The sequence below is a fragment of the Poromitra crassiceps genome (assembly GCF_964638095.1).
Source record: "Poromitra crassiceps genome assembly, chromosome: 1".
Classification (NCBI taxonomy): domain Eukaryota; kingdom Metazoa; phylum Chordata; class Actinopteri; order Beryciformes; family Melamphaidae; genus Poromitra; species Poromitra crassiceps.
In genome coordinates this window covers 97574516-97646604 of record NC_139623.1, presented here as the reverse complement: position 1 = coordinate 97646604, position 72089 = coordinate 97574516, and the positions used below count along the sequence as shown (strand labels likewise).

The 72089-nt window shown below is 41.4% G+C and overlaps 1 protein-coding gene across 1 annotated transcript; it reads left to right on the top strand.

Moving 5' to 3' along the window:
• Nucleotides 1-22309: 22309 nt before the first annotated feature.
• zbtb20 (zinc finger and BTB domain containing 20) lies at nucleotides 22310-67923 on the top strand. The gene is made up of 4 exons (XM_083643956.1): nucleotides 22310-22447; nucleotides 59234-59374; nucleotides 60935-62476; nucleotides 65008-67923. Exons 3-4 carry the CDS (start codon nucleotides 60955-60957, stop codon nucleotides 65535-65537), a joined length of 2052 nt encoding a protein of 683 aa, XP_083500082.1. The 5' UTR covers nucleotides 22310-22447; nucleotides 59234-59374; nucleotides 60935-60954; the 3' UTR covers nucleotides 65538-67923.
• Nucleotides 67924-72089: the final 4166 nt, after the last annotated feature.

Sequence of the window (72089 nt, the reverse complement as noted above, 5' to 3'; positions counted from 1 at the left end):
ACACACACATACTGTAGATATAAATATCCCACGCTAGAAGTAGCAAAGAGAATACTGTAGCATCCCTGTGCACTCGCTGGAATACCAGGAGCATTGAGCAATGCATTTTCACTGATGAAAAGCAGCAAACCTTCATTATAATTTTCCTTCCTACAACTGGAAAAGCACTCACCATGAAGTATTCAGTATCCATCCTCCTGTCCCGTTTAGCATGAGACTAGTCTTAAGACTGGCTCTGTGGCACGCCTCTGACCAAAAAGTAGGCCAAGGACGAGCGCTGGTCATCTAAACAGGCTAAACCCATGCGGAACATCCAGATGATGGGGATTCTGACTGAAAAGTGGCCAAATTTATCTTTGAGGGTCAATGGCAACATTTTTCATTGGAACTGGTTTACCCATTATTAGCCATATGATAACTAGATATATGTATAATCATTTTAGATAAGAAGGGGGAAAACACAGAGAAAAGTGTTATTTTGAGTCAAAATACAGTATGGTATTTCAATTAATTACAAAGTTCATGTATTAACTACTATCTTTAAGATATGAGCTTAGTTAATACTTTAAGTTAAGCGATGCAAATATACCCATTCCTTTTTTAAATATTTAAAGTATTGTTGGTTTCAATGGCTTCTCTCTAACAGAAAGGTCTGTTCTGGACCAGGATGAGAACCAGGAGACTATTACTGAGACTTACAGTTGTCAATGACAGGAGCCACCCACAGGTGTCCAAACACATTCCTATCATGCAAGAGATTTAAGTGCTGCTGCCAGCTGGGCTTGGCCACTCTCAGTTTTGCTGCATGGATGTCACTGTGACTTGCTTTAAGTATATAGAGAGCCAAAGTGGAACGTCACTTCCTGCTTCAGCACTGTACCAGAGATTTTCATCCGCCATTTATTTTCCCATAGACATTTCGTAAAATGCTAATAAAAAATAGTTTTACTTGTTCAAACCAAACGGTTCAGATATATTTAGAAACAGGAGAGATCGCATAACATTTCACTAATTCACTCTCACCAAAACGTAAAAAAAATGCGTGTTTAAAGAACATATTTTTTCGACGTTTTGTTTTGTTTTGGGCCAAGTGAAATGTCTCTCCCGATTCTAAATATAGCTGAATCGTTTGGTTTGACCAAGTAAAAATATTTTTATAAGCATTTTACGAAATGTCTATGGGGAAATAAATTGCGGAAGGAAATCTCTGGTACAATGCTGAAGCAGGAAGTGACGTTCACTTTGCCTCTCTATAGTCCTTAGTGCAGATGGTTGGTAGGTTGGACTGTATGTAGGCTGCTCAGAAAACAGGCTTCTGGAGGCGTTCCAGTAGCTCACCTGGTAAAGCTCGTACCACAAAGGCCCGGGTTTGAATCCAACGTGTGGTCCTTTGCCCAATGTCATCCCCTCTCTCTCACGTCAGTGGGACTGGCCCTTTAAGAGTGTTACGACAGTACCGTAAGTGTACGTTTGGACTGTTGACAGTGGGAGTTTAAGCTTGCTAGAGACTAGGCAGCATGAGAGTTTAAGCCTGTCTGACTCGCAGCCGTTGTTAATAAAACGTTGAACAGCACGTTGTGGTTCGCCTGTTCTTCAGCCATAACAGGCAGCAACTGTTTCCGGTATTTCCGCTCTGGGCGCAGACAAAGAGTTGAGCAAAGAGAGAACAAACACTCAGAGAACAGCACTGCTGTCATTATGCTGCAGCGGAATAATGGGTGGAACAAACTATTGGCTTCAGTTCTTATCAATTTAAGTTCTTTGGCGCAAATGATGATGTGTGTTGATACAGCCCGCACACTACATTTTCATAGAACATAAACAGTTGGACAGGTACGAAAAACTGACTGCGGCGGCGGGGGGGGGGGGGTTTAAGAGGAAGTTACAGGGAAGGAGGTTTTGGGACCTTTTAGATGCAGTGAGGCTGCACACCTGCTAAGCTTTGAAACAGGTGAGAATGTCAAATGACCCACATCCTATGCAAAATTAAGCATTGCATTAGTTCACGCAGGACACAGGAGTCAGGCGTGCCCCAGCTGTGATTGGATCAGTGTTCATTCATCATTCACCAATCACATAATAATAATAATAACAATAATAATTATTATTATTATTCATGTAATTTATAAAGCACTTTTCAGTTACCCAAAGACGCTGACAATATGAGTCGACAGAGAGCAGGTAAGAGGAACAAAAGAGAAATGAGGGACAGGGAACAGATAGAGAATAGATAGTGAAGGTAAGCAGGGACACATAGGAGGGGGAGGGGCGGGCAATCGAGAGGAGAGAGGGAGCAGGGTGGGGCGGTAGATGTGGTTATGGGTAGGGGAGGTTGTAAACCTGGGAGAACAGGTAGGTTTTTAGGCAGGATTTGAAGATGGTGAGTGAGGGTGAGTCTTGGACAGGCTGGGGGAGAGAGTTCCAGAGACGGGGGGCTGCTCTGGAAAAGGCTCAATGGCAGAAGCTGCGAAGTTTGGATGGAATAATGGTGAGGAGAACAGTGGAGGAGGAGCGGAGGGTTCGGGAGGGTCGATGGGGGAGGAGGTGGTCAGACAGGTATGGGGGCGCCAGTTTATGGAGAGCTTTGAAGGTGAGGAGGGCTAGTTTGAAATTGATGGGTTGTTTGATGGGGAGCCAGTGGAGAGAGTGGAGGACGGGTGTGATGTGGTCCCGGGACCGGGTTCTTGTGAGTAGACGGGCGGCTGAGTTCTGAACCATCTGAAGTGGAGGGAGTGGGAGCTGACGCCGGTGAGGGAGGAGGGAGTTGCAGTAATCTAGGCGGGAGGAGATGAAGGCGTGGATGAGGGATTCAGCGCAGCGGGAGGGGGAGCGGCAGTGTCTGATTTTGGCGATGTTACGGAGATGAAAAAATGAAGTCTTGACAATGGAGCTGACGTGGGGATCAAATGAGAGAGTGGGGTCGAGGGTGAAGCCAAGGTTGCGAGCCAGGGGGGAGGGGCTGATGGTTGTGTTATCAATAGTGATTGTGAGGGGTCCTGTTTTGCAGAGTGTTGATTTGGTTCCGATGAGGAGTTCCGTTTTATTGCTGTTGATTTGGAGGAAGTTGTGGGTCATCCAGGTTTTTATTGCAGATATGCAGGCTTCGATGTGGGTGAGTGGTGAGTTCTGGGTGGATTTGGAGCAGATGTAGATCTGTGTTTCGTCGGCGTAGCAGTGAAAGTCCAGGTTGAAATTGTGGATGATGTGACCAAGGGGAAGTATATAGCAGATGAAGAGCAGGGGGCCGAGGACTGAGCCTTGGGGGACCCCCTGTGTGACAGAGGTGGTGGAGGTGTGGCCGGAGAGGGAGATGAAATGTTCAAATTACACTGTATCAAAGGCTGCGCTAAGGTCGAATTCGGATGTTGAGGGCACCTGAGTCTGTGGAGGTGAGGACGTCGTTAATGACTTTGACTAGGGCGTTTTCTGTTTTATGAAGACGGCGGAGGCCAGACTGGAGAGGTTTGTACAGATCGTTGGACTGGTGGGCGTGAAGTTGGGCGGCGGCAATACGTTCAAGTGCTTTGGAAAGGAATGGTAAATTTGAGATGGGGCGGTAGGTGGAGAGGTTGGCCGGGTCGAGACTGGGCTTTTTAAGGATGGGAGTGATGGCGGCAAGCGGGAAGGGGACGTGACCTTGAGATAGTGACAGGTTGAAGAGGGCGGTGAGGTGGGGGATGAGGGCGGGAAGGCAGGCCTTAGTAAGGGTGGTGGGGAGGGGGTCGAGGGAGCAGGAGTGTGTCCGGGGGTTTGAGTAGTTTATTCACTGTGGAGAAGAGGGTGCAGGAGTTACTCTTGGTGCTATTGATGAGGGCGGAGATGTGGGGGGATTTAGCAGCATGAAGTGTGTGTCTGTAGGAGGAGGTGTGTTCTAGGCTTCGGTGTGGACGGTGAGGTGGGTTTTCTTGTTGAGTCTTTCCACTCGACGGCCAATCTGTTTCATGGTGCGGAGCTGGGAGGAGGTGGAAAATGAGACTGTGGTGGAGGTTTTGATAGGAGCCAGTGAGTTAAGGGAGTCAGAGAGAATGGCATTGAGGGTGATGGCGTAATCTTCAGGAGAGGACGGGGCAGAATCGGGGGTGAGTGGGTTGACAGATTTAAGGTTGCCGAAGGATATAGATCATTTATTGGGGTGGTGGAGTGAGGGGAGGGGGGCAGAGAAGAGGATACACATGTGGTTGGAGAGTGGGAAAGAAAGGGGATGAAGATTAGAAATGGGTAGATGAGTCGGGGGAGGGTTAGTGGAAGTTGGGGGGTAGGTGGATTTTTTTTTTATTCCAGATGAAAATGTTAGGAGTAGCAGGAGTGTGAGTCCACATTGGAGATGAGACACAAGTAAGGTGACCAGACGTCCCCGATTTTCGGGGACAGTCCCCGTTTTTGGTGGTCTGTCCCCGGCTGGAGCTGTCCCCGAAAATGTCCCCGATTTTCTACTCCTCGTCCGCGGCCGAGATGACTGTCTATCAGAGGCTCTAGCGGGCTCATTTTTAAAGCTGTAATGAAGATACAGGTATCATATGAAACACAACCATGTCATGCTAGCTTGTCAGGAAGGGGCTAAATAATGCTCCAAACTTAGGCTAAATCTTGGATTGTCCCTTTTTTGTATTTCATAGATTATAACATTGGATATTTTAATGATATTGAGTGCCGAACTGGAAATGTCCCAGATTTTCGTTTCAGAAATCTGGTCACCTTAGACATAAGTACAGATGAGAGTAATCCGGGGAGTGTGTTGACAGTAGCTAGTAGCTGGTAGGCAATGAGTTGTGTAGAAGTAGCATTGGACCAGAGCGGCGGTGTGTTGTTGTTGTTGTGATTGATGTTGCTAGCCCGAGACCAAGGCCGCGTGGCAGGCCAGCCTAACCGTGCCATGCCAGCAACCAAATCCAGCAGCAGTGAGAGAGATTCATTCTCACAACAAGATGGTCCATTTAAATATGGCTCCCTTCTACACTGGTCTTTGCTATTCTAATGCTGCCACACACATCGCTGCTGCTGCTGGCAACGCTTTGCCTCCACCACCCCAGCCGCATCTTTCTAGTTCAGAGTCTGCATGGCTCAAAGGCTAATAATGTACTCATTGCCTAGCTTTGGGCTCACTCGTGTATAGCCATGGTGTATAGCCATGGCGGATTCTGCATTGCGCTCCCTGATTAGCTTAGCTTGGTTAATTCAGGAGCATAGAGACACTGCATGAAATAGGCCACGCCCACCACGGGGGAAAGTTCTCCGTTCACTTCCACACACCAGCATCATATTCCTTGAATTAAACATAGCTAAAAGCTGTTGTGTGGTGGGCTGCGCAGACAACAAATGTAAAAAATCATCAGTTAAAGTTTTTTTGTACTCCCGAGGAAAACAAGGAAGCCATTGAGAATTGGCGAGAAGAAAAATGTGGATGTTGCTGTCAATGAAGTTGGAGTGTTCATCACACACGACCATGCACGCCTCATAGGAGAACCCCAGGATTGGGGGGGGAGTTTGTGTTTTCCCCCGTTTTGGGCGTGGTTTCTGAATGATGACGCGCTCCGCAGTATCTCTATCTTCTGTAAAGAGCAGAGCCATCAGTCATCAGTGGACCAGTGATGTCACTGGTCCACACTTTAACACTCAATAACTGTCAAATTAAATGACAGACTTCAAAACAGTTTACAGTTTTCTGATATACTACTGATGTTCTAATGATACAAAGCTGGTTGAAAATGGGCAGTGTTCCTTTAAAGCAAGCCTACGAGTAATTCATCAAGTGTAATGTTTTCATGTAATTGCTCAGTTAATTTAAGCTTCATCATTGATATATAATTAGGTATTACGATTCTGTTATATATCTACAAATCTGCTTTGCCTTGATACACAATGTGATCATTAAAAGCTCTTAGGCATACTCTATTATGTAGCTTTGTTGTGCAGTAATTGTTAGGAAATGCCAGGGGCCAAATGTATAAACCGCAAGGCCGTAACGGCAATATACATTGAGAAGGACAAATCCCCCCCAATATTTAAGCCTGATAAAATGTGTCCCCCCCAATAAATTGATGTAAGAAAATAAGAAAACACAGATTTACTGCGCGTGCTGCAGCAGAGCAAGGAACTAACCATTCTACACTGAAACAGATATTGATGGGTTAGGGTTAGGGTTAGTGATGGGTATATATACCACTCTCATACCATGTGTGTAGCACTTAGTCGAGTCATAGTATATTTTTTATTTGTGTTTATTGAATGTTCCAAAACTGCATGTTTAACTAAGAATAGGCTAATGATTATTTCACCCCACCACTTATTTAATTTGGTTACTTTCTTGTCAAAAGTTTGGAAGGAACAAGGCATGCTGGGGGAAATATGCAAAATGTGTTTGTCCAATGCGGTCCAATGGCATTGCTCTCTGTCAGAACTTGCTTGGATGTCCTGATGTTGGTTTAGTAGTAAAAGTTAACACATAAGTTAATAGCAGATGATGTCAGGGTTTAGCAAGCCCAGATTGCAGTGCTCAAAGAGGAAGGGGAAAAGAGGACAGGATGAGCCGACTGCTAAACTGACGACATTGGATTAGGTTTTGGTTGGCTTTTGATAGCTCGTTTAGCTCAAATGCTAATGTAGCAATGTTGGTTCAAATGGACGTTCATTAGGAGCAGAGCAAGGCTCTGGCATGGACTTCTAATGGGTGAGTATGTACTGTAGCTTTAACTGTTGGGTTTCTCTTTGTTATGGAGTTTTGGAGACTGATAAATGAAAAGTAACAATTTTATATTCTAACCCCTTTTTTAATGATGTTTTGTGTTTGTGTGGTTTAACATTTATAATGTGAAGGACATGAAATTCATCTAGTGTGAACTCGATGCAATATGTTCTTGAATAAACTACTACTAACTACTACTACATTGTCAGTCATGTCACCAGTCTGTGTGTCTGACTAGGGGCAGTTGTTCATTCATTCATACTGTGAGCTGCTGCGCTTTTCTCGATGGCTATTGTTCTATCCTTATTGATATGTAAGCTGCTACCTTGTGTTGATTTGTTAGTGGCTGACTACGCTATTTCAGATGCGCTCATCATGCGCTTCACCCGAATAGACGGACAATTCTCGAGATACGTGAAAGCCGTGTTCTGATTGGTCAAATTGCATGAAATTCGGCACTGCACTATGTCGGGTTCCCAGTAGTGCACCAAATCATGACTGACACCACTCAGACGGACAGAGCCCACTTAGCCAATTTTAACTAAGATGTCCCTAGTCCATAGCTCCAGCTCCACAGTGTAACTTGACCTTTGCCCTCCCTGACCAAGTGTGTCCGTGTGCGTTCCATAATACGCCTGAGGTGCTTGTTTAACAGTGCGTCTGTGTGCACTGCACGACATCCAATGCACAAGGTGTGTGACAGAGCTGTGACGATATAATGTATATTATTAGATATATCGGAGTGAGAACAGGTTGGATAAACTGTCTAAACTAAAGGCTAAACTGGTTTGGTCTGTCTGGGCACAAAATGATTGTGTAATCAGAGGGCCTAACTCAGGGCAGGGAGAGGTGACATGGAGGTGAGTGAGCAAAGGTGACTGAATAATGACATCACAACAGTCTAATCTTAATGTTAATATTCCTCTAATCTGGCTTCAAGTGGCCAATTTTTTTGGGTCGCCGCCAAAAATGTTCGCCGCCGCCCTTATGTTGAATCAGTCTCTACGGCCTTGATTAACCACATGTACACATGGAAATTGTGCTGCACCACTTTCCACACAGGTTTCTGAATTTGAGAAAATCCACGTGTCGTGACAATTTGCGTACCGCTACACATCTCTCACACCATGCACACTGTATGCAGTCTTCTGAGTCCCACTAGTGTGATGTGGAAAAAAACTATAATGTACATGTGAATTTGGGTGACATTTTATTTAGAGCTACAGACTTCTATACCTAAATACACACAGTTTTATACATTTGGCCCCTGGTAATTCACACAGGCTCTATAGAGAGACTGCGGAGCGTGTCATCATTCAGAAACCACGCCCAAAACGGGGGCAAACAAAAACTCCCCCCCAATCCTGGCGTTCTCCTATGTCACGTGTTGCACACAAAGATCATATATATGGAAGATGAACACTCCAACTTACTTCCTTGACAGCTAGATCCACATTTTTCATCTCGCCAATTCTCAATGGCTTCCTTGTTTTGCTCGGGAGTACTTTTTTTTTTTAACATTTGTTGTCTGCACAGCCCACCACACAACAGCTTTTAGCTGTTTAATTCAAGGAAAATGACGCTGGCGTATGGGAGTGAATGGAGAGCTTTCCCCCGTGATGGGCGTGGCCTATTTCATGCAGTGTCTCCATCTAGAGCTTGGCATTACATGGAGTTGAATGCCATCTCCTGGTTAAATACTGAACTACAAGAAGTGGGCTTGGGATCTACACATCAGAAAGCAAATGATTATTTATTCGGTTTTAATTTATTTAATTTATTGCAATATTTACCAATATTGCCCAATCAACCCTATAGACAACTTCAGCATGTTTGATTTACTGCCTGTTATTACTGAGAAATGCCATGAACAATACTGGTGGACTGGCCAAATTTGACACAAAGATAGACTTGTGAACATTGTTTCAATGGGCAATGGGTATAATCATTATAATTCTGTGTCTGTCTGTGATATTCTCTGAAAAATTGAAGAAAGGAGCTGTTAGGAATTTAAATGACAAAATGTAATTGGAAGTAATTGTACCCGTGTACTGCAAAGAGTTTAACAAACAGAGTACATCTTCAAAAAGGTGATACGGGCAAGGACAATACCGCAACGCGTTTCAACCGTTGGGTTTTCGTCAGGCTGTTTCAACCCAACGGTTGAAACGCTTTGCGGTATTGTCCTTGCCCATATCACCTTTTTGAAGATGTACTCGGTTTGTTAAACTCTTTACAGTACACAGGTACAATTACTTCCAATTAAATTTTGTCATTTAAATTCCTAACAGCTCCTTTCTTCAATTTTTGCTGTTCTACTGTGCCTGCTGAGCTGTTTTGGTCCACACATTGTGTGTTTTTCCTGTGATATTATATGTACATGACTGAATGCCCCCCATTTACCTGGAATGTGTTATGGCATCTATCAGTGTGTGTGGCATCAAACATTCATGTCATACGTACTATAATTGGAAGTATTTTGTACAGGTAATCATCATTATATTCATATAATCATATTGTTCCTTGTGTGTTCTTGTAGTCCTGCTTGACAGGATAGGGAAGAGATAAGATCAATCGGTTCATTAGAGAGATTCGTTCAGGGATCAACCAGCGGACACAGTGCAGGGAAGTCACAGCAACAACAATGGAGGAAAGCAGTAAGAAAGCCAAGTTAAACATACACCTGACAAGACCCATTCAGAACATGATGAATATTGCATTGTTTTTATAATTGCAGATTGCATGTGTTTGCCATATACTTGTTCCACACCTGTGGTGGCATTATGGATGTGGGTTGGCTCAGCCTCAGGCTAGGTGCCATTTCAGTTGACAGCTCATTTAGATGAGTGACAACTGTCAGGGCGGGAACTTGTCCAACAGAGGGGGATGGGGGCAGGAATAACAATACATTTCCAGACCCAAGGGGGAAAAGTTGCATATTGTACAGTAGCTTTAAAGCCAAGACACTGATATGAGTAGCAAGTTGTGAATGCCAAGTTAAGGTTAGAAACAGCATTGGTGGAAAAAAATGCATTGACTAATGGTAATCCATAATTATCATGATTTTATGCTCAGCAGGGCAAGCATCTCATGTTCAAATGTTAGGTTTGTATGATGGATAAGTCATTGTTGAACTGTGCATTCTTTGGCTGTAGTAGTACACTTTACAGCTTTACATTGATTACTTTAACTCTCACATCCTACCAGCCCTCACTTTTTAGCCGGTCAGAGATTTTAGTCCTGGATTAGGTTAACTCCTATTAAAGGGACAGTTCACCCTAAAATCAAAAATATATATTTTCCCTCTCACCTGTAGTGCTATTTATCCATCTAGATTGTTTTGAGATAGTTGCCTGGGTTAGGGTTAGGAACTACTTTTGACCAAACTACACTCACTAGCTGCTAGCTAGTTCCTACACTAGCGGGTGTAGTTCGGTCGAAAATAGTTCCTACATAATACTGCTCACAACAAGTCTGTGGATTATCTTGAGTAACCGGGTCATGATTTCTGGAAAGAGACATTGCTGTTGAGTTTTTCCAATTGTATTTCTTTGGCGCTTTGAGCATCACAAGCCGAGTGCCATCCGGTTCCATTGTATTGGAGAGAAGGCAGAAATCTCTACGGCTGATATCTCCAAAATGCAGACTACTAACACAAAACAATCTAAAGGGATAAATAGCACTATAGGTGAGAGGAAAAATATGTATTTTGGATTTTAGGGTGAGCTGTCCCTTTAACTCCTCATTCAGCATGCTGGAGAGGTTGAGCTTGTTCCTCTGCCCAGGCTTCACGGCAGGCCCAGCCACCTGCAGAAATACCTCAAACCCCCAGCAGCAGACAGCAGGATAAATGGGAAGTTGAGCTGAATTTATTTGATTCTTGCTCACAGTGAATAAAAGTGGAATTTACATAAGAAGACAAACCTAAATAAAAAAAAATACAAGAAATGCAAGATAAAATCACAAGACACCATCATAGGACAACACAATATAAAATCTCAGTTGACTGGTTTGTCAGTGATGGATGAATCCGACTGCCTCATGGGGAGAAGCAAACTTGGTCCACCAAATTTTCCCTACAAACACTTGGAATGTGTTCACTTGAGAAACAACCATACCATCCAGGTATTCTTGTGTTTCTCAATGCCTTTGGAGGAGCCATCTGCAGGCCTACAGTGAAGTGGTTATCACTGTCACTGTCATCCATGACAGCTCTGATGAGCCAGACATGGTCTGAGAGCTTATGGCCTTCCACTTGCTGGCATGATTTGCATTTTGATGGCCAGGGAAAAGACGATCACTGAAATGGTGCCTCCAATGACAAAAATGACAAATCCCCTGCATGCACCATGAATTCAGAGGAAGATATGAATTTGCACTTGATGGAAAGCTTTCATGTAAATGTGACCTACATCTGCCTCTTACAAAGCAATGTATACACTGTCTATTCAATCTATACAGTAATGTTTTAGTCAAATAAGCTCTTTGATCAATTTCATGTTTCAGCAACAAGCCCGGGCATCAGTTTCACCTCTGTGTCAGTATTTAATGAGCTATAGTAGCGCCTATCGCCCACTAAACATGCTCAGTGGAGCTGAGCATAAGTTGATACATTGTGCCTACGTGATGAGTAAGAGTTACATCCTCTATCTTTACTGTAGTTAACCTGTGCCCAAATTCCACACACATTGTCAAAACAATGTGCTGATATTGTGTGATGGTGATCAGTTTTTATCAAGCACAATTTGTGAACTTGTCATCAAGCCTGATTGTGTGAAAACTGAGTAGATGCACTCCATTTGCACGGTTTTAAAATGTGACCTGTATCCGGAAAGGTTATCTGGGTGTTATCTGGATAAGGAAAAATGCATGTTAATGCAAAGTGCAAACGCATCGTAATCTGGATGTGATCAGATCTTCCTGACCACATCTGGAGGTAGTCCGGCTCACATGTGTTCAGATCTCTTTCACCGCATTTACACCTGGTTTTTAAATGCGGCCATTATCCAGATAACTTATCCGGATACAGGTCGCATTTAAAAAACAGGTGTGAGTTAGATAAACAAGACTGCTAGGCTTAATGTACTGATTTGAATCGTAGGCAGAGAGATGAGAGGCAGCCTGCTGGGACGAGTGGCATCTTATTCCGATTAGCATTCCTACATCTGTCTCCTGTTCTCTTGGTAGGTGGTAGAAGACTGGGAGACATGCAGGCACCCTTGTGCGCTGAAAGGCAACTGAAGAAGCCTGTTAATCATTTATACTGCCTGGACTGTGTTCCCGAAAGGGCCGCGATGTGTCAAATCCTTTATGTGCCTGAAAGGGAGAGGTAAAAATATGGGTGTTGGTTGAACTCTCCCCATCATCTTTGTTCCTGTCTGGGGTCGAACACTGCACAACTGTCACAGGTCTATATGTCTAGCCTGACCCTACAGTGGTCAACTGTCACAGGTCTACATGTCTAGCCTGACCCTACAGTGGTCAACTGTCACAGGTCTATATGTCTAGCCTGACCCTACAGTGGTCAACTGTCACAGGTCTGTATGTCTGGCCTGATAGTACAGTGGTCAACTGTCACAGGTCTGTATGTCTGGCCTGATAGTACAGTGGTCAACTGTCACAGGTCTATATGTCTAGCCTGACCCTACAGTGGTCAACTGTCACAGGTCTACATGTCTAGCCTGACCCTACAGTGGTCAACTGTCACAGGTCTATATGTCTAGCCTGACCCTACAGTGGTCAACTGTCACAGGTCTGTATGTCTAGCCTGACCCTACAGTGGTCACCTGTCACAGGTCTGTATGTCTAGCCTGACCCTACAGTGGTCACCTGTCACAGGTCTGTATGTCTAGCCTGACCCTACAGTGGTCACCTGTCACAGGTCTATATGTCTAGCCTGACCCTACAGTGGTCACCTGTCACAGGTCTGTATGTCTAGCCTGACCCTACAGTGGTCACCTGTCACAGGTCTGTATGTCTAGCCTGACCCTACAGTGGCCAACTGTCACAGGTCTATATGTCTGGCCTGACCCTACAGTGGTCAACTGTCACAGGTCTATATGTCTGGCCTGACCCTACAGTGGCCAACTGTCACAGGTCTATATGTCTAGCCTGACCCTACAGTGGTCAACTGTCACAGGTCTATATGTCTGGCCTGACCGTACAGTGGTAGACTGTCACAGGTCTATATGTCTATAGCCTGACCCTACAGTGGTCAACTGTCAAAGGTCTGTATGTCTGGCCTGACCGTACAGTGGTCAACTGTCATAGGTCTATATGTCTATAGCCTGACCCTACAGTGGTCAACTGTCACAGGTCTATATGTCTATAGCCTGACCCTACAGTGGTCACCTGTCACAGGTCTATATGTCTATAGCCTGACCCTACAGTGGTCAACTGTCACAGGTCTATATGTCTATAGCCTGACCCTACAGTGGTCAACTGTCACAGGTCTATATGTCTATAGCCTGACCCTACAGTGGTCAACTGTCATAGGTCTATATGTCTATAGCCTGACCCTACAGTGGTCAACTGTCACAGGTCTATATGTCTATAGCCTGACCCTACAGTGGTCAACTGTCACAGGTCTATATGTCTATAGCCTGACCCTACAGTGGTCAACTGTCACAGGTCTATATGTCTAGCCTGACCCTACAGTGGTCAACTGACATCAACTGTCACAGGTCTATATGTCTAGCCTGACCCTACAGTGGTCAACTGACGTCAACTGTCACAGGTCTGTATGTCTAGCCTGACCCTACAGTGGTCAGCTGTCACAGGTCTATATGTCTAGCCTGACCCTACAGTGGTCAACTGACGTCAACTGTCACAGGTCTATATGTCTAGCCTGACCCTATAGTGGTCTGGCCTGAACAGTCTCTGGATGTTTTTGCAATTCACTTGCATTTATAGTACCTTGCATCACGGAGATATTGACAACATGACCCTTTCTTTGATTATACACAACTATGCAGTCGGCTGGCTGTGTGAAGACACATTTAATATGATACTCATACATGGAGCTGCGATCTGCTGAGAGCAGCTAGTTGTGTGTGTGTGTGTGTGTGTGTGTGTGTGTGTGTGTGTGTGTGTGTGTGTGTGTGTGTGTGTGTGTGTGTGTGTGTGTGTCCCTCCGTCCAGAGTTGCAAGGCACACCAAAATTTGCCGAAACACTTTTCAGGGGTCTGGCATGAATCTGGTGTGGAAATCGCAATTGCGCGAAACAATCGTGAAAAACAAGAAAAACCAGAGGTAGTGGGGCGGGAAGATGGCATGGCAGACTGAACAGCGCTGCCGAACAGGTGTGGGACGGCTCCAGGCGGGCAGGACGGAGAAAAGTGTGGTTGAGGCGTGGGGACTGGAACATAAACATAAACGCCAGCCTTCAGCATGATTTAATTTCATTGACCACTGCACTAATGAGCCACCAGTTTGGAATCCTAAATGCAGAGGTGATTCTGGACCTGTTAGCAAACAGTCCCAATGCTACTGTGTGCTGCTTTCATAGTGCCATGTGCAAAACAATCTGAATTTACTCATTTACTCAGTGTACATTTAAAAGTACTCAAGTAGAATATCTATCATTTAAATTACTTGAGTAAGAGTAAAACTATAGCATTATAAAAAACATATTTTAAAAGTACAAATCCTCCAAAAAAAACATACTCAAATACTTGTACTTGAGTACTTTCCACCTCTGATGTTAGTTTTTTATGTCCGAGTTCTGTTCAAGACTTTGTATAAATGACAGGTATCACATTTTTTACACATTAGTTACAAAGCTTATTTTTTTTTAAATAAGTAGGACTGGTACTACACTACTTGACTGTGAGCGCGAGTCAGCAATGCCAAAAAGAAAGAGACACTCTAACTCTGCATGGTTTGTGAGTGAATTAATAAGAATAGACACTAACTCTGCATGGTTTGTGAGTGAATTAATAAGAATAGACACTAACTCTGCATGGTTTGTGAGTGAATTAATAAGAATAGACACTAACTCTGCATGGTTTGTGAGTGAATTAATAAGAATAGACACTAACTCTGCATGGTTTGTGAGTGAATTAATAAGAATAGACACTAACTCTGCATGGTTTGTGAGTGAATTAATAAGAATAGACACTCTAACTCTGCATGGTTTGTGAATTAATAAGGCAATGAATTGCCTCTTGATTTGTATTTGCCTACGGGGCGTCCGGGTAGTGCAGTGGTAGATTCCGGAAGATTTATCTTTATTTTTATAAAAGATATATATATATTTTACCTACATGGCTGATGTAAGACTATGAAATTTTGAGTCAGAGTTATCATGCATCACCTCATTGCCATCCCAACATGTAAGTCCTGATACTGTATAGCTTTGAATATGAAAAGTATGGTATACCATTATGACTGTATATTATAAGAACACAAATGAGGGAGTTCAATAATACAAGCAGTATTTTGGTATGAGGTATGGGTAAATCTAGTGAAGTATTAAAAGACATGTCTGGTGAGCCAAACCACTAATTTTACATATTGTAATTTTTTTCCACCAAAATTTTTATTATACAGTCTAGAGCAGTTCTTTATGTCAAACAATATGACTCATGGAACAGTTGATATTCTGCAAAGAGCAAGCGCTATTTTGTCTCAGCTCACACATGCAACACTTCCAGAAAAAAGGAAGTACAGTACAGTTTTAAAATTTGAAATTAATTTTAACATTGATGTGAAAGATGGTTATATGATGTTTGCCTTTCCCATCTTCAATAAACAGCAAGAGCAATAAACAACAGGATCTCTCAAGATGCCTTGCTACGAAGTCTAAATGGGAAGAAGAGCTATGAGGTGTGGATCACCTGTGTGAGAAAAGCCCCTGTGATAACACCATTACATCTGGGTGGAGGAGAGGCAGTGCCTGTGGTTCCATCTGCTCGCTACCTAGGCTGGCAGGTAGATTCCTCTCTTTCTCACTCTCACCAAGCCCAGGACATGGTGCTCAAGGCATCAAAGCGTCTCTATCTGCTGAGAGTGCTGGCCAGAACAAGCATGTCAGTCGATGACCTCCTACTGATTTACTTTGCCCTTATCAGATCAGTGCTGGAGTATGGACATGTCCTCCTGGTTGGATGCAGCAAAGGACAGGTGGAGGAGTTAGAGCGAGTGCAACGTAGGGCACTTAAGATCATCTCCAGACGTGACACGTGGCCGCTCCCCCACCTCCCATCTCTAAAGAATCGTAGGGAGGAAGCTGCAATCACTTTACTAAAAGAGATGATGAGTCCATCCCATCCACTACATGATCTTCTCCCTCCAACCAGACTGCAATGTACTGGTAGGCAAATGAGAAACAGCACCGCCCTCTCCATGCCACCTGCCAGGACCAAGCGCCTCCAGCAGTCCTTCCTACACACTGCAGTCAGACTCTATAATGATAAAGAAGTGAAAACTGTCTGACCGTCACCATCTCCATGTTGAGACTTGAAATGTGAATCACTTACTTAGTTAAATTGTTTATCCTTGCTTAGTTTTTAACCTACAGTAAATGTCATTTTTTAATCTTTGTTGTTAAGAAGAGTGCATTTCAGACCTGTCTCTGCAAAACTCTTTCTTTAATAAATGAATTGAATTGAAATTGAATTGAAGCACGGTTTGTACTAGAAAATGATTTCCTCTGATCTATTGATGTAAAGAATGACAAAGTTTAACAGTGCACATACCTAAAGGAGTCAAGTTTGCCACCTACGACCCTAACCTGCCCAAGATGCCCTTGCCACCATAGGAAAAATGATACCGCTGAGTGGCACCCAATCCAACACAAGGTATGGAACATTTTCTTTGTGCATGTGTAACCGAATGCCTGAGTCCTCATGAGTCCTGAGTGGTAGCGAGTAGGCTGGTTAAACTCACTCCCCAGTATAAAGGCCCATTAACCAGCTCCGCCAAGGGAGCTATAGCTCTCTAGGCATAGTGGTTAACACGTGTGCTTTGGAAGCAGGAGATCAGCGGATCGAATCCCGCTCCACTCCTGGGCAAGCCCCTACTGCTGCCAGTACTGTCAACACAGCACAGGTACACTATGCAGGTCACGACCAAGACTTTGGGCGTGACTCCTCAGTAGCTTATGCTTTTATGAGAGAACAAAAGGTACAATGAACAATAAACTATATGATGACTGATATCCACATATCTCAAGCTCACACAGTCAACATGTACGGGTCAAGTCTCAAGTCATTTCCCGTGTCCCAAATAAGTTGCAAGTCCTCAAATACTCTCACGGAGCACTTTATTACAGTAGGAACACTATGTTCATAATGCTGTAAAGTGCTCGGTATGTATGTGATTCAGGTTCTACTTGACTCTAATAATTACAACTTGAATCAACATATCTGCCAATCAGAGGGTGCCACCTGAGTTACCTGGTTTACATTCCACCACGTTCTACATTGACAGGCCACTGTGCTGATCAAAACAGACAAAGCAATGACTATAAGTGCACTATATGGCATAATAGGCTGCTCTCAGTTGTTCTCAGTAGTTGCTCTCATAAGAAAGTGTGAGATAGAATGGACACACCAATATTAGGAAAATCCCTCTGGCAGGCTTACCAAGGCACATTTTGAACACAAAAAAAATATTTATTTTAAATTGCATTGTATATTGAATAGAAAAATAAATGAAACTGTCCTGCCCTGTTTTGCACTTTGTCAGTTGCCATCCATCCACTAATGATGAATTACAGATATAGAGACTGCAGTTGTGTCAGAAAATACAATGGGCACCATCTTGCCTAGACTCCTTGGTAAATTAATGACCTCTGGGCTATTCATTAATTATGGTTACATATTACAACTGGGGCAGAAAAAGAAAGACAAGAACAAGCACTGGGCTTGAATCCATACAATAACATTATAGCTAACAGGGAAGGTTGTGATAATATAAGATCTCGGAGGTTAGCAAATATTCATAAAAACATTCAAATAAATAAGAAATACACATTTTAATATATGAGGAAGGACATGTTAAAATATTGAATGGAATAGAGTGAACCATCCTTTAAAAGGGGAAATCAGTGTGCTTGTGTCCAGCAGACAGCCTGAACCATATGGGGAATTCTTAGCCTGCCAATGTATAGGAATTAACAACAGGAGAGAGACACCAGAACATCCAGTATGTTCCTGAATAACAGGTAACCAGAGAGCGTCTGGGCCAAAAACTCAGTGGCACAAAGCAGGACGGATCATGATAGGAATGCTATTTTGGGAGAACTGTGAAGAACACAGAAGAGGAGAGGGAGAGACCGCACCCAAATGAAGAGGTCCCATCTCAATGTTTTGTCTATATGGTGTATTGACATCTCCATGTCCCTTATAACCTGTAATCTGTATAAGCCAATGTTTATGGTATTGATAGTATGTGTTTACATTCATGCATGTATGTCTATGTTTGGACAGACGTTTCCTGAGGTCATAGGGTCACGGGATTGCCCTGTTGACCATGTCCTGTCTCTGCTCTGTTGTTAGGAAAATGTAAAGAGGATATGTGTTATGACGTCAGAAAGTGGGGGACCTTAGTATGGTGAACTTGCTTTACCTGGGGACTGCTGATACCATCTATACGCTATGTGTTTTGACACCATGTAAGATTCATGTTGTTTACTCGGGTCTATATAAGTGGCCTCATGCCACTCCTCATTGCTATTTGCTTGTCGGTAACAATGACTTGGACCAAGCTCATATTAAACCTGCATGGAAGAAGCCATGCTGTGGTCATCTTGTGATTCTTCTTGTCTGAGCAGAGCAGCATCCCGGGGAAACACCCAATTACAGAGATTGTAATTGTCTTGATGCTGGTAGAGTTGATACTCTGTCAAGTTCTGGCCGAATTGTTTGAATGTTTATTTATGCAGAATTGATAGTGGGTGTTATTCATTGACTGTCTTGCCTTTACTCTGGCTTGGATTTGCTCCAAAAACCCTATAATAATGTAGATTGGTTTCCCTATTTAGGGAACTTATCTTGTCTTTATCCCTGGCTCCATCAGCCCTTTCCCCTACACCCAAGCTGGAGAATGTCACCTAATCTAACCCCAGTATAAAAAAAAAGTCTTGGCAAGACAACCAGTGCTACCATTACTGTAATATTATGCAACTACACTGTCCAAGTCATACTGCTGCCCTCTTGTGGTTGGATTGAAAGCTTGACCTCTCCACATAGAGGATTGTGCATAAATTATATTACAGAGTACATATAGCTCTGACAATAATCTCATTTTCATGTGAAAAATAACCTTTCTTCATTGATTGTAATGACGTGTGTGTTTCTAACGAGGAAATTAAGGGTTCACTACTAAATGGAAATGACTTATGTTTACGCCTTGCAGTTAACGCTCCATGATTTATTACTTTGTATTTGTCATTGGGGAAATTAATGAGGAATTTCTCAGCAATGGATGCAACCAGTATGAATGGTGCATGTTAATACATCTATCTATGTCACTTGTGAAATTGAACAGCCAAAATTAATTAACCAGAAATGTTTTATTACACCTATCACGTACCATTGTAAGTTTCTTTAACTTGACACTATATACTCACAATTTGAACCGGATCAAACTAGATAGTGAAAAGGCCTTTAGGCTTTCCCAATATACGGTACACGCGGTAACAGTGTTAAAGCTCAAAATTCAGCAAGTGCTGTTGACCCGATCATAAAAATATAAATTAATTATTATAGGTGTGATACGAAGTAGATGTACTTTTGAGTTTTCCATATCCAGTTTTGCTTTTGACTTCTACAGCAGACAAATTCAGTTGGTCCTTTACCTCCATGTATCAAGCCAGTATGTACTAATTTAGTTGTCTCCGACTCACGTTTAAACTTTCCTTAGGGACACCGCTAACATTATCTTGTCTTTTAAAGACACTGAGAGACTTCTACACACTTTAGCATCCTGCCTTGACTGCTGTAATAGCGTGTTCTGCTGTATCAAATGACAAATTGCAGCACAACCCCTGCTGTTCATAATTCTGCTGCGACTAAAGACACACAGGAGCATATTAGCCCTGTTTTAGCTTCCCTACACTGCAGGTCCTCTGTTTAGTGTAGTCTGTAAGCCTCCCAGCCCATGTGACTGACTGGGCTTCTATTTTTTTGTCATACAGGGCCTTAAGGCTGTGGAAACTAGCCTACCTGAGAAGATACTGTAAGGCACAACGGTCACCTCGTAAAAACCTAATTTAACAGTTAGACTTTTATAAATTATTTATTATTATTATTAATAACATATTTGATTGTCAGTGTAGACTATCGGTCTATTATATCATTATATAATCCTGTTTTTTGGCAAGTCAACGTGGACTGAATGATCACCTACTATATTTTTACATACAGTGGCAGGAGACTGATGATTTGTTTTCTCTTTGAAACTTACACCCTTAAATTTTTAAAACACGCTTTCCAAGAATTTGTGTATATCTTTCTCTCACTCACACACACACACACACACACACACACACACACACACACACACACACACACACAAATGCATCAATAAATACATCAATAAATGAATAAATAAATATAGCCTAGATTCATACAATTTGTATTTATTTATAATTATTCTAAATTCTGTTGGACTTCTATGGCACGGAAGGCAGGCCCAGTAAGCCGTTAAAATAATTTGATTTTATGGAAATAACCACGTGAAACAATGTGTGAAACATTGGGATTCCATGCTCATGGGGAAAAAATAAAACACTCCTCGGTTGAATTCAGCAGTTGAACAAGCTGCAGGCTGAGCCAGAGGCGCTACAGGCTGAACAGTGTGGCATATTTTATATAATTGTCCTAAAATGACATGCGCCTGACTTATTTATGGCCCCTAAAAGCTTTTCCAAGCTTAACTCTGTCTCATATTTGCATACAAACTAGTTCCGGCCGGTAGTAGTTTTCATACTATGTCAGTGGTTAATGTAGGTCAAAGTAGGTGACGGAAGGGTGTCCTCCCTTGAACCCGCTGTACAAATCCATATCGCAATCCTGCAGATGGCGCGCACAATCAACTAAATGCCCCTGGTGCTCACATAATATCCGTATGGAGCCAAGCCTGCTTGAGACACGGCGATTGTCTAAGCGACAGCCTAAAGTGTGTCTCCCTCCATAAGCAAACTTAAAAGCATGTTCAATTGTTTAAAGAATAGTTTTCTGCATAGGCCTATACGTGCAGCGGTTCGCACTCTCTCTCCCTTTCTCTCTCTCTCTCTCTCACACACACACACACACACACACACACACACACACACACACACACACACACACACACACACACACACACACACACACACACACACACACACACACACTTCTAATGCTGGAGGCAGGAAATAAAATAAGACGGGCCGATCGAGCGTAACCTTAAAATAATCGACCTATATTTGTCTGTAAAAGCTTGTCGTTTAAGATGCAGAAATGACTAGACAACGTTCAACTCTGAACATTCTGTAGCCTGTCGGGCTAAAAAAACAACGAATATTTTTTGCAAACATCTATTAAGCACTAACCCCACTCAGCATGGCTCGTTATTCTAATATAAACTACAGACAAGCGTGTGCGCATACACGCACACCTGTCACTGTCTAGACAGGGAGGGGGCATTAAGGCGGTGGGTGCGGGGGGGATCCCACATGACCCATTACTGCTTTATTCTATGCCAGCCAGAACATATCTGAAGGCATTGGATAATGACAAAAAAATCAACAACAAGAGAGGGGGAAAAAACAATCGCTTTACCCAATCTGATTGGCCGGCTAAACCGACACCATTTTTTCCTGCTAACTCGAGGTCAGCTCGGGACGTTAAAAAATAAATAAATGAGAAAATAGAAATGCGTAGAAAGTAAAAGACACGGCAGACAATCTAGCTTGTTGGTGCCGAAAATGACTGGCAGCGCCGCCGTCCAATGAGAAGCCGGGATGCGTGTACTGGCAGCAGCTTCGACCAATGCAAAGTTCAGACGCATGACAGACACATAACCGGCTATTCCCCTGTCCTTTTGATCCAGACTGGGGACAGAATGGAGAGTTCATTCAAGCTCGGACACATTCAACGTTACAAATGTGAACAGCTGGACTCAGCGTTGCACGTCAACTCAGAATAACACGTCAGGTGTCTGGGTGGCGTGAACGCTTTTTCTCGGCGGTGTAACATCACAGCGAGCGAGTTTCACCCGTATAGCCTACTCCTAGAGGCTGGAGTTACGATGCGTAACCACCGTTTATAAACCACAAACTGGTTACAGGTTGAGTTTAATTTAGGACATTGCTGCTTGGTGCTGCTCAGGCTGGAGCAAACTTGATAAACTTGGGTAGGAGGAGGAAGAGTAGCCTACTATCACTACTACCACTACTTCCAGAGAGAGAGAGAGAGCTATAATGGAGACGGTTGTGCTCTCTGCGATTGGGGCAAAATAGCGCTGATGACCGATTTATGATCCAACCCAAGACAGTGCACTTCCAATAGCAGCTTTAAGTGAAAAGGCGTGCCTGCCTGCCCCCCCACCCCTCAAAGTACTCGATGTATAGTTAAAAAATGGGAGGGCACACTTGAACCGAGCTCCTCTATGAAGGTAGGCTGCAGCGTGTGTTTATTGATGAGATGAAAAGAAGATGGAAGTGAGAAATGAAACAAAGTAAAGGAACATATTAAAAAAACTACAGGCTTTGTCGGGGAAAACTGGGGGGAGCCGTGGAAACGCTGTCGCCACTTTTGAACGAGCTTCGGACTGCAGGTAAGAAATTGATAAAAGTAGGAAAAGGGTCGGGTCTTTATAATATCTATAACGCTATTATTAAGGAGGGAGAGAAACATAGTAATTTCCTATATAGGAGATTTTAACAAATCCTTGTTGACTTTGTGGTGAAATGCATGAAATATGACTCACTTCCATGTAGTTCCCGCTGGCTTTGCCAACCAAATATTAAGCTATAGTGTACAACATGATCAGAAACTTCATTCTTTAGGGGGGAGCTTATGATTCAATAATTTGTAACGCCTATACGAAATGAAAAGGGGTTTAGTATGGGCTCAGTTGTGACTGCCAGGGGTTTTGTTGCCCGTTTACATTCGACTATACAAAAACGCGCTGCCCTGGCATGACGCAAGTTGCCCATCTGTCATTATTCTCAACATGCTCCTTCTTTACCTTTAGCCGTTATAGCCTACTTTAGGGTTTGCTTGAAAGCAATGAACACTCGGGCATAAATACTCTCGCCAAACTGTTTCCTAGCTCTGTTTCTTTCAATCAGCGATGCTCGCAAGCTGCAAGCTCACATTTTACACATTAGGCTATAAGCCCGGAACAACTGTGGCAGCCGTACGTGCGCATTTGGCTTTTAGGTCAGTTAATATTTGAATGAGAAGAAACGTGTTTCCTCATTGCAATTAACCACTAGGTTATCATTAGAAGCCGCTTTCTTCAACACGTTTCAATTTCTCCAACTTGCCAGGAAAGCTGGTGTCGATGCTGAAATATCACAGCAATAGCTCCTACAGCGCGTTTCAGTCAGACAGACGTCTAGCCTACACCCCCCCCCCCTCCGAATTAACCTATAGGCTATGGTGTGGCATTTGCCGAATTAAGTTTTAATTGAGATATGCTCAGTAGACATAGGAAGGGTGTGCAACATTTACGCATGGTATCTGAAGCTAGCAGACACTGTGGGTACAGTTTCTGTGATAAATCAAAACTATCCAGTGTGACTCTATAGTCTGGATTTTGGTGCCCGTGTTTCACCAAATGAATCATCACTTTAATTGTCGCATTGATTGGGTTTGGTATTTATTTATTTGTGTTAAAATGTTTAGGGAGGCTGGATGTCTTGACAAAGGATGGCCTAGATATGGATGCTGTGGTGTAATTAAAGTTGCACGAGACAGGCTTCCTGCGTGCCTTTTGAGACATTTTGTTGCAAAATATTCAGTGTCAACTTGTGATTGCTTGCCCTCCGCCGATTAGTTTTCAGCATTTAGAGGTAGGCCTATAGGTCACCACTCCAATAAAGTTGTCAGGATTTATTTGTATGTTCAGTCTTTTTTACAAGTGAAATTTAATTGCAGCCCATAGCAATTACAGTATGCCCACCCCCCCGCCACCCCCCAGTCGTGTTCTTTGGGCTCCATCTATCCGTCTTTGTCGTGTGTGCGTGCGTGTGTGTGAGAGAGGGGGAGAGCGTGCATGCATGCATGCGTGTGTGGCAGACAGATGTCCCATAGCGCTTCGCTTTGTCAAATGAAGAGTAATAGCCTGCTGCATATTCTGATGTCCATTAACAGTGCATCAGATAGTTTCTACGAGACATCACATCCCGCGTAACAAGTGAATATTCCGTCTGAGATTAATAGGCACATGCCAGCCCAGAAGTTATGTACTGTACGATGCTTTGCGTGCAACGCTTTCCATCAACACATTAAAGATGGTTGTGGCATGAACCAGTTGAACCAGTTTCGCCACGGGTGCCATGGCCTACAACAAGTAGGCCGGTCCAGGGTTTGATCACGGCACAGGTGAGCCGCTGCGCGCACTAGTGCTGCTGCAAGTACACAAGTGCTCTATGGGTGGCTACTTTGTTTGTATGGATACATTTTTTTTTAGCACGCTAGTTATGCAAGGACCTATAATAATATATAGGCTATATCTATTCTACCTAATACAATCATCACATTTGATGTAGCAATGTGATCACTTTATCTTTCTGTCTCTCATTAAGAATGGGTTAACTTATAAATGAGTGCCAAGCCTATATTATGTTATTGCTTAATGCTTATTATGTGCACTGCATGGGTCAATTCGTATATGGATACACTTGGAGAATACAGCATGCAGTCCAGTGAAGCATGCCATTTGCAACACATCTTGGTGCAAGGGAGATGGTAGAAATAATTACTAATCTATCCTATAAATTGCACTACATTGATTGTTAGGTTGCACAGGGCCAGGGAGAATAAGGTTAGGCTACCGTAAAAATGGACATTATCACAAGTTGGGTGGTAGCCTACTGTATATTGGTTGAATCCCTTAAAGTGGAGGACAAAATTAACACGTAGGCCTACATTTTGGGGCATTTGTTTGCTGAAAAGGAGAATAGTCCTATTGCTTGTGTGTGTGTGTGTGTGTGTGTGTGTGTGTGTGTGTGTGTGTGTGTGTGTGTGTGTGTGAGAGAGAGAGCTATTTCCATGAAGAGTGGGCTTGATAAAAACTCTTGCTTTGTCCAAGCAAAGAGGGTGTATCTGAATAAGGGAGGCAGCCATTGTAAGCCATTGGGGGTTTGTAGTCCAGAGTATCAGGTCCGTTTTATCTACATAAAGTAACTAATGAGCATTTGTATGTATATATTCCACATTGACATTAATATTCATAATGTTTGAGCCGTTGCCATTTGCCCGCTTTCGATGTCAATGTTAAAACCCGCCCATAACTCATGAATATTTAAGAGCATGTCTGCAGACCAAGGAGAGTCATTAATATATGAAGGAGACCTAGCAGATATATACTCAACTGGTGACGCCACCTTTTTAGGACTGCATATGAACGAGGTATTCAGTTAATCCCCATGCACCCAACAATAAATCTCTCACTTTTTCTTTAGCTTCACTCAGCCATCCCTCACTCCTCATCTCGTCATGTCAGCTTCTCCCTTGCTTCACATTGGGCAAGTTGGATTTCACACGCTCTTCTTTTATGTTCCTGACGAGTGCCTTTTCCTTTGTTATAGTTACAGTGCTGCAGGAATGAGTGCTAAAACCCGGAAGTTAGCATCGCCTGGTTCATTTGTCTAGAAGTCAATGGGATTTTTGTATGGGGATTTTGGTTAGATGCCTGAAATAAGTTCTGCGGTTAACAAAAGTGTATGAAACGGCCATCGCATTTACGCGTCAAAAATCATAAAAGTGGTGTTCATTGGTGAGGATTACCTTGAACACAAACGTCTCCGTCTCATAAACCTTTGTTAACCACAGACCTTATTTCAGGCATCTAACCAAAATCCCTATAGAAAAAGTCCCGTTGACTTTGAGACGAGGGAACCCAGCGCAGTGCTAACTTCTGGGGTTGGCCTACAAAAAGATCTCCTCCCTGCGGTACTCTATTGACCAACAAAGTATTGCAGCCGGCCCTGCATCATCCCTCTGGCCCTGGCTTTCACATTGTTACAACCATGACACATGTCCATGACATTCAATTCTGAATGGTGTTAAGCCCGTTTACCTTTCCTTTAAGTTGTTCAATGCTGCACCTGATCATTCAGTTTCACTGAAGTGAAAATAGAAAAAGGATTCCATGCTCTATTCATGTAATCAGTGCTTTCTTGGAAGAGACAGCTCACACCTTGTGCATTTATACAGATGTCAGGTGATTACTGATTTTTTTTTAAGGTCATTAAAGGCAGTGCTGTGCAAAACAACACCATAGTTTAATATTTTTGCATAGCCTCCAAAATGCCACATGTCTTATAGTCAGCCATCTTCCTCAGGTTTTCGTCCAGGTCAATCTGGTGACGTATAAAGTTTATGAATGCATGCTTATGTCTTAGGTTGATGACATCACTCAGATTGTTAGGCATTAGTGCTTTGTTGGACAGTATATAGTGGAAAGTACAGGAAAGGTGGGAGAAGATGCAATATAGGTCATGAGTGGAATTCCAATTGACAACCTTGTTAGTTCATTTTATTCACCTTAGTCCACTGAATCATATAGCACTGCTCCTTGCTTTGGTTAAGGCAAAGTTTCCATTCGATGAAGGAAGACTATTTAAATGTGTCTGTAAATTAAAGCATGTTGTACCATGTGCATTAGTTAAACAAACCCCGGAATTCTTGGTTGCAGCACGTTGGTGGTGGGTGGACCAATTTCCTTTACTGATCAAGAAAAAAGCAGATTTGCAGTTCCATGTATCATTGATCTATTTGAGCATAGTATAACAACACACTTAATGGTGTACAGTCAAAAAGAAACACTGGCAGCATTTGCCACTTCTGCCACCCTGTTGAACATACTTGGCAGCCATTTTGGGAATGCAGTGGCATTACATTGAAAAAGCATAGCCACTATGGTGGTTCACCTCCAGAATGTCACACTGTGTGTTTAGTGCTTGGGCTTGTCTTGTCTTGGACGACATTTATTTCAGGATGCATTTTCCAAATGCTCCCGCATGATACTCATTACAAGAATATTCCCCCAGAGATCAAATGTGATCTTTGATGTGATTTTGCCAACTGAGAATGTTTCACGTGCCCATCTTAAATGGGAAAATAGGCTAAGTCATTTCCTCAACTAATAACCAAGAACAATTTCCACCTACAGATTTGTATAGGAACACAGCATAAAGTTTCCTCACTGACCTCTAAGGTCATGTTTTACAACAATAATACTTTTGAGTTACAGTATACCATCTTCAAAAAAGTACAGTATCAAATTATTTGACTTTAAATCATGTCATGCTTACTTATTTTGTCCAAATCTGTGATCCTCTTATCCAGTAAGCATCAAATTAGTACTATTGGGAGAAGTCTAGCTAGGTGGATCATTAGTACTTTAGCAAACTGGAAGGGTAGCTGCCTCCTGGCTAAATGGCATGAATCCTACATGCAAACAAACCTTCACCACACATAACGTGCTTTTCTTTTAAAATGTCTATTGATTTTTATTTTTGGAAATATTAACAACATAATTGCACAATCCACTGCAAGACCATACAGGCATGGTGTTTAAGGGCAGGAAATCCCCAAGGAGCATTATGTAACACAAAAATGCAAATGTTGTGAGTTTATGATGATGATTTCCTTAGCTACAAGGTATAAGAGTGATTTTTTTTAAAATATGCAACTCCTCCTTTAGTAGGGATAAAACCATTTTAGTGCTAAAACCTTCTGAAACTTACGGATTTATTATGCATTCAGAATACCTAACCAAGACTTTCACAAGTGATACATTTTACACTTGTGTATACGGACTCAATCAGTCAATTTATTGAGTAGGAATTTCAAAATGGTCTGGCCACTGGCAGTTTGAATATAAAATAGGCAGAGTATAATGAAACTGTTTTTCCACACACAATCCATATGACAAACACAAGTCCAGAGTAGTAGCACGTATAGAGATGTGGTGTGGTTTGGTGTGTGTAACAAAGACCTTACATGTACTGTATGCCTGAAAAAACAAACCGCAGAACACAAACTGTCCTATCTAACTGTAAGACAAGTTCTTTTTTCTTCATAGGACTTTTATTTTGGAATCTTCACTCACTGCAAGTATCACAGTAACGCCTGATAAAAGCAGACAATGACACTGAATATTTGTGCATGTGCCATGTAGTTATAATGAAGCTCCTGCTCAGGTGTTAGGAGTGTGAACTAAAATGGCGTTCACCTTAAATTCCTAAAAAGCTTGATGATGTTTTTAGGAATATCAGTGTGTATACTGTGTGTCTTCAATTTGTTTGTAAGATCATTTCTTAGATTAGGTCAATGTCAGTTCAGAACTTCGGTATAAATTCATTCTTTCAAACTCTGTGCAGTTGTTATTTGATGCACACACACATACAGTATACATACAAACTGAATCCAGTTGGGCTGGTGACCATTTGTTTCCATTACCTTTGCTAAAATTGCTAACAGACTTGTGATGCATGCTTCTCTCTGTATTTGGCAGTGTTGGTTGAAGGATTTTGATTAAAAGGGGTTTGGGAAAGTGTGCCATCAGAACCCCTGCAAAAAAGCATGCATCAAAGTAAACAGAAATGAATGTAGAGTTACAAGTCCAGAAATGTACTAAACTTTTTGATCAATTTAAAGAAATTCATGCCCAAATCCAAATTAAAACTGTCTGTGTTAAGTCATTATTCATGATCATACATGCTGTAAAAATGTTTTAATCCTAGAGAAACATTTAATTTGCAGAAAAGCAACAGGCACCTAAATGTATTCTTCCTCTTTAAACACATACGCAGGCCCAGGCATTCGACTGATGTGAAAAATGTATCCTGGATTCTAATAGCGAAGTTGTATGTTTGCCAAGGTGCATGTGTGTCCTCAGCTCACCCTGCTACCCATATGGTTTTCTACAAGTCATGGTGAGATCACTGCCTCGTTGAAGGGGGGAAAGTATCTGGAGAAGGTTTTAGAAAAGAGAAACATAATAGACTCTTCAGTCACTTTTGAAACTATTATATGGAGACTAACTTCATGCTGTGTAATCTTTGCTTACACCGTGGCTCCAGGAAGACGTTTTAAGCCTCATGCCAGTAAACAACAGTAACAGCAGCCAAAATGTGAAGATTGTGCACAGTCTCACTCAAGGCACATCGACAATGGTATGCACTGTGCAATGGGTAAACTTAAGGGGGAATCATTTACACAATCGTATTTGTGTTGTAGTTGTACCACAAAATGAAGATTATTAGGACCTAAACGTATTTCCACAGAATCAAAACTGAAACCCCTCCTCCCCCTTTTTTTTGAGTAAGCCATACTCTTTTGAAATACAACTACAAGAATGAGCAGGCAGACATTTTACTTGCTTGACCCAGGAAGTTATCTCTTTTTTTATTATTATTATTTAATGGAGTAATCACTTTTTATCATGAAAATGAAAGCAATGTCTGTTTGAGATACTGTTCAAATTGTCTACCACCCTGAAAGTGACCTGCATAAAAACAGTTTTCAAAATCAACACTTTTTTTTAGAAGCGTCCAACTGATAATTTGTTGCTAACTGCTTATAGTTATTATAATAACTGGCAGCTAATGTTTTATCTGCCAAGATGGTAGTTTCCCAGCAGTTGGCACATGGAGCAAAGGAAAAACATGTGTGACCTGTTCAGCAACATAACAAATGGTGAAATAATTTTTCATGTTTATGAAAGTTGCAGGGCTTGTTTGATATTTTTTGATTATCGTCTTACAAGTGATAAATGGGCAAGCTGTTTTTTTTATACATTCGTAACACCTGAACTTCTTAACAGCTTTATTGCATATTTGATACTGATTCATTCCTTATGTGAAGCTTCGTAAGGTGTTTAGGCGTTTCATAATGCGATGCGATGGCAATGTTACTGTATGCCATTTGGGATAAGCTACTGAGAATTTAGAATAAAAGTCTTTGTAACATTTGGTATTTTCTAAATTGGAAAACACATTATGGTTGACAATTAGAGTTTGTGTATAAAGCCATTTTTGCTATTGCTTCTCTTATCTGGACTTCAACCAGTTGGTTGCTACTGGGTTAGCTGTAATAGCTACTGTGATTAGCTACATACAGTAGCTTACTTGCCATAGTGATTCTTGCCAGCTCATGTAAAAAACATGTTAGCCATCTGAGTTAGACAGTTTATGTACACGCCTTATGAGTGATATCTGGTAAGCTAGCCTATTAGCTGTCTAGCTGGCATTAGGATTATTTTTATTTAGTATTTATTTAAATAATGTTAATGCATCTATATTAAAAGGGAGCAAGTGGGCAATGTTTGTTAAAAATTTTGTCCCGGAAGTGATGTCACTCAACTGGAAGTGATGTCATCAGTGATGTGACGAACAATTGTGCATTGTGACATCACTGATGATGTCATAGGCATTGTGACATCAGTGATGTCATAAGAGCAATTGTGATGTCATCAGTGTTGCAAGGTTGTGCCATCATCAGTGGCACAGCGGTCGAGCTGCGCGGCCTCGCCTAGGAATTATCCGAACCTAGGGATTATAGCCAAAGTGAAACGTCACTTCCTGCTTTCTCCCTGTACCAGCGCTCAGAAAAATATGAATGGCGGTGGACGGAGAATAAGGTAACTTTTTTGATCCCGTTTGAATTGTGCCACGGGGTGCCAACGCTAATTTTGATACTTGCCATAATTATGTCAAGAAAGTCACAGTTTGTCATCAAACTGAAGCGTAGGGGTTAGATTCGTATAAAAACTACATAGCTTGTGGAAGCTCGTGGCATGTCGCCGGTCTTCAGCTTTGCCAGTAGAGAAAGTGACGTCACTTAGGCGACAGTGCATGTACGGTAGTCTTTCTGAGTTATAACTTCTAGTGCAACAGTTTAGCGACAAACTGCGACTTTCTTGACATGCAAATTTACGTTTTATATTGACAAAATTAGCGTTGGCACCCCGTGGCACAATTCAAACGGGATCAAAAAAGTTACCTTATTCTCCGTCCACCGCCATTAATATTTTTCGCAGCACTGGTACAGGGAGAAAGCACGAAGTGACGATTCACTTTGGCTCTCTATAAAAAGGAGCAAGCAAGTGGGCACTGTTGGTTTACATTTTTGTCCCATTGATTATGTCACAATGTCTATGACATCATCAGTGATGTCATCAGTGACATCATTATTGACCAAAACCAATATGTCATGACTGATGATCTCATAGGCATTGTGACATCATCAGTGATGTCACTCGAGCAATTGTGACATCACTGATGTCATAAACATTGTGACATCATTGTGATGTTTAGTTTAGTTTACTCCCAGTTTATTTCGGTCAATTTAGCATACAATTCAATACAGTTGTTATTATATGTTGAAAGAAAGCAACGAAAGAAAAAATAAAATAAAATGAGAAAATAAGTCATTGCTTGTGACGCATTGACGAAACCGAAATGGGTTAATTGTGACCGAAAAGGTGTAGGCTGAAGCCTTTGCTTATAGCGCCTACCCTTTTTACATTATATATATACCGTATATATATATATATATACACACATATATTTTTTTTATAGTCCCCTGTGGATTTATATGGTGAAAGTAGAAAATAAATGGATAAAGTATATATATATATATATATATATATACACACTATATACACACACTACATATCCATAAATACTAAAACAAGGTATCAAACACACACACAAAATATCTATATCTATATACATGCTCATAATCAATCCTGAGTTTTATATTTGTTAATAATCTTATAAAAAATGTTTTTTTTTATTGTTTTACACATTTTCATTTCCTTTTCCAGTTCTTGTAGTTGTAAACATGCAGGTTCCTCTTAGATTGTAGTGGCTTACTCTGGTTCTGAACAACCTCTGGACACATTCCGGAAGTGAGTGATGTCATCAGTGATGCAAAGTTGAGCAATTGTGTGCTGTGCATGCCAATAGCGGGCGAGCCTAGGAATCGAGCACGTGTAGCGCACGAGATGCCTAGTTTAAAAGTAAATTCTTGAAAAAATGAACATCTGATGAACATCATTAACGTTAATTTATTTTCCATATATGGTCAGAGCCTTTCCCAGCATGCATTTGGCAGAAGGCAGGATGTCAGTCCATCATAGGGCGAACATAGAGTAGACTGACACAGATAGACAAACATTTAAGTTAACAGAAACTACTGGTAGTAATTAAAGATATACTCTGTGAAATGTAATGTATGTATAATAGCACCCCCTGCTGGCACAACAAATAAGGAATCGAAATCAAAACAAGACAAAACCTGCCACCACACTGCTTCCAAACAGCGCTGCCTACAACCCCCCTCACCGAGCAAAACAATTCAATATAATACACAAGTTCAAAATACAAGTCAGTAGCATATTTATGATAGGACCTGCAGAAATGACTCATGACCATGTGGTGACTTCTATGTTTCAAGAAACACGGTGCAAAGTGCAACACAGCTAAAAGTGAAACCCAGTAATGCTAGGTAACATGAGGCTTACACTCTAGGGCTTATGAGCTATAAGTTATTCCCATCAAGGTTAATAATTTTACTTTGGCACAAAACAGACCAGGCTGACCAATTATTCATGTGCGATCGCAAGGCTTTTGCCAAAAGAACAGATGATCATCATAAATTGTGCTGATGATCACGTAATCGCGACCCTATGCGCTGTGTTAGCTAGCTCTGCTCGTTGCACACATATTTACAGAACTAATTACAGAACACAACATAAAACTACACCAAATGTAAGTCCTACTAGATTCATAATTTCTCAGCGAATTGCGAATTGGTCAGTTTAACATAGCCGGCTAGTGTAACAGGTTATAACCATAGACTGTATAGACGGTTTTCACCAGCTGCAAGTGTTTGGCGGTTGGCATCCTTAAATGTTGCATTACCGCCGTTATGGCAAGTATCAACAACAATAACAACTAACTACAAGACATAAACACTGAATAGGCTAACGTTGTTACTGTGTGTGTCAGAGACACGGCCTAACGTTAACATTTAATTTGAGCCGAATATCAGCCTGCACTCAGCTTTCTGTATCAGAAGTAAACCGGATATCCAGGTGGGTTGTGACCGTTTGTTATTGTTGTCAAGTTAAAACCGTCTATAAAACAGTTGGACGGAGTTACATGTGACATCACCCATTGGTATGTGGACTCCCATTTTGAAGCCTCCATTCGGCATTTGCGGCCGCTGTCATCTTGTTTTGTTTTTGTGAGTAAGAAGTGTCGTATTTGTAGCCATATTTGGATGAGAGGGGGTTTACCAGAGCCGCAGCGCCGCCTGCTATTGGTCCATGATCGGCGAGCTGTCAATCACGGCCACAACAGTCTTTTATTTGACTCTAAATGGGCGAGTTATATAAAAAGTGAAATTAGCTATAGAGACCAAAACCATTTTTTTAACCAGGCTGTATAAACATGTTTAATTATGCTGAAAATTCTGGCATTTTAACATGGGGGTCTATGGGGATTTACTCGCTTTTGGAGCCAGACTCAAGTGGCCATTTGAGGAAGTGCAGTTTTTAGTACTTTCGCATTGGCGACAATGCGACCAAATAAGCTTGCCCCCTCGGTTATAACGTTACTACTGCCACTACAGCACCACAGAATAGCAACAAACACAATGTTAACCTGGTTAGCTCTGTATATGGAAACATAAACCAACTGGGCTTTGCCTTTATCAGGCTCAGCCCTGCAGCTCCGCACGGCCTCGTTCTGAGTGATGGGAATGACGTATTAGGTGTAGTTAGTATGGCTATAAGATAGTTAGTAGGGCAGATAACAAAATGCTATATAAGGTGAATTTAGCTTTCCTGCTCAGGAGAAAAATGGCCAACTCACCATCAGTTTCAATTCCTTTTGTGTGTTTGATTTCATCCTTTCAGTAGCAGTTGTTTATTGAGCAGGTGGCAATGTGGGAGGCATATCGGGGGTTTTCGGTCTCCACTGTATTTTAAACTACTAGGCATCTTGCGCGCTCGATTCCTAGGCTCGCCCGCTGCGTGGGCTTGCTAGCTCAGGCTGCACGGCCTCACCCGCCCTGCAGCTCGCATATGCAGCTCGCCCGCTGTGCGGCCTCGCCCACAGTTCGGCTGCTGCGTGGCCTCGTCTACCCTATTGGCACGCGCTTAATGTCTCCCTCTCTCCCTCAGTCTCTCTCCCCCCATCTCTCTCTCCCTCAGTCTCTGTGTCGGAAGCCATCGTCTCCGTCTGGTTCCTCCCCTTATACTCCAATCACTTATTCACCTTATTCACCACGCCCACTTTTTCTCTCTTCCGCGTTCCACGCAATTGTATTTGTTCTTCCGGTTCAGCGCTAGTTGGCTGCCAATTTCAAAACAAAACGTCACTATAATAATGAATGACGTTTGGCAACAATCAGAATTAAGCTACACTGCGGCCAACTTCAGTTACATGTTCATAGCGTTACTGCTGCGAGGAGCCGATGGCTGTACCCGGTCGGCATTTAAGGTTAGTTATAAAAGCACGTCGACAGTGTTTTCTCACTGCCAGTAGCCTACAGTAGGGTTTGACAGATAGCTAGTCCGACCGGTCAGCACAGCCAGCACTCCCAAACCTCGCTGCTCGTTAAATATTTCCAAATAGGTGTTATTCTGATAAACTGGTCACACGTTCTCACCCGAAAAATATTACAACTTTAAAACTTTTTTTTTTTTTGCTTGAAAACAGCTTTTTGGTAAGTCTAAAAATGACTAAGGTAGATGCAATCTACTTTCGTGTCTAAAACCGGAAAGACGATTACAAAATTACGTCATGCAGAAGGGTCCTTGTATGGGCAAAGAATAAGGTGAATATAGCCTCAGACTGATGACATCACTGATGACATCATCATTGACATCATAACTGATGACATCGTCACTGAACTATAGCCTAAGGGCAATCAGCCTTAGGGCAATTAATCTGCCCCCATTTAAAAATGTGGCTCCGTCAGGTCACCCGCACGGGTGCTCTTTACAACCCCTGAAAGTTTCAGCCCGATCGCACGTAAAACGGCATAGCTGTGGCCGGCCAAAATTCTTGAAACAAACAGACAGAGTCCACATAGCCAAATTTATGCCAAATGTATATAGATAGATAGATAGATGCACCCCTTGTCGGAGAAGGCGGCGCTTATTGAGCTTGAATGGTACAAAGGATGGGAGGGGCTCAAGCCAAAGAGGAGGAGCTTATTTACACCCAGTAAAAAAAATGGGCAGGAAGTAACCAGGAAGAGCTGGTGTCGATTCCGCAGGTTGGGAAGTAGCCAGGAAGAGCTGGTGTCGATTCAGCAGGGCGGGAAGTAACCAGGAAGAGCTGGTGTCGATTCAACAGGGCAGGAAGTAACCAGGAAGAACTGGTGTCGATTCAGCAGGGCAGGAAGTAACCAGGAAGAGCTGGTGTCGATTCAACAGGGCAGGAAGTAACCAGGAAGAACTGGTGTCGATTCAGCAGGGCAGGAAGTAACCAGGAAGAGCTGGTGTCGATTCAACAGGGCAGGAAGTAACCAGGAAGAACTGGTGTCGATTCAGCAGGGCAGGAAGTAACCAGGAAGAGCTGGTGTCGATTCAACAGGGCAGGAAGTAACCAGGAAGAGCTGGTGTCGATTCAGCAGGTTGGGAAGTAACCAGGAAGAGCTGGTGTTTATTCAACAGGCAGGAAGTAACCAGGAAGAGGGGCAGGAAGTAACCAGGAAGAGCTGGTGTTGATTCAACAGGGCAGGAAGTAACCAGGAAGAGCTGGTATTGATTCAACAGGGCAGGAAGTAACCAGGAAGAGCTGGTGTTGATTCAGCAGGGCAGGAAGTAACCAGGAAGAGCTGGTGTTGATTCAGCAGGGCAGGAAGTAACCAGGAAGAGCTGGTATTGATTCAACGGGGCAGGAAGTAACCAGGAAGAACTGGTTTTGATTCAACAGGGCAGGAAGTAACCAGGAAGAACTGGTTTTGATTCAACAGGGCAGGAAGTAACCAGGAAGAACTGGTTTTGATTCAACAGGGCAGCAAGTAACCAGGAAGAGCTGGGGTCGATTCGCGCATAAGTCGTCTGGGGAGAAAGTGGAAATAGACAGTTTCTGTTGTTTCGTATGAGGATGTGTTGCACACAAGGGCATGGAACATAGAACATATGCATGTAATAATCTATAGAGCAGTGTAACCACACCAACCTGTTTTCTGAGAGGTGGTGTTGGCGCTCTCAGTCTGATGACACAATTCCTTGCAACTGATCAACTGTCAAGTCTATAACATCCTGGTCTGCATACTGATGACAGTATAGCCTATTAGCTTTCAATATCCTTGTAAATTATTCACTGACAGCGCATTGCAAGTGTTGTCAGTAGGCATTTCCTTGATAACTCATGCCCAGAGTTTTTTTTTTTTTACCTCAAGTTAAACAAATCTATCTTTTATGTTGAAGCTTAAAAGCGTGATTCAACTGAATACAGTAGGTAAATCAGGATAAACAAAATAAATCAATGCAATAGACAAAATGTCAGCAAGTAGGTCAAATCATTTTGACACTAATTCAATAAGCTAAACCGAGCACCCACTTTAAAAGAAAATTGCACACATTTTATTAAATTGACAATTATTGTAAATTTGTTGGCACAAATTATGGAAATTGTGGGCACAAAATAATGCAATTGAGGGTAACACACACACACACACACACACACACACACACACACACACACACACACACACACACACCAAAGGAAATGAGCTGTATCTCATGCGCATGAAATAGTACCTTGTGCCCTCCTGGCCTCACCATAGTCCCCCCCTGCAGCCACTCCTGGGCTGCGTAGAGGTGGTGCATAATAAAAAGAGGCCATGCATATGAGAAGAACAGCCTTACAACATACATTTACATGACTACGCCCCCAGGCATGGCCTTCAGTTAAAAAATGGCAATTACTGCAAAGATTTGAAAACATTGCCTAAAAAATGTACACACTGCTCCACCGTTATGCCGCATTTGACATAAGTATTGCATGAATACCTAAAGAAAGCTCTGCATTAAGACTGAAACAGTACTGATGAAATCCATGTGGCTGAGTTGAAGCTCTTGTTCAGTTCTTGTAAATTGTTACACTGTTTCCTGTGCCCATTTATCAACTGTGACGGTCTTGTCATCGCTTTTTGAGCCCTGACATTGTTAGAGCATTAGGTACTATATAGTTGTTTCCAAGGATGTTTTGGACACATCTGCAGTGTCTTACCAGGGAGGTTGTAGTATTACATCATGATCCATTACCATAGACACGCCTTTCTGGATTCTATGTATTTTTGTTGTATATTAGTTGATACCTCATCTAGATTACTGGGATTTCTGCTGACATTGTTGTATCAATCATATTTTGATGGGACTGGCAAATTTACAGCATGTTCATTGTGTTGTATTGTATATTGGAGTCATTTGACTCAACTGAGACTACTAGTATGAAAGTATATAGTAGTATGAAACCCCATGATCAAATCTAGTTTCCTTTTTTCAGTTTATTCTTTCTATTAAATCATTGCTATGATACCAAAAGGAGAGGGCTTTGTCCCTTTTCTCTTGGCTTGTGAAATTCTGTAGCTGGCTTGCTTAACAAGGCTATGTCTTGCAACACATTATTCTATGGGTCAAGTTTCCTAAGACCTTATTTTCATGTTGATTGCACCCTTCCCTCTTAGATTAACAGAAAATGTTACCTTAAAGAGCATGATGCAGGTTAGACACCACTTTGCATTATTATGTGGGACTTTTATGTAGCAATTAGGATTCTCTTTTGTTTTTTGTTCCCCCCCCCCACACATAGCTGCATCTAGACTGGTTTTTGTGAAGCATCTGCCACACGCACAGAAAAACCCTTAAATCTAGCAATAACACCTGTGACGATTTTAATACACAATTAAGCAATATCACACGAGAGGGAGTGCTGTTGTTGGCTAATATCGTCACGGCTGTGATTCGGTCGTAGGCACGAGGCCGAGTGCCGAAGATAATCACAGCTGTGACGATATTAGACAACAACAGCACGACCTCGACAGTTCTATTGAACAAAACTGATTAAAAAAATTACAAAAAGCTGAGAAAATATATGATTTCTCTATTTATTCCTCCGCCAACAAAAAATAGTCCCCTCAGCTTTCCGCTACCAGTTGCCGAAATGTAGCCTAATTAACTGCAGGCTGCCTACTTTTTATCATACACATTGATTTGCAGATTTTGCACGTTTCCATTTATTGTACAGCCAGTGAAATAAGAGTCTGGTGATGGCATGTTAGTTACCCAGCAAGCAAAATTACGTCATGATAACGTTGTGATGACGTGTTTCAGTGATGTCCAGGACGTGGCCAAATCACAGCCGGTTTGGGGATGATTTAGACGTCTACGCGGGAACGTCTAGCTGACGTCGAAATATGACCATTAACATGAATGGGCATGTTCACTTATTCTGCTATGTACACAGTGTATATTCAGCAGCTTTATACATAAAGCTATAATTATGTCCAGATTAACAATTTATGCTACATTTAAAAAATATATAATACTGCAGTGAGTGGGATTTGAACTCGGGCTCTACAACTTACTGGCCGGCTATTCTACCACTACGCTATCTGTTCACTGAAATGTTCCGCTGTACGTTGGAGTAATATAGCCTATCGTTTCAAAACATGGACCCCTTGTTCTTTTTATACCGGTATAACATCCATGGAGTCGGGACAGTTTTAATAAAAACGAAAGCTAATTTAATTTAAACCTTAATCTGGAACTTGTTTTTAATTTAAAACGTTGGCGTCAAGTCTTTGTGGATCGCACATCACAGTGTAACCCTCTACAATCTGTGTAAGCAGAACCCCGAAACACATTAACGCACAATGCTACAGCATGCAACTTCCAACTCAAATGTATAGTTTACGCCTCGCAGTGTATTTTCTTTCTTTCAAAACAATCTGGCAACAAGATATGCAAGTGAGACAATTGCAGGATTCCCCCGCAATTCTTCTCCTCGTAGTCCCACCTCCACGAATAAACAGTTTATTAATCAGTGCAGATTGTCCAGTGTCCACATGCAAGTGCTGATCACTCGGATTTTGGATAAAAAATAGCCCAGGCTGAGAAATACGTGATTGATTGCAACCATTTAGTTATCCTCATGGATATTTCAGTGGTGAGTGAAATTAGCTGGATAGTGATACAGTGATAATCTGGGCCAGATCTGACTCGTCATGATATGACTTGAGCTGGCCCCGATTGGGCTCTCTCGATTCGTCCGGGTCCGTCCGTGCTTGCTGGGTAGTTATGTTAGGAAAACGTGGCTGGTGTTTGTTTTGTTGATTAGAGCAGCTGTGAAGCATTTTGTTGATTAGAGCAGCTGTGAAGCGGAGTGATCTACACACAGTGAAGCGCCAGTGCGTTATCGTGAAATATCAGCACTGGTAGGATCCCTCTTGTCCAATCAAATTGCTCGGCCGGAACGAACCGTTGTATAATACGGTAATCACTAAATGTTCTCTCGGAACATTACCTCCGTACGCCGACCGTCTGTCCCGGTCTGTCCGCCCGTCGAGAGGCTGCTCACTACAGTAGCCTACATCACCTCCACTCTGCAGCTAAAACTCCTCCCCCTCTGTAGCTGAAACTAGTCTCCTCTTGAGCTCCAGCGAGTACCACTTGCGTCCGTCTCCGACGAGAAAAGTTATCCGCCTAAGACCATTCTGCAGCCGGCTTACACGAGCTCAGATGGTCGGTCCCCAAATTATCTTTGCAAATAGGCGTTATTTTGAAAAACCGATTGCATATTGGGGGTCAACTAGTTTTTACTACTAGTTACGTTTGACTACAGAAACTATAAAGTGCCATATTAACCATAGACAGAGCCCAAACTAAACAGAAAGTAAACAGTTGCCTTTGGGGGGGAAATGGAGCGGAGTTTTCTTTTTCTCCCGTCAATGCCGAAATGCATTCTGGGCAGTGTCAAACTATCGTACCAGACAGAGGGTCAAAATGCTAGTGAGGTCTCCAGACCATAGTTCAAGCAGAAGGCCACTCACGCATAATCCGATCATCCCCTGACGACAGTCAAGTTCTAGCATAACGTGGTCAGTCAAAAGTCCTAGCATGAAGTCTGCTATGACGTCAAACATGACGTCAGTTAATCCTCATATATATAGCAAGGGTTCTACGTCACCTCTCTCTCTCTGGCCGATCATAGCAGCAGCAGCTCACGGCAGCCCATCTCCCTTGAAGCCGGCCTCCGAAGCGTTGTTTTGCACCAGATCCGCAGACCGAATCAGCACCCACAAGCCTTCTCTACCCGTGGATATTCCCATTCCTGGCATGTCGAGTTCCGAGCCAGAGCAGCCCACGGACCGTGACGGCAGCTTAGACATCGGTCCCCTGTCCCGGACCGGCCACGGAGCGTACTTGCCTTCCGAGGTGTCTGACGAAGACGTTGGCGAAGCGACCGGACCACAGGCTGCCAGCATAGCCCCGACGAGAAGGCCCAGCGCGCGTTCCCGTGGCACGGGGCGCGCCACTGCGACGGCCCGTGTAAAAGCGAATTTGCCATTGTAGATGAGAAGACAAAGCGCCGCGCCGTGGACGCCCAAAAAAAAACGCGTGCGAGCGTGCCGGAGGGAGAGGCCGCTCGGCGCGGACGTGCGAGAGGCCGCGGGCGAAGACCAGCAGAGGCAGCTGACTCCATTGGCCAGTGGCGCTGCTCTTGAGGCAGAGGAGGGCACCTGCATAGGCTAGGAGATCCCCCCCCCGTGGGGGATCAGGAGTCAAGACTCGTTGGTGGCGGACTGGGGAGGTGGGTGGGGCAAAACAACGCTTCGGAGGCGGCTTCAAGGGAGATGGGCTGCCGTGAGCTGCTGCTGCTATGATCGGCCAGAGAGAGAGAGGTGACGTAGAACCCTTGCTATATATATGAGGATTAACTGACGTCATGTTTGACGTCATAGCAGACGTCATGCTAGGACTTTTGACTGACCACGTTATGCTAGAACTTGACTGTCGTCAGGGGATGATCGGATTATGCGTGAGTGGCCTTCTGCTTGAACTATGGTCTGGAGACCTCACTTCAATCAGGAGAGGCCAGTTGGTAGGATTAGACAAACTTTATTTAGCAATCGGCATGCATGGCAAATGCTTTGGCGCTTGACTCCATTGGCCAGTGGCGCTGCTCTTGAGGCAGAGGAGGGCACCTGCATAGGCTAGGAGATCCCCCAAAAGGAAGATCTGATTACCGGAGGTTAATTGAGATCTGCAGGCGCCAGTAGTTGATTGCACTTTTCCGGCCTTCGACCTTTTTAGCGACTTACAGCTATTTGCGGCTGGCGCTCCCAACTCGGTCGGGCACCTCGTGATAGCGCTTCCCAGCTTGGCCTACCTGGCCGCCTTGGCGCTTCGCGATTGTACTTTTCCGGCCTTCGACCTTTTTAGCGACTTACAGCTATTTGCGGCTGGCGCTCCCAACTCGGTCGGGCCTTGGTACGTGCTTTTCCTGCCTTCGACCTTTTTACGCGACTTACAGCTATTTGCGGCTGGCGCTCCCAACTCGGTCGGGCAACTCGCGATAGCGCTTCCCAGCCTGGCCTACCTGGCCGCCTTGGCGCTTCGCGATTGTACTTTTCCGGCCTTCGACCTTTTTTAGCGACTTACAGCTATTTGCGGCTGGCGCTCCTTGGTTTTGGTGGTAAATTATCATACAAATACGATAATTATCGTACATCTGGTGTTTTGGAAAGTTTTCTGCTGTACACATTGGCTATATTATTATTATTACAGTAAATACAGTAGCCCAAGTGTCGTCACAGGTGTTATCTGCACAGATGGATTTTTTTTTACATGTGCATTATAATGCCACCTTTTTCTCCATATTTCTGCCCTTGGGGCATGTTTTAATTTTGTTTTTTGGGGGTATTTTCACAAGAATCTTGAGTCCTAACTGTAAAAAAATATATATATACCGTATATACACGCTCTTTAAATTGCAACACATTATTCTATGGGTCAAGTTTCCTAAGACCTTATTTACATGTTGATTGCACCCTTAACTAGGGATGGGGCCGATCCGATCCAATATCGGTATCGGATGCCGATATTGGCACTAATTCACGGATCGGATCGGATTGAGAGAGAAAAGTCCAATCATTTTTTTTTTTTTTTTTTTTTCAATTCCAGCGTGGGTGCTGGCCGTAATTTGCCCATGTATAATAGTATCCTTCTTTGCCTTGTATATTTTCTTAATTTTGTCTGCTTTTTGCAAGGTATATTTAAAACAATTTTTTTAAATTGGCCAAATCTTTGCCTATAGGCTACTGTATATTCAAGAAAAATATTGGTATCGGCGTAATATCGGTATCGGCAGATATCCAAATTCAGGTATCGGAATCGGATCGGAAGTGAAAAAAGTGGATCGTGCATCCCTACCCTTAACGTTACCTTAAATTGCAACACATTATTCTAGGGGTCAAGTTTCCTAAGAACGTATTTACATGTTGGTTGATTGCTTAGATTAACAGAAAACATTACCTATGTTAATTTGAAATTGTTTTAGTACAAGTATAATACTGCAGTATAGCCTACTTGTGCCCATATATCTAACTTAAATTGCTAAGCTATCCTGTGGGCTATTTTGTTTGGTTGTTGGTTGCAGAGTGTATAGGGCACTTATGTGGTTGACTGTGTTTCAGTGTGTCAGCGTGACATTTTTAGATGGCTCATATGTGAAATGAGCTGATGACACATAAATGAGCTGATGAGACATATATATAATCTGTAGACAACAGTATGCCAAACTATAAATACACTGGAAGGTCTAAATATCCATAAGCTTCTTCTAAAGATAGAGGATCATTTGCATTAAACTATTTGGGTTTAACTTCCCATTCATTACAATCCGTCGTTGAAGATAGGCTACAGTACCATGAAGATATTGTGAGTTTACCAGAATAATGACTCAGAGTTTTCACTCAATCTCATGGAATGTGTATTGTTGTTGCCTTAGCTACAAGCTGAAGAAATGTGTTGCATCATAAAAGCTTTGCAAAGTCCACATTCACTAGACACTTTTGCAGATTGAAGTTGTAATGACCCCCTCAGTATTTAGCTTGCTAGATTGTGAGAGAGAAGCTACTTGCTCACCCGTGCAGTATAGACCAGCCAACAAAAAGTGCAAGGTCATGCTGGAGTGCCATAAGCACGCTTGTGCATTTGTAAAAGTTCAGCTCTATATCTCATTACTTCGTGCGGTAGCTGGGAAAACACAATGTACACAACTTCTGAGGCCCCCTTTTGTCACATTGGCCAAATTCATATCTAGTAGTTGGTGTGTTATTCAAATTAGACACATTTTTCTGACTGTACTTAGTTCACAGGTTCATCAAAAATGTATGTAAGAATACAAGATATGCTACCACACAAACAGAATTCAACACAACTTATGTGTTTTCGCCATTTCTTGTTCTTTGCCAAATATAATGCATCTGCTACCATTCATCAAGACACACCAGCAATAGAGAAGTCATATGAGCACACATGTAGGTTCATGAAGACTTCATATTAGTCTGAAAGACTATTTTTTTAGAGAGAGAAACAGTGAGCTTAAATCTAACATAGTAGCTTTAGAGAGCTTTTGAGCAACGGCAAAGCACTTTGGATGGATAATGGCTTGCCTTTCTTAATGCTCTTTGCATATCTGTAAAATCACTGTTTTGAGATGTAGCCTAGCACTCTTTTTTCCCCTCTTTTTCCCCCTCGAATTTTGCAGTTGCTGTGGACACCTGGGCCAAAATGATAACTCTCTAACTGTGCAATATCTGCTTCGGGGGTTACAGCCGTTTTTTGTGACCATCACATGAGGAGTCAAATGTTGTTTTTTCTGGTCAAAGGCTCATTTAATAAGAGCCCTGTGGGCATGCCAAGCCTGAGATATCCTTGAAAGCATCTTTGCCATCACCCGAGTAAGACACAGTCCTCAGCCATTACACACCAACACTGGCCTCTCGTCACGTTCTTATTGGACACTTTATCAAATACTGAAAACAATCGCGTTAAATACCCAGAATCCATTCACTTTTGTTGTTGACTTTGTACAGGAAAAATAATAAAGTATCTTAGAGGTAGATTATCCTGCCATCTGCAGTGGACAATGGATCTGCTATAGAGAACGGGTGGTGGGGTGGTGGTGGTGGTGGTGGGTGTGTTTTTGACAGATAATGATTAAGTTGAACAAGCTGGGTAGTACAAAAAATAGTTGGACTTGACTTGTGTCATGTATTGTCTTGTAGTGTTTATTGCCTATTGTCGGCTAGATGGATTTGTGTGAATGCCACACGTCCTTCCATGTTCAGATGGCTTCTCTGTTCTTAACACACTAATCTGCTGTACTAGTTAATAACTTGGTATTATGGCTAGTGGAAGTAAGCATGTACAGTTAAGCAATGCCTCTATGGTGGGAGATTTAGGTGGCTATTTTTATGGAATATAAAGAATTAACAACAGTTCCAGTTTGTCTATGATATGCAGGAAATGTTTATAGCTGCAGTTACAAATGGTCACAACATTCCAGTGGTATTCCTTAAGGAGAACAAGGCAGAATTACTTCATGATGGTTTCACCACATAGGAGAGTATCCACAATAGCAAACTTGCTGTGAAGTAATGAAATATTTTGTGTTTGTTTTTCTAATATAACATCCCTGGTCAGCTTGAAATCTAAAATATTGTAGAAAAATGGTGAAATGCGAGTCTTAATTCTGTCGTCAAGAACGGGACTGCAGGCACTGAGCCAGAGTAAAATTTGAAGCTCAGGGAAACTTTTAATATAATAATTTGTATGATAAATCTAATTATAACATGATTATTGTGTGACATTTATCAGTATTTCAATTTAATGTTCCACAATAAAATTTCAGTAAGGGAATAGACAAGAGAAAATATTACAGCAAGGTGTGCAACTTTCCAACAGCCCATACCTGATGTGTGTTTGTTGATGTTTTTCAAATATGCTTTTCCTGCCACAACAGTTACTAGAGGCTAAAGGTAAATCCATTAAACAATGAGAGATGTTTCCCACTGCTTCTGCTGAAGTGTGTATGTGTTTTGGGTGCATTAGCTGCATTATCTGCTCATTTTCATGTTTGTAACTCACTGCACTATAGCGTGGACACTCAAATGTAATAAAAGATATTGTACTTTAAATAGTACTTGAATTTAATTAAAAGGTGATTATTCAGTTACCCATAAGACTTATTTTTAATTCTGCAGATCAAAGTGAATCGAGTCACAGTTGTATCAGCCAGATTTTATTTGACTGGTTATTGGTTTAGGGAGACTTTGAGGTGTTGATTACAGTTATTTGTAACTTGTGTTTTTTTTTATACGTGTTATTTTTTCTTCTGCAGAAAACTGAATTGCAAAGATGCTGTCTGCCTATCGAATAGATCCTTCAATTATTACAAATGATCACATGCTTGATAACTGTACATTTCTATCATTTCCTCACCATTGCTTAATCACTGAAACACAATTTACAAAAAATGTTCCGATTTGCGATGCACTGTATACACACTACATTATATAAGCTCACAAATCCAACTCATACAAACCTTGATTTCTGGTAGTGTTCAGTATATGCTAATGTAATTGGAGTAAATGGATGACTGAAATTAATAATGGGAATACTGACAGTGGTTGTTAAACGATTGAGATTTCAAACAAATTCATAAATTACCATGAATTAGGTATAACACAAAAGTATCAGAGCACATGTCTGCTCTATTCTCTATTTAGAACTAATATGCTTAAGATTCATTCAAAGTTATGCACATGTATGGACTTCAGATTTTCACAATGCCCCCAGCCTCTTCTTTCTCCAGATTCAAATATACCAAGGGCCTAGCATGTAGTGTGTATTGTAAGCGTTATTTGCATATTCAAGATGTATATTATTCACATGGCTGATACCATCTCCTTTCACAAGCACGCCTCTTATGTCTGTCTTCAACCCCATCCCCCATCCTCCCCATTTCATTCCCCCCCTTGATTAACTAATGTCCAATTGGATGCAGTGTATTTCATAAGGCTGTCAACTAATTCAGCCGTCTGATCAACCTGGCTGCTGAGTTGCTATCCTTGTGTCCCCATCTTAATTCCCCCCCCCTCCCCCCCTCCCCCCTTTGTTGTGGCGGCAGCAGCAGCAGCAGCAGCAGCAGCAGAGCGTTGCATTGGCGGTCTGGAGCATTGTGTCTGATTTCCTGCAGACAAACTGACCTGGGGATTTATTGACAGCAAACTCCACAGAGACAGACACAGAGCTGGGAGTATGGGAGCAGGAGGGAGGGAAAAGAGGGGTAGAGTGTGGGGGGGAAGCGGGGGGGGCGAAGGGGTGGCAGACAGACACACAGACAGACACACACACACACACACACACACACACACAGACACACAGACAGAAAAGACAGTGGGAGGGTTTCAACATGATAAAACTGGAATGAGTCAAGGAGAGAGATCAATATCAGAAAAAAATACACCCCCCGAAAATAGTTTGATCTCAAAATTTGCGTTTGGGTGGAGCGATAAGAAGTGAAAGAAAATGGCCGCCTCCAACAAGGATCTAATTAATTTTGAAGGATCATCAGCCCCTTTAGTCCAAGGCAGGGTAGAGGAGGGAGGGAGGGGGCAGGGAGGGAGGAGAGACACAGACCCCTGGGCTGATTAGAATTCACTGCAGGTAGGCGCTGGCTGCTGCTCACCCACTGTGTCACAGCTAAAATGGAATCAGTGTTGTGAGTGGCAGTCTGGGCAACTGAAGCCTGCTTCCCTTGGCCTGCTCCTTTGTTGCCAGCATTCACCTCACTTTACCCCTTAGGCAGGTGGATTTACATGTCTGGATGGTGAGAGAAGCCAGCGAGGGATATATATGCTTACATTGTCTAATGCTAGCCATGAAAAGGCCTGTGGCATCAGGTCACAATTGCATCACAAGCCAACCCTGCAAAAAAAAAAAAAAGGCGAGTGTTTGCCAGACTGATGGTTTCAACACTTCTGTGTGTGTGTGTGTGTGTGTGTGTGTGTGTGTGTGTGTGTGTGTGTGTGTGTGTGTGTGCGAGTGTGTGTGTGTGTGTGTGTGTGTGTGTGTGTGCGTGCGTGCGTGTGTGTGGCAAAGGATGGTCTGTTTCACCATCATAAAGCTATTAATAAAAAATAATGCTATCTATAAAGAGGCCATTACTAGTCTACAGTATATCTAGTCACTATCACTTCGTCCATTGACGAATGTAGTGCAAGAAAATAAGATGCAGATGCTCAGGTCTTGCTGTCCGGCAGTGGTTCTCAGACTGGGGGGTGTGCAGGCAGTGGTTCTCAGACTGGGGGGTGTGCAGGCAGTGGTTCTCAGACTGGGGGGTGTGCAGGCAGTGGTTCTCAGACTGGGGGGTGTGCAGGCAGTGGTTCTCAGACTGGGGGGTGTGCAGGCAGTGGTTCTCAGACTGGGGGGTGTGCAGGCAGTGGTTCTCAGACTGGGGGGTGTGCAAGCAGTGGTTCTCAGACTGGGGGGTGTGCAGGCAGTGGTTCTCAGACTGGGGGGTGTGCAGGCAGTGGTTCTCAGACTGGGGGGTGTGCAGCTTTTCAACATGGGGAAAAAAGTCAGACCCTCATCTCTTATTTCCTCACTTCCTCAAAGTACAGACATGATGCCCTTCTGTAATAAATCCTATGGAAAAACATCCTCTTATTTGGAGGTCCTTGGGGGATATCCATGGTGGAAAATGTATCTATTAGGAGACCTTGGCACAGAAAAGTTTGAGAAGCCCAGCTGTATAGAGCAGAGGATCTTAGCTCCTACTTTGACCACAGGCTGATTGTTGTTTGTGCAAAAAGAAAAAGAGAAATTCCAGTGGTCATTTGATTAAAATCACATGGGTAATCCCACTTCCTCCTCAAGGTAGACAGATTTAGCTTCACTCAAAGTGAGAAAGTGAGAGGTGTCTTCTTCCATTTGTAAAGGACTAATCTGTGTAAATAGCTGTGTAGATCTGATCAAATCCCCAGCGCATTCTGTTCATTCAGCAAACAAGCAGCAGTTGGTGTTAGTGTTGCAGTGAGTGATATGACGACTATGCAACGTTTTTATTCTGATCTCCCACATTAGTTTACATACCAGTCTCACACTTGTAATTGCATGACTAACGATCATTCATGAGAAATCCTCAATCTTCATATTGCAACATGCAAAGTCATTTCGCAATAGTTTTAAACCTGTATTATTTGTCATAGGGCGCTGGCACTATGTGTGGGATCAATGAGAATTAGTTTGAACTGGTTCAATAGAATTCTTTGACTGTCTGACCTTTATCAATACTCCCACCGATTTGTGACTTTGTGACTGTGATGGGTTTTACATCATTTGATTCAAATTTATGGGGTCAAACCTTGTCAGACTGATGCATATATAGTATAGGAGGCATTATTCTCTTATACAGGGCTTTCTTAGAGTCGACAAACCTGCTCATCACATGCTTAATGTTGTTGAATGCCTTTCTTGTCTTTCTCCATGAATGCCGTGTGTGTCAGGGTTAGGGTTATATATATGTTAGGGTATTTGACTATTTCTCTTGACGTGTGTGTCAGGGTTAGGGTTATATATATGTTAGGGTATTTGACTCTTTCTCTTGACGTGTGTCAGGGTTAGGGTTATATATATGTTAGGGTATTTGACTCTTTCTCTTGACGTGTGTGTCAGGGTTAGGGTTATATATATGTTAGGGTATTTGACTCTTTCTCTTGACGTGTGTGTCAGGGTTATATATATGTTAGGGTATTTGACTCTTTCTCTTGACGTGTGTCAGGGTTAGGGTTATATATATGTTAGGGTATTTGACTCTTTCTCTTGACGTGTGTGTCAGGGTTAGGGTTATATATATGTTAGGGTATTTGACTCTTTCTCTTGACGTGTGTGTCAGGGTTATATATATGTTAGGGTATTTGACTCTTTCTCTTGACGTGTGTCAGGGTTAGGGTTATATATATGTTAGGGTATTTGACTCTTTCTCTTGACGTGTGTGTCAGGGTTATATATATGTTAGGGTATTTGACTCTTTCTCTTGACATGTGTGTCAGGGTTAGGGTTATATATATGTTAGGGTATTTGACTCTTTCTCTTGATGTGTGTGTCAGGGTTAGGGTTATATATATGTTAGGGTATTTGACTCTTTCTCTTGACGTGTGTGTCAGGGTTATATATATGTTAGGGTATTTGACTCTTTCTCTTGACATGTGTGTCAGGGTTAGGGTTATATATATGTTAGGGTATTTGACTCTTTCTCTTGATGTGTGTGTCAGGGTTAGGGTTATATATATGTTAGGGTATTTGACTCTTTCTCTTGACGTGTGCGTCAGGGTTAGGGTTATATATATATGTTAGGGTATTTGACTCTTTCTCTTGACGTGTGTGTCAGGGTTAGGGTTATATATATGTTAGGGTATTTGACTCTTTCTCTTGATGTGTGTGTCAGGGTTAGGGTTATAAATATGTTAGGGTATTTGACTCTTTCTCTTGATGTGTGTGTCAGGGTTAGGGTTATATATATGTTAGGGTATTTGACTATTTCTCTTGACATGTGTGTCAGGGTTAGGGTTATATATATATGTTAGGGTATTTGACTATTTCTCTTGACGTGTGTGTCAGGGTTAGGGTTATATATATATGTTAGGGTATTTGACTATTTCTCTTGACGTGTGTGTCAGGGTTAGGGTTATATATATATGTTAGGGTATTTGACTATTTCTCTTGACGTGTGTGTCAGGGTTAGGGTTATATATATATGTTAGGGTATTTGACTATTTCTCTTGATGTGTGTGTCAGGGTTAGGGTTATATATATATGTTAGGGTATTTGACTATTTCTCTTGACGTGTGTTGTCAGGGTTAGGGTTATATATATATGTTAGGGTATTTGACTATTTCTCTTGACGTGTGTGTCAGGGTTATGGTTATATATATGTTAGGGTATTTGACTCTTTCTCTTGACGTGTGTGTCAGGGTTAGGGTTATATATATATGTTAGGGTATTTGACTATTTCTCTTGACGTGTGTGTCAGGGTTAGGGTTATATATATATGTTAGGGTATTTGACTATTTCTCTTGATGTGTGTGTCAGGGTTAGGGTTATATATATATGTTAGGGTATTTGACTATTTCTCTTGACGTGTGTGTCAGGGTTAGGGTTATATATATATGTTAGGGTATTTGACTATTTCTCTTGATGTGTGTGTCAGGGTTAGGGTTATATATATATGTTAGGGTATTTGACTATTTCTCTTGATGTGTGTGTCAGGGTTATGGTTATATATATGTTAGGGTATTTGACTATTTCTCTTGACGTGTGTGTCAGGGTTAGGGTTATATATATATGTTAGGGTATTTGACTATTTCTCTTGACGTGTGTGTCAGGGTTAGGGTTATATATATATGTTAGGGTATTTGACTATTTCTCTTGATGTGTGTGTCAGGGTTATGGTTATATATATGTTAGGGTATTTGACTATTTCTCTTGATGTGTGTGTCAGGGTTATGGTTATATATATGTTAGGGTATTTGACTATTTCTCTTGACGTGTGTGTCAGGGTTAGGGTTATATATATATGTTAGGGTATTTGACTATTTCTCTTGACGTGTGTGTCAGGGTTAGGGTTATATATATATGTTAGGGTATTTGACTATTTCTCTTGACGTGTGTGTCAGGGTTAGGGTTATATATATATGTTAGGGTATTTGACTATTTCTCTTGACGTGTGTGTCAGGGTTAGGGTTATATATATATGTTAGGGTATTTGACTATTTCTCTTGATGTGTGTGTCAGGGTTAGGGTTATATATATATGTTAGGGTATTTGACTATTTCTCTTGACGTGTGTTGTCAGGGTTAGGGTTATATATATATGTTAGGGTATTTGACTATTTCTCTTGACGTGTGTGTCAGGGTTATGGTTATATATATGTTAGGGTATTTGACTCTTTCTCTTGACGTGTGTGTCAGGGTTAGGGTTATATATATATGTTAGGGTATTTGACTATTTCTCTTGACGTGTGTGTCAGGGTTAGGGTTATATATATATGTTAGGGTATTTGACTATTTCTCTTGATGTGTGTGTCAGGGTTAGGGTTATATATATATGTTAGGGTATTTGACTATTTCTCTTGACGTGTGTGTCAGGGTTAGGGTTATATATATATGTTAGGGTATTTGACTATTTCTCTTGATGTGTGTGTCAGGGTTAGGGTTATATATATATGTTAGGGTATTTGACTATTTCTCTTGATGTGTGTGTCAGGGTTATGGTTATATATATGTTAGGGTATTTGACTATTTCTCTTGACGTGTGTGTCAGGGTTAGGGTTATATATATATGTTAGGGTATTTGACTATTTCTCTTGACGTGTGTGTCAGGGTTAGGGTTATATATATATGTTAGGGTATTTGACTATTTCTCTTGATGTGTGTGTCAGGGTTATGGTTATATATATGTTAGGGTATTTGACTATTTCTCTTGATGTGTGTGTCAGGGTTATGGTTATATATATGTTAGGGTATTTGACTATTTCTCTTGACGTGTGTGTCAGGGTTAGGGTTATATATATATGTTAGGGTATTTGACTATTTCTCTTGACGTGTGTGTCAGGGTTAGGGTTATATATATATGTTAGGGTATTTGACTATTTCTCTTGACGTGTGTGTCAGGGTTAGGGTTATATATATATGTTAGGGTATTTGACTATTTCTCTTGACGTGTGTGTCAGGGTTAGGGTTATATATATATGTTAGGGTATTTGACTATTTCTCTTGACGTGTGTGTCAGGGTTAGGGTTATATATATATGTTAGGGTATTTGACTATTTCTCTTGACGTGTGTGTCAGGGTTAGGGTTATATATATATGTTAGGGTATTTGACTATTTCTCTTGATGTGTGTGTCAGGGTTAGGGTTATATATATATGTTAGGGTATTTGACTATTTCTCTTGACGTGTGTTGTCAGGGTTAGGGTTATATATATATGTTAGGGTATTTGACTATTTCTCTTGACGTGTGTGTCAGGGTTATGGTTATATATATGTTAGGGTATTTGACTATTTCTCTTGACGTGTGTGTCAGGGTTAGGGTTATATATATGTTAGGGTATTTGACTATTTCTCTTGACGTGTGTCAGGGTTAGGGTTATATATATGTTAGGGTATTTGACTATTTCTCTTGACGTGTGTGTGAGGGTTAGGGTTATATATATGTTAGGGTATTTGACTCTCTTGACGTGTGTGTCAGGGTTATGGTTATATATATGTTAGGGTATTTGACTCTTTCTCTTGACGTGTGTGTCAGGGTTATGGTTATATATATGTTAGGGTATTTGACTCTTTCTCTTGACGTGTGTGTCAGGGTTATGGTTATATATATGTTAGGGTATTTGACTCTTTCTCTTGACGTGTGTGTCAGGGTTAGGGTTATATATATGTTAGGGTATTTGACTCTTTCTCTTGACGTGTGTGTCAGGGTTATGGTTATATATATGTTAGGGTATTTGACTCTTTCTCTTGACGTGTGTGTCAGGGTTAGGGTTATATATATGTTAGGGTATTTGACTCTTTCTCTTGATGTGTGTGTCAGGGTTAGGGTTATATATATGTTAGGGTATTTGACTCTTTCTCTTGACGTGTGTGTCAGGGTTAGGGTTATATATATGTTAGGGTATTTGACTCTTTCTCTTGACGTGTGTGTCAGGGTTAGGGTTATATATATGTTAGGGTATTTGACTCTTTCTCTTGACGTGTGTGTCAGGGTTATGGTTATATATATGTTAGGGTATTTGACTCTTTCTCTTGACGTGTGTGTCAGGGTTATATATATGTTAGGGTATTTGACTCTTTCTCTTGACGTGTGTGTCAGGGTTAGGGTTATATATATGTTAGGGTATTTGACTTTCTCTTGACGTGTGCGTCAGGGTTAGGGTTATATATATGTTAGGGTATTTGACTTTCTCTTGACGTGTGTGTCAGGGTTAGGGTTATATATATATGTTAGGGTATTTGACTCTTTCTCTTGACGTGTGTGTCAGGGTTATATATATGTTAGGGTATTTGACTTTCTCTTGACGTGTGCGTCAGGGTTAGGGTTATATATATGTTAGGGTATTTGACTCTTTCTCTTCACGTGTGCGTCAGGGTTAGGGTTATATATATGTTAGGGTATTTGACACTTTCTCTTGACGTGTGTGTCAGGGTTAAGGTTATATATATGTTAGGGTATTTGACTCTTTCTCTTGACGTGTGCGTCAGGGTTAGGGTTATATATATGTTAGGGTATTTGACTCTTTCTCTTGACGTGTGTGTCAGGGTTAGGGTTATATATATGTTAGGGTATTTGACTCTTTCTCTTGACGTGTGTGTCAGGGTTAAGGTTATATATATGTTAGGATATTTGACTCTTTCTCTTGACGTGTGCGTCAGGGTTAGGGTTATATATATGTTAGGGTATTTGACTCTTTCTCTTGACGTGTGTGTCAGGGTTATATATATGTTAGGGTATTTGACTCTTTCTCTTGACGTGTGTGTCAGGGTTAGGGTTATATATATGTTAGGGTATTTGACTCTCTTGACGTGTGTGTCAGGGTTATGGTTATATATATGTTAGGGTATTTGACTCTCTTGACGTGTGTGTCAGGGTTATGGTTATATATATGTTAGGGTATTTGACTCTTTCTCTTGATGTGTGTCAGGGTTAGGGTTATATATATATATGTTAGAGTATTTGACTCTTTCTCTTGACGTGTGTGTCAGGGTTATGGTTATATATATGTTAGGGTATTTGACTCTTTCTCTTGACGTGTGTGTCAGGGTTATGGTTATATATATGTTAGGGTATTTGACTCTTTCTCTTAACGTGTGTGTCAGGGTTATGGTTATATATATGTTAGGGTATTTGACTCTTTCTCTTGACGTGTGTGTCAGGGTTATGGTTATATATATGTTAGGGTATTTGACTCTTTCTCTTGACGTGTGTGTCAGGCAGAGTCCTGCGCCGGGTCGGGGTTCCGCGGGGCCCCGCCGGGTACCCGCAAAAAAACGCGGGGGGCGGGTAAAAAATACACTTCTGTAAATTGGTGGGTCGGGCGGCGGGTAAAAATTAATAAATGCGGACGGGCGGCGGGTGGAACAACGACAACGTATGAGCCTTGTATGTTTTTCTGTTGCACTCAGATGGAGGCAGGGGGTGTGTCTGGCAGGGGGAAGGTGTGTCTGGCAGGGGGGTGTCTGGCAGCTGGTCTGACTCGAACAGGAGAAAAGTTTCTGACGCACGTTTTCGCAGTTTGTTTACATAACCGGCATCGTTTCAAGTATGCGCATACTGTGCAATGTGTGACGCTATATGGACTGCACAAAACATTCAAAACTCAGCTGCGGTCAAGGTGATTGATTGGAGACAATACGAGTCGGACAGATAATATAGTAGGCTACGTTAGCTTCCAGTCAAACATACACACTGGCTGTTTTCATAGCAACAGGCAAGAACATGTCATGGATAGATAGCGTGAAAGTGGAGAGGTCTCATCCCAACGTGGATTTACGTTCCTCCAACAGCAATCATAAAGGCAGTATGGATTATACCGGACATATTGGAAATAGCTGGTAAGTCACTTTGCTTGCTGTAACTGTCTGTGTGTCTGATAACAGAGCTATCCACCTGGTTAGTGAGCTAGCAGCTGCTAAAAGCTAATTAACGTACATCAGCTGACGAGTCTCGGCCAGAAAGACTGCTGTTCGCCTCTCGTGTGAAACGGTGGCAGTTTCGTTTGGTTCACTACAAAATGTTTGCACTGCAGATTAACGGTTATTATATATATGCGGTTCCGGGTCGGGGGGCGGGTCTCATGTCTGCGGGGCGGGGTGGGTTGCGGTACTGATTGATCATATGTGCGGGTTCGCGGAGCGGGGTCGGTACTGCACGTCGCGGGGCCGGGCGGAACCGGGTCTTGAAAATCAGACCCGCGCAGGACTCTGGTGTCAGGGTTAGGGTTATATATATGTTAGGGTATTTGACTCTTTCTCTTGACGTGTGTGTCAGGGTTATGGTTATATATATGTTAGGGTATTTGACTCTTTCTCTTGACGTGTGTGTCAGGGTTAGGGTTATATATATGTTAGGGTATTTGACTCTTTCTCTTGACGTGTGTGTCAGGGTTATATATATATGTTAGGGTATTTGACTCTTTCTCTTGACGTGTGTGTCAGGGTTAGGGTTATATATATGTTAGGGTATTTGACTCTTTCTCTTGACGTGTGTGTCAGGGTTAGGGTTATATATATGTTAGGGTATTTGACTCTTTCTCTTGACGTGTGTGTCAGGGTTATGGTTATATATATGTTAGGGTATTTGACTCTTTCTCTTGACGTGTGTGTCAGGGTTATATATATGTTAGGGTATTTGACTCTTTCTCTTGACGTGTGTGTCAGGGTTAGGGTTATATATATGTTAGGGTATTTGACTTTCTCTTGACGTGTGCGTCAGGGTTAGGGTTATATATATGTTAGGGTATTTGACTTTCTCTTGACGTGTGTGTCAGGGTTAGGGTTATATATATATGTTAGGGTATTTGACTCTTTCTCTTGACGTGTGTGTCAGGGTTATATATATGTTAGGGTATTTGACTTTCTCTTGACGTGTGCGTCAGGGTTAGGGTTATATATATGTTAGGGTATTTGACTCTTTCTCTTCACGTGTGCGTCAGGGTTAGGGTTATATATATGTTAGGGTATTTGACTCTTTCTCTTGACGTGTGTGTCAGGGTTAAGGTTATATATATGTTAGGGTATTTGACTCTTTCTCTTGACGTGTGCGTCAGGGTTAGGGTTATATATATGTTAGGGTATTTGACTCTTTCTCTTGACGTGTGTGTCAGGGTTAGGGTTATATATATGTTAGGGTATTTGACTCTTTCTCTTGACGTGTGTGTCAGGGTTAAGGTTATATATATGTTAGGATATTTGACTCTTTCTCTTGACGTGTGCGTCAGGGTTAGGGTTATATATATGTTAGGGTATTTGACTCTTTCTCTTGACGTGTGTGTCAGGGTTATATATATGTTAGGGTATTTGACTCTTTCTCTTGACGTGTGTGTCAGGGTTAGGGTTATATATATGTTAGGGTATTTGACTCTTTCTCTTGACGTGTGTGTCAGGGTTAGGGCTATATATATGTTAGGGTATTTGACTCTTTCTCTTGATGTGTGTGTCAGGGTTAGGGTTATATATGTTAGGGTATTTGACTCTCTTGACGTGTGTGTCAGGGTTAGGGTTATATCTATGTTAGGGTATTTGACTCTTTCTCTTGACGTGTGCGTCAGGGTTAGGGTTATATATATATATGTTAGGGTATTTGACTCTTTCTCTTGACGTGTGTGTCAGGGTTAGGGTTATATATATGTTAGGGTATTTGACTCTTTCTCTTTGATGTGTGTGTCAGGGTTAGGGTTATATATATGTTATGGTATTTGATTTTTTCTCTTGACGTGTGCGTCAGGGTTAGGGTTATATATATGTTATGGTATTTGACTCTTTCTCTTGACGTGTGTGTCAGGGTTAGGGTTATATACGTTAGGGTATTTGACTTTTTCTCTTGACGTGTGTGTCAGGGTTAGGGTTATATATGTTAGGGTATTTGACTTTTTCTCTTGATGTGTGTGTCAGGGTTAGGGTTATATATATGTTAGGGTATTTGACTTTCTCTTGACGTGTGTGTCAGGGTTAGGGTTATATATATGTTAGGGTATTTGACTCTTTCTCTTGACGTGTGCGTCAGGGTTATATATGTTAGGGTATTTGACTCTTTCTCTTGATGTGTGTGTCAGGGTTAGGGTTATATATATGTTAGGGTATTTCACTCTTTCTCTTGACGTGTGCGTCAGGGTTAGGGTTATGTTAGGGTATTTGACTCTTTCTCTTGACGTGTGCGTCAGGGTTAGGGTTATATATATGTTAGGGTATTTGTCTCTCTTGACATGTGTGTCAGGGTTAGCGTTAGATATATGTTAGCGTATTTGACTCTTTCTCTTGACGTGTGTGTCAGGGTTAGGGTTATAAATGTTAGGGTATTTGACTCTTTCTCTTGACGTGTGCGTCAGGGTTAAGGTTATATATATGTTAGGGTATTTGACGCTTTCTCTTGACGTGTGTGTCAGGGTTAGGTTTATATATATATGTTAGGGTATTTGACTCTTTCTCTTGACATGTGTGTCAGGGTTAGGGTTATATATGTTAGGGTATTTGACTCTTTCTCTTGATGTGTGTGTCAGGGTTAGGGTTATATATATATGTTAGGGTATTTGACTCTTTCTCTTGATGTGTGTGTCAGGGTTAGGGTTATATATATGTTAGGGTATCCGACTCTTGACGTGTGTGTCAGGGTTAGGGTTATATATATGTTAGGGTATTTGACTCTTTCTCTTGACGTGATTTTACTCTTTCTCTTGATGTGTGCGTCAGGGTTAGGGTTATATATATATGTTAGGGTATTTGACTTTCTCTTGCCGTGTGCGTCAGGGTTATATATATGTTAGGGTATTTGACTTTCTCTTGATGTGTGTGTCAGGGTTAGGGTTATATATATGTTAGGTATTTGACCCTTTCTCTTGACGTGTGCATCAGGGTTAGGGTTATATATATGTTAGGGTATTTGACTCTCTTGACGTGTGTGTCAGGGTTAGGGTTATATATATATATATATATATATATATATGTTAGGGTATTTGACTATTTCTCTTGACGTGTGTGTCAGGGTTAGGGTTATATATATATATATGTTCGGGTATTTGACTCTTTCTCTTGATGTGTGTGTCAAGGTTAGGGTTATATATATGTTAGGGTATTTGACTCTTGACGTGTGTGTCAGGGTTAGGGTTATATATGTTAGGGTATTTGACTCTTTCTCTTGACGTGTGTGTCAGGGTTAGGGTTATATATTAGGGAATTTGACTCTTTCTCTTGATGTGTGTGTCAGGGTTAGGGTTATATATGTTAGGGTATTTGACTCTTTCTCTTGACATGTGCGTCAGGGTTAGGGTTATATATATATATGTTAGGGTATTTGACTCTTTCTCTTGATGTGTGTGTCAGGGTTAGGGTTATATATGTTAGGGTATTTGACTCTTTCTCTTGACGTGTGTGTCAGGGTTAGGCTTATATATATGTTAGGGTATTTGACTCTTGCTGTGTGCGTCAGGGTTAGGGTTATATATATGTTAGGGTATTTGACTTTCTCTTGATGTGTGTGTCAGGGTTAGGGTTATATATATGTTAGGGTATTTGACTCTTTCTCTTGATGTGTGTGTCAGGGTTATATATATGTTAATGTATTTGACTTTTTCTCTTGACGTGTGTGTCAGGGTTAGGGTTATATATATGTTAGGGTATTTGACTCTTTCTCTTGACGTGTGTGTCAGGGTTAGGGTTATATATATGTTAGGGTATTTGACTTTTTCTCTTGACGTGTGTCAGGGTTAGGGTTATATATATGTTAGGGTATTTGACTTTTTCTCTTGACGTGTGTCAGGGTTAGGGTTATATATATGTTAGGGTATTTGACTTTTTCTCTTGACGTGTGTCAGGGTTAGGGTTATATATGTTAGGGTATTTGACTCTTTCTCTTGACGTGTGTGTCAGAGTTAGGGTTATATATATGCTAGGGTATTTGACTTTTTCTCTTGACGTGTGTCAGGGTTAGGGTTATATATGTTAGGGTATTTGACTCTTTCTCTTGACGTGTGTCAGGGTTAGGGTTATATATATGCTAGGGTATTTGACTTTCTCTTGACATCTGGATATTATCACTTCGTACCAAGTACTCTAGGTCTATATGGGACACTACCTTGCTTAATTTGTGTGGATTTCAAAATAAAAAAGAGACACAAACGCACGCACACATGCACACACATCACAATGAGTGTATTTGACACCTTTTCTGTCGAAAAATATTAAATCTGGGTAAATTTATGTCGAATATAGCCCGTTTGTCTTGGGAAGGGTGTGGTTTTTGCTGACCAGTGGTTTAGATAACTGCTGAGAAAAGAATGGGCTCTAATACTATATGATTTTCAACCTTGATTTGTAATTGGTGGTCAAGCACGCACAAAAACGTAAATTTCTCTGGACTTGCTTTGAAAAGTCGGACACATCTATTGCAGTGCCTAGTCGGTGCTACATATTCACTGTGCCTTGAGTTCATTTTGGGAGTAGTGATATGTACGAGGCAGCATGCTGTATTAAGATGAGTCTTTGTCTTTTCTCCCTCCTAAACACTGTGTTCCAGAACACATGATTTGGACAGAGAGGACTGACAGCCTTGCCTAGCACTGGCCTCTGATCAGCCATCTCCACCAGCAAACTGAAGCTTGACCTGCACTTCATCACCAGCCACACAAGCATCTTCGCAACAAAACATCATCTGACTGTGAGTACAAGATTGCTGTAGAAAAAGGTGTTGTTTTTGGCCATAATGCTTATGTTACTCCTTTTATTGTTGGAATTAAACAGTGGCAGTATACTAATGCAACCCCTCTGCTTCTGCATTGATTTTTTTTAAACAAATATTTCATGACAGACGAATGAACCAGTTAGTCAAATATATTTTTTATTTAGTGCCCTTTTTTTTCTCCTTCGTGTTTAATTACATTACACATTATGAAGCATTTCTCCACATGTTCAAGGAGTTTTTTTCATATCAAGCCACATCTGCCATATGGTCAGAAAACACTATGACTCATGTATTTTAATAATTAGACCTATCATTCATTAACAGTGTCAACTCATTTTCCATGAGATATTTGAAATGACAAAGATTTGCACTGTTTCCAAGATCAAAATGGAGGCGTTTCCTTGGCCAGATTTAAAAAAAGCACTGTGTGTAATCGTCTCCACAGGATATTTGTTTCACTTATGCTCAAGTATGTTAATATGCAAAAGAAATGAATTTCACAGGAGATATGACAATCCTTTTTTTGCATACTTGTTATACTTGCTACATAGCTGATTCTAATTTAGTCTGCCTCTTTCTCTTAACATCTAACTGGGTAGAAAAGCACAGAAAGTTGTCTTAAACATCGCTCAGCCGGGTCACATCTAAGTGTATTCCTAGGATAGTTAGGAAGCGCCATCACAGTGAACACATGGCTAACAAAGAGGCCTGCTGTCCTTTAAGCCCAGTGCACCACCTACTGGTGGTTGGTAGTATTTCAGGAATACACACTGTACTTGACAAATTTGTGTGGTAATTAGATGGGAACCATCTTAATTGTCTTACCACATGGCCATGTAGAATCTTTTTTTTTAACAGACATGCAAAAGATCAGTTCAGCTTGAATTTCATTTATTTATATATATATATATATATATATATATATATATATATATATATATATATATATATATATATATATATATATATACACACATGCACACACATAAAATGGGACATAGAGAAGATTTGATTGACCATGTGTATTATTGATATCTTATCGTTTCAGGAAGTCCATGATAAATACTTGATTGTTGTGTTTATGAGCAGGATTGATAATAATTAACAGCTTTAAATGTATTGCAGTCCTTTGACAAGGTTTAGTTTTATATACACACCACCTGGTAGGAGTGGGCATTAGCATACAGGCAGTAAAATTGGGTTTTAAAGGGGGGGGGGGGGCAGGCAATGTATGCATGAAGTCATTTTTGCATGCAAAAGAGCTTTTGTTTTATTTGTGATGCATTTGCTCATAATGTAACTTATATTGTATATTTTATTATACATTTAATTATACAATTACATTATTATATATTTATGCTTAATATATTAGTTAAAAATGTTAAGATATTGTTATTTTATGTGCAAGTTAAATCTCCAAATGATTTCTGTGACAAGGCAATTTCGATTTCAGGTATACTGGTGTATTTAATCCAGCTCAATAACCTTGTGAATGCATCTGCCAGAGTTTTAAAAGTCATGTGTTATTCCCTGCAGGTGACATCAGTTGCAAGGGGATGACCGAGCGCATTCATAACATCAATCTCCACAACTTCAGCAATTCTGTACTTGAGACCCTCAATGAGCAGCGCAACCGTGGGCACTTCTGTGACGTGACTGTTCGGATCCATGGAAGTATGCTGCGAGCTCACCGCTGCGTGCTGGCTGCTGGGAGCCCCTTCTTTCAGGACAAGCTGCTGTTGGGCTACAGCGACATTGAGATCCCTTCTGTGGTCTCGGTGCAATCCATCCAAAAGCTGATCGACTTCATGTACAGTGGGATCCTGCGGGTGTCTCAGTCAGAGGCCCTGCAGATCCTCACTGCTGCCAGCATCCTACAGATCAAGACCGTCATCGATGAGTGCACCCGCATTGTGTCCCAGAATGTGGGCCTGGCCGGGCCGGGGGGCTTTCCTGTTTTACCAGGAGACTCTGGTCAGGAGACGCCCCGCGGCACGCCCGAGTCCGGCACCTCTGGGCCCAGCAGTGACGCAGAGTCAGGCTATATGCAAGCAACATCACAGCAGAATACGGAACGTGCATACACGTCGCTGTACTCCTCCTACCCCGGCCTCTCTCTGCAGAACGGAACCCGCGACCGCACCCTCTACGTTAGCCCCATGTCTAATTACGATACGGTCCTCGGCACTCAGAAGGACCAGCAAGCTCAAGATCCGCCCTGGATCACCCGCATCCATGAGAGATCTCAGCAAGATCGCTTCCTCTCCACGGAGTCGTCCACTCACTGCCGCAAGCAACCCCGACCGGTACGCATTCACACAGGAGGCATGCACATAAAGCAGGAGGCCGAGGATGAGTACGGCTGCTATGAGAATTTGGGGGAGTGTCCGGAGGAACAGGACCATACTGAGGGCGTGGAGAGTGAATCCAAGGGGGAAAGCTTTGACTCAGGGGTCAGCTCCTCCATCGGTACTGAGGATGCTTTGGAGCACCAGCCGTACCTGATGGGCTTGGGGCGAGAGGGGGGCGGAGAAGGGCCGCAGGGCGAAGGAGGCCCGGTGCAGATCGAGGTCAATGACTCCTCCCCAGAGCAAGTCCAAGAGATAGAGGACGGGCCCACGTCCCACAGCACTAGTGACAGTAGCATGATGCAGCCCCTGCCAAACCCAGTCATATCCCAGTCCCTGCCAAGTGCCCCGCACTACATGCGCCAGACAGAATCACACACCAGCAATCTGAGGATGCCACTCACCGTGACCAGCAATTCCCAGGTGATGGGCACTGCTGGAAGCACCTTCCTGCCCACGCTCTTTCCTACACAGCCACCTAGCAACAGCAAGCCTTTCCTCTTCCTCCCTCAGACTATACCAGGCCAGCAGCACTCCCAATTTGTGGCAGTGCCACCCCCTGCAATGCCACCATTCCCAAACCCAATGCCGGTACCGCAAGCCTCAGCTCAGCAGCAACAGGCTGCTGCAGGATTGGGACAAGACGACAAGAAGCCCTATCACTGCACTCTCTGCAGTAAAACCTTTACTGCGAAACAGAACTTCGTCAAACACATGTTTGTCCATACTGGTGAGTAGGATCTTATTGACAATGTATCTAATTAATAATCAATACAATACATAACTGTATACAATGTAACTGTATACAACTGTATACAAACACATGTTTGTCCATACTGGTGAGTAGGATCTTATTGCTCTTTTTTGTAGAAGAGCTTATTTGTTTTCATAGTCATTAGGAAATATTTATTATTATTAATAGTAAGTAGCTACTACAGTTGTAGTGGTAGTGGTAGTATAAAGCCTTCTTTGCTTAGAGAGGGAGTAAAGGTCTACTGGCCATTTTTTTAAATAATTTATGATTTAAAAAAACTATACAAAAAGATGCGTTGTGAAGACATGTTTCAAGTCACAATTCCACCTCATCATAACATAATCCAACAATATTCAACAAAAGGGTATACATGACTGTTATATTTACCAAACATGGTGCAACACCTTATGACAATATTTCGCCCAGACACCCTGCCCCAAGGTCATTATTGCTTTCCTGATCAGTTACCTACAGTATGTCTGGCATTGTCATTTTTAAGGTTTGCCTAAATACAGAGTAGACTAATCAAACATTGTCAAATGAAATTAATGAGCTCACGGTTAGGTATCTATGCTGCTTTCACTTGTATCCAAGGTGACATGCAGATTCTTATTAGTGGGCTCACGCACCACGCCATTGCAGTGGCTTGCATCATGACAGACTAACTGAAATTAGTGTGATTTTCTTATTTGTCCGCTTGGCCCCACCTCTCTGTGTCTGTAATGTAAACGTAGGCATTCACACGCTATTGAAGATAACTCTACTGTTAATGCCTTCATCTTTACCAGTAGAAGTGTAGCAGTTTATAAAATATGGACAAGTTTGTATTGCTTAGTACTACTTTTTTCCCCCAATATTTTATTTTCAGTTTTTCATAGAACAGTAATCGAACAAGACAGTCTCAGACACAGGAAAAGAAAGGGGAAAAAATACAAACATTAACATTACAATGTGGTGCTACCAGCTGCATAAGGTGCTTATGTATTTATAAGAGATAATGGGATCCCATTGCAAGGGGTCCATGAGAAACCAGGCAAGCAAGCCATCCGTTACCCCTAACCTCAGTCACTAGTCATTCTTAACCTCGTCAAAGTAGCCAAAAACGGGTCCCAGATAGCTGAGAACCTTTTAAGCGAGTTGGTTCTCAGGGACCTGAGTCTCTCCATCTGTACAACAGAGATCATGTCCATCAGCCACACCTGAAAAGAAGGTGAAGAAGAGGACTTCCATTCCTTCAGAATGAGTCTTTTGGCGACAGTTGTCCCCAGTGTCAGAGATTGTTGCACAGCTGTAGGGAAGTTCAGAGAGGACTCCGAGCAGCCGAAGATGGCGAGTTCAGCCTCCGGCTGCAGGGTTATTTTGTAAGCCTTAGAGTACCAATCAAATATTTTGGCCCAGAATCCCGTTAATGAAGGGCAGAACCAGAAGGCATGAGATAGTGTGCCCTCTGACACATGACACACAGTGGTGAGATGGAAGGGAAGATCCTGTGTAATTTATGCTTGGAGTAGTGAAGACGGTGAGCAACTTTAAATTGTATCAGCTGGTGTCTGCTATTAACTGAGCAGAGTTGTACCACAGACAGACTCCTTCCCCATATAATGTCAGATAAATCAATAGCAAGTTCCCCCTGCCATGCTTGTACTAGTACTACTTTAAAACAAAGCCTAGATTATCTTCACACGATGCTGTAGCATCCAGCACCTAAGGGAATTTGTATAAGCCTAACCATGCCAATACAGGTATGATTCGTTCTAGCCTAAGGTAAATTCCGGTAACAGTCAACACTGCAGGTATTGAGGATCCAGTGTTGCTGCCCTAGTTGAAGTCAATTGAACCAGCCACACTGTTTGTTTCATGCCAAGTCCAATGCCACTATCCCAGAACCAATATTTGCTTACATTTAGTTTTACGGCTTATTTTAACGGCTGAAACATTCAAATTTCCAGACGTTACTGACACCAAGACATTAACTATCTGCCTTACATCTGATTTACATACAGCAAGTCATGCAATTGGCTCACACTGAACCTAAAGAAGAATTCTCTGGTCAGCTTCAATTCAAAAACTTGTACAAGTACCATTATTGTGTTGAGAAGGAATGTTGTGGTTAGTGTGAAATATGACTATTGGCTCTTGTTCTTATAGTATGATTATCACTGTAATATACAGTCTTACATTGCCATTTGTAACATGAGTTGCAATGTTATCATGATAAGGAGATGCAAATTAGACGTACAAAATATAAAGACAATGGAGAGGTTTGCATGTGTAAAAAGGTTTTGTTGTGGTTTGGTTTATAAAAATGTTCCTGCATATGGGGGGCATAAATAATGCAAATATGAGACATTTGCATTAATTGTACTCCTAGATAATTGATGAGAAATGACAAACGAGACTTCTGTGGATTAATTTTACAGAATTTTCTCAGAACTTTTTCTTGCATATTTTTTTATGTAATTTTTATTTTTCTCTCTTAATGTGTGTTGTCTTGCATGTACATCCAGGTGAGAAGCCTCATCAGTGCAGCATCTGCTGGCGATCGTTCTCCCTGAAGGATTACTTAATCAAACACATGGTGACACACACAGGGGTGCGAGCCTACCAGTGCAGCATCTGCAACAAACGCTTCACCCAAAAGAGCTCTCTCAACGTCCACATGCGGCTGCACCGTGGAGAGAAGTCCTACGAGTGCTACATCTGCAAGAAGAAGTTCTCACACAAAACCCTGCTGGAGAGGCACATGGCCTTGCACAGCACGGGCGGCGCCGTCACCGGGCTGTCGGGGAGCACCGGCGCCCCGGTCTCCATTCCCATGCCTATGGCTGTCCCGGAACCCGGCGCTGGAGTGGTGGCCCTCGCCATGCCAGTGAGCGGTGGTGCTGGAGTAGGGGCTGGGGTTGGAACAGGAGTGGGTGTAGCTGCGGAAGCGAGCTGCCAAGAAGGGACCACCTACGTGTGCTCCGTCTGCCCTGCCAAGTTCGACCAAATTGAGCACTTCAATGACCACATGCGAATGCATGTCTCCGATGGATAAGTACAAATAGATACACTTCTTTCAGAAAGAATGAAAAATAAAATGGCACTAGATTTTCCTTTTCTTATTTTGGGGGTATGAAGAGTAATGAGTATAGACACTGGCACATTAAGTTTCCCAAAAAAAAGTTCTTTTTTGTTATTCTAAAAGAAAAAAAGATGGTGGCCTTAAGGCTGAGTAGTTTGATATTGATCTACTGGATGGATCCTAACTACAGGCCTCTAAATGTATGCTTTCCTAAAATACTGATTTATGTGTTGAACACTACCGAAAGGCCTACGAAAGAAACACATACACACAAACACACCTTTAGCATAGATGTTTGTATGATTTGCATGTGTGTCTATTCGTTTGTGCGTGTGTGTGTGTTTGTGCGCGTGTGTGTGTGTGTGTGTGTGTGTGTGTGTGTGTGTGTGTGTGTGTGTGTGTGTGTGTGTACATTGCCATGGAACATTTAGCATGGCAGTTGTGAACCCATACTGACCAGTTTGGAAACTATAGATGTCCAAGCTTACTGTGGTATAATTTACAACGACAATAACAAAAAATTAATAAAAAAAAATCATCTGGGGTTGGGCTACATATTCCCTCTAAAAATACTGATGGTCACAAGATTGCCTTCTTATGTAAAATATAAAAAAGGATAGTAGTTAATTTGACACTGGGTTTTATTTATTCCTATGCTATTAAGGGATTATAATGCAGCTGTTGTCAAGGTACCAATTTCAATCATTTTATTGAAATGTAACTTCCTGTCAGTGGTTACAGGGGCAATTACTTCTCATATGTTTTATAATTATTGTCCATGCATTTTGATGGTTAAGGTTAAGTTTACTAAATTAGGGTTTGTTGATGAGACAGTATTTGAGCAAAAATATGTTTTTTTTTTCCTTTTCTTTTCTTTTTCTGGAGTTTGGAGTTTAACTCATTTGCATACACTGCCACTAATATCTTTAAAGACTGTTAAGGCTAGTAGACCTCAAAATATACGATGAAAAGACAGATTCTTTTGCTGACTTTTTTTTAAGCCTTTTACATTGACAGTTATGGCAGGCTTGAATATGCGACTAAACTCTCTCCTTCATAATTGCTGCTCCTAAACTTGCACCTGACTGTTATGGGATGTAGATTAAAAAAGGATTTGTCACTTTAACTATTGTTGTTATTGATTAGCCTACATGGTTATAATTTGATAATCTAATGATCTGTAAGGGGTTTAAGTTGGCTGTTGATTGGAGTAGTTCTAAAGAGGGAGGACATTAATTTGGTCACAAATTGGAAATATTTGCCATCCTGCTTCCTAGAATCTCTGTATAACCTGTTTGATAATATTGCACAGCTATTTTAGCAGGTGAGAGCTGATCGCATCATTCTTGATGCATTAGCTCTCCCTGGAGGCACAAATGGCATGCAATGATTTCAAAGGAAATACAGTCACACAGGAAAACATTTAGCTCCATTGATATTACACTAACTGGTTTATGATACTGTATACCACAAGTTGCAGATGGACTTTCTAGTCATAGTATACATTCCTGATTTTTCTAAAACCTAGACACAGCATGTACCGACTAGATTTGGAAGTTAGTTGAAGAAAGTTGTCATCCATGCATCACATCACTTAAAGGCTCGTCTCTGATATTCGAAAAGTTCTTATTGCCTTTTTATCCAAAATAGGACACGCACACGCACACAGACACACACACACACACACACACACACGTAACTGGCTGCAACTGCAATCTGAAGGATTTGCTCATTTATATGAGTAAACACTCTTTGGTAGTTGTATTGTTGAAAGAATAACTAACCACATACAGCGGTCTGAAAAAGACCTGCTGTAGGTTCAAAAAACGAAGTGCTACTTTGCACATTTTCTTAAAATGCCTGTGCTTAATATTTAATTGTTTTCCTTTAATGAACTTCTATGATTTTCTTTTATTCAATTTCAGAGGAAAAAACTTTTTTTTTTAATATTGATAAGTGGACTGCATTATTTTCTTGCATATATGTTGCACTGCTTAAACCAATAAGTGCACTACTGTTACCAGAGATATTATAGTTTTAGAAAAGAAGAATCGTTTTTTAATCTAATATTTGGTTGTAGAGTTCACTTCACATGTATTAGAATAGCTTTGTTCCAATTTATTCAATAAGTAATTCAAAATTTCTTGGCTTTTGTTATTGCTTGCAATTACATATATACTTGTGCCGTGTGTTAAAGCAAGCATTTATTTTTATTTAAATCTGTACCGTCGAGTGTACTCGTCTCTGTTTTAACCTTTTAATACATTATTTTATGGAGTCAGTCCCCTATAAGAGTTATTGGATTGCATACATTAGAACAGACAGAATCTTCATATAAAAACATCCAAGCCAAACAACATTAACAACAAAATGACAATAATGATGATCATAACAATAATAATAATTATAATAATAATGAAAATACATTTATTGTGTGTGTGTGTGTTTGTGTGTGCGTGTAACATAAATGATATGTCTGTCCTAGAACAAGCTTATTTGGGAATAAGTGGGGAGGTGATGGAATGCAGCTTATTTGATACCTGTCAGTTGTACACAGTTGTGTCCCTTCCTTAGTGTTTGTCTGTCTGTGAGTGTCTGTGTGTGTGTGTGGTGTATAGCCTAATCAAACTGTTGAAAAGTGGAATATCTGAACTGTAGGGCTTCCTTTGCAATATGCAGCACAGGTACTATGAGAAGCAGCTCATGGAACCTTTTTGCGCTAATAGAGCACCTGTAAGTTATGTTCTGAGATTTGACTAAAGCCTAGGTTAAATACTGATTACTTCATCGTCCCCATTTGGAAAAGTCATGGTTAGCGTTTGTGACTGATCGATCGTCTGATTGCTACTAGATTTCAGACCCTTATGGCCTCAGCTTCAGAAGATGTTAGAGTAACGTTCAATTTTTCATCAATGAAAATAACAATACAGGGAAGTGATAAACACCATTTGACATGGAGAAGTCCTGTATTCCGGTTTCTCCTGAACAGAAAATAGAACATGAAAGAAAAAAGGATTGAAAAAGCATTAGGTTAGTTCTCAGAATAAGTAGCATATTATTTGACATTTGATTGGGTTTGTCTCCTATGGTGTGCATATATGCTTAAATTGTATGGTTTCTGTCTGTAGCTGTTGTTGCCAGGATGGCAATATTGCTGCATGCTAGTGCTATATTTGTCTCTACACAGCACGTGGAGGGTAATCTCTTGCCTTAACAGACAATGCACTAAATAGAATAAGCAACTGCCCAGATCTCCTACCAACAGTATTGCCACACGTATGGCACACAGCTCATGATGTTGGTGTTTGTTGTCTGTTCAGAACAAAGGTAAACACTGCCAAACTAACATCACTTAGCTGAAAGCAAAGGCAGAGACATTCATTGAATTGTTCCAGTGTAATGTATGTATTCAGTAACCTAGAGCATTCCTTCATGGCACTCAGCTGCCCCTCGCAGTTGACCTAAATTTACATATTTTGTGTATTACATATATCAAATGCACTATTGACTGTAGCTAGTACTCCGGCTTGTTGGTATCATTGGTCTAAATAGTAGGTTAAGTAGCTCGATGTTGGTTTTGAAATATTTGATTTCAGAATTACACTATCAAATGTTTCTCTATATTTTATTTTTTTGGAATATCAAAAGTAGCCAAACTCAACATTATCTGGATGAGGGCTAATTGATTGTCCTACTGTCAGTTGACTTCATGTATTATAAGGTGTTTGATAGCAAAACAGGCTTGAAAGGGGAAGAACTTTCTCTCCAGTGTGTCACAACCTGCTATAGCATACCCAGGCGTTTTCCCCTCCCCTATTGCAATAGGATCACATGTTCTTCACTGTCCATAGTTATATATTCCTTATAATGCTTCAGCTACTCATTGTTGTGGTGCTTAATTATAGTTTCTCGGTGTTGCAAGAAGTCAGTTTGAAATTGTTGAAAAGTTGCAACATTAACATGAAATAAGTCCTATTCTCAATCGTGCTTCTTCTAGTTGTTAGGTTTGAGGGGGGGGGGGGGAGGGGGGGGAGTCTAGACTTTATGTTTGCAAAGTGTATGCTACATATTTTCCAGAACAAAACATATTGAAAAGTAGATAGCCTTGAGCCTGCAGCTATTTGTATTGTGTTTCAAATATATTATTGTTCATGTTTTGTTTATTTTAGTGTACAGACACAGGGTCTACATTGTTGTCCTTTTTGCAGTGCATTTAATTCATCGTTAAACTTTATTTCAGGGCTTAATCCTGCATGTTTATTTTTTCTGGTGATCATAGTGATGTTGTTTATACGTAGCTTCATGTGATTGGATACAGGACAGCCAGCTATTGAGCAAGATTTCAGTGTGCTATACATGCATATATTCTTTTCATTGAGGTGAAAATGTGGAAAATGGAATATAGTAAGGGTGAGGGTCGTGTTGAGTTAAGGAACAGGTTCATTTATCTAATGACGATTTGTCTGTCTGTCTGTCTGTCTTTCTGTCTGACAGCTACCTAACTTCTGTCTCCATACATTTCATTCAGATCTTTTATTTAAGCATGAACTAAGTCACAAAGTTAAGAATAGTAATTACAGTAAAACATGAAACCGTTCAGATAATACTTAACTGCATTTCTTCCTATTACAGTACACATAAGAGTGAAATAAATAACTTCTTATAAATATACTATATATATATAAGAATCAACATCTCCACACAGATAAAGAATGCATTTTCAGATACTTTGATAAAGAAATAAATGCAGCTAGAGTATACCTTGTGGGATATAGGGAGTATGCCTATCAAGTGCCTATCAGTACATACAGCAACTATACAGAATCTTCATAGTTTTTCTCTCCTACATTGCACATATACAGTATATACACAGTGGTCTATTAAAAATATACTATTTATACTACTACTGCTAAAACCTGTAGGTGCATCCTAACAGAACCCTTTAAAATACCTGAAATGTTCTATTCATATAAAGGCTACATCTGCAATTTTATTTTACATGTTTATAATATGGAGGATTCAAAGATATAAAATACAATCACTTTATTTTCTCCCCTCCCCCCACTAAAGTGAAATGGGAACTGAAAATGTCAAAGTTTAATGACCACTATCTTCTTTCACATTGCTCATGTGGCATTTTACATAATTTGCAGCTTTTATTTTAAAGCTATTTGCAAACAGGGAGACGCACAAGCCATGCATATTTGTGGAAAAGGGCTTTGGCACTTTGTGAACAGCAGAGGGAGCCACACCACACGTTGAAGTCTGAGTCCATCCACACACTGTAGAAAGAAGCATTCCAAGCCAGAGATAACTTGTATTTCCGGTCATTTTGTTGGTTGAATATTGCCTTTCTGCAAATTAGTAATTACTGTATGTACCCATGAACAAATTGGAGCCGTTTTCATGGTGACTAGGTTTAAGGATGAAAACAAAAACAAAATCTAGAAATTTGTTAAAAGAATAGCCTACCTTCCAACAAAAAAATCATAAAAGCTCTTTAGATGGATGCTTCTGTTCTGTCCAAAGAATCGTCCCATGCATTTGTTTTTAGTATGGGTGAACTCACTAAGAATCTCACTTGTAGTCCAATACCCAGTACCCCAAATCTTCTCAATCATTGGCACTTAAATTAACAAGAAAGACAGGCTTGTTGGCTGTAGGAGACGGCAGTGCCCATTAATAGCACAAAGTACACTGTGTGTCCCTTTGACCTCGATTATAGTCTCGTCCTCGTGCAAACCATGCCCATTTCCCCCACAATGATCATTCAAGTTCCATCTTATCTTACTGCTTTTACATTGTAAAGAGCAAGCAATGAGTGTTGTGACAATAGAAAAGGGTCATTAAAATGACATGAGATTTTAATAACCAGTATTATAAAACAAACACTCAATATGTAAATAATGGGACAGTGAATTTAGCTTTTTGGCCACAGACATACACAAACTCTTCTTATCTGTAGAAGGATCAGTGTACATGGTTGGCTAAGTTGTTATATGGTGGAATAATTCTCATATAGCAAGTTTGAGGAGCGCTCAGAAGCTGGGAGATAAAAGGCATCGGGATTGCTTATTGTACTGTCCCCCGATGGACTAATTAAGCAACCACAATTTTCTCTCTCAACCTTTACCCCTGGTTACTCTGTGCCACATTTGAAAAAGTCACCGCTTTATTATTGAATTACATGCCAGAGCTGAGCAGAACAATCAAAAGAAAATAACCCTTTAAGTCACAACATTGCTGTAAAGCCCCTAATCAAGTATTTTATCACGCATAATAATAAAACATTCATCATACCAAATGATAGTGATTGCCTTTATTTTGAATCTTTAAATCCTCCATAATACATAGTTCTCAATCGAGTAAATAGGAGAAAACAGCTATGATTAACAACTGATGTTAAATACACATTTAGGAGGAGGTTTAGTTTCAGAGACATTTTAATATAAAAATGAAGCATTAAATATAGGCAATGTGATATAGCTAGTCCCTGTCATCCAACTATCACACCATAACATACAA

Excerpts from the sequence above, each read along its gene's own strand:
- zbtb20 (XM_083643956.1), top strand. The coding sequence starts at position 60,955 with ATGACCGAGCGCATTCATAACATCAATCTCCACAACTTCAGCAATTCT. Across the intron at positions 62,477-65,007 it reads ACACATGTTTGTCCATACTG|GTGAGAAGCCTCATCAGTGC; the intron begins GTGAGTAGGATC and ends ATGTACATCCAG.